This window comes from Juglans regia, chromosome 1 (assembly GCF_001411555.2).
Source record: "Juglans regia cultivar Chandler chromosome 1, Walnut 2.0, whole genome shotgun sequence".
Classification (NCBI taxonomy): domain Eukaryota; kingdom Viridiplantae; phylum Streptophyta; class Magnoliopsida; order Fagales; family Juglandaceae; genus Juglans; species Juglans regia.
The window spans coordinates 36,468,127-36,540,215 of NC_049901.1; the positions used below are offsets into that span (position 1 = coordinate 36,468,127).

Below are 72,089 nucleotides of genomic sequence, written 5' to 3' on the forward strand. Positions count from 1 at the left end.
TCCTTTTTGTTTTGAGTATCCATTTTGGTCCCAAAACATTAAAGGAAGTATATGGAGGTACAAGATCCCACGTATGGTTGTGTAATAAAGCATGAAATTCAGACTGCATAGCCTCGCGCCACTAAGGAAATTTTACAGCTTTAGTGTATGAGGTGGGTTCTTCAGGAACCAGTGTGGGTGCAATGTTGATAAGTGACGTGGAGTGATTTTGTGGTGGCCAGGGAATGGTACCATCCATACGTATAAGAGGTTTTTGGATGTTTACCTTACTCCGAGTAATCACAGGATGGATGGATGTGGTTGAGGGACCACCATTTGTGAGAGATCCAAATGACGCACGAGGAGACACAACTGCAGGGGAATTTTGTTGAAGTGAAATTGTGGAAGGATCAGGAGCCCTAAAAGGTGACGTGGAGTGTACTAGAAGGGACTGAGGTTCGGATAAGTGAACTTGTGAAGGAGCTGGACTATTTTCTGTGTTGAATAAGAATGGGCCAACGTTGTGTGAATGTTTATTTGAGTTGGTTGTGCAGTTCGTGTGAGAGGAGTGAGTTGGTGATGGGCTGAAGTTGTTAAGGTGCACTTCGGGAGAAGCAGAAAATAAAGAAATGGATGGGACGCTCATTGACTGACGAGGGGATACATGTTGGTCTGGGTTGAAAAAGGGAACTAATTTTCATTAAATAAAACGTCTCTAGAACTATACGTTCGGCCCGATGAAAGATAACGACAAACATAGCCCTTATGGTCAGGACTATAGCCCATAAAGACACAAAGTTTGGATCAAAAATCCATTTTATGTTTATTAAAAGGACGCAAATTGGGCCAACAGGCTGACCCAAAAACTCGAAGAAATTTATAATTTGGATTTTTTTTAAATAAGGCTTGAAAAGATTATATGTTTTGCAAAACAGGAGTGGGCATTCGATTTATTAAATAAACTGAAGTTTGAAAAGTCTATGACCAATATTTAAAAGGCATAGAAGAATGAGCAAGAAGTGAAAGACCCGTTTCAACTATGTGTCTATGACGTCGCTCAATTGTCTCATTCTGAGCATGAGAGTAGGGGCAAGTAAGGCGATGTGTAATTCCTTGGTCATGAAGAATTTTTTGAAGTGGTCTAAATTCACCCCTAAAATCTGATTGGATAGATTTAATGTTAGTGGAAAAATAATTTGAAACAAAGTGCATAAAGGCAAGAAAAATTGAAGACACATCAGATTTGGATTGCATGGAAAAAAGCCAAATATATTTGGTATTGTCATCTATTATAGAAAAATAAAATTTACAACCATTTGAAGATAACATAGGGGCCGGACCCCATACATCTAGGAACATTAAATCAAATGCTTGCTTGGACTTGGATGGTGAAGAAGGATGTGGAAGTGAATGAGCTTTGGATTGAAAACATGCGGAACACGGCTGGACATTTTTGTTGGAAAGCACAGGAAGTTGAAAACGCCTGAGTATGAAATTGGTGATGCGTGGTGAGGGGTGACCAAGTCGATAGTGCCAGTGATCAATGGAAGTGTGCTCACCAATGTTAGCTTGAAAGAGGGTGGATGATGGTGTGGACTCAGCAGCAAGAACATACAATCCATCTTTAACGATGCCCCGAAGAAGTGCTGCTTGGGTATGAGAATCCTTCACAAAGAAAGAAGTAGAATGAAACTCAAAATAAACACTGTTATCTTCACAAAACTGACGTACAGAAAGTAAATTTTTAGTAAGAGAATGAACATGTAAAAGTTGAGAGAGTAAGAAGTTGCCAGAAGAAGTGTGAAGATTAGCGGATCTAGTGTGCTGAATTGGCATGGTGGAGCCATCTCCAATACTAACTTGATTGGAACCCTGATAAGATATAGAATCCAAGTTGAGATTGTTGAGGTCAGGTGTAAAATGAGATGTTGCTACTATATCAGGAAACCATGAGTTAATACAAGTGGGAGATGGGCAGTGGTGGTCATATTTGCTAAGAATGAAGACGGTGGAGAGGATTGGTAGCTTTGATTGAATCTATGATGACAAACTAGAGCCGAGTGTCCAGGTTTATTGCAAACTTGACACACTTGTTGGAGAAAGAGTGAGAAGCTCCTCTTCCTGAACCACGTCGGCCCCTAAAATTCCTATTGCCTCGGCCCCTATTGTTTTGTTGGTAAGATGCTGAAAAATGAGCAGAATGCTTAGTGGTAGTGAGCTGGTCAATGAGCGGATTGGCACTTAGGAGAGTATGAGTTTGGTGTGCTAGACGGGACTCATGGTTGAGGAGAAAGCTGTATATTTGATGAGGGGAGAGAGGGTCAGCTCTAGTTGTAAGAGAAGTCACAAAGGAGTCATAATCTGTGCCAAGACCAGCAAGTAAAAACACAGAAAACTTAGAGTCTGAGAGGGGTTGTCCAGCAGCTCCCATAGAAGCAGCCAATGCTTTAGCTCTGTGAAAATAATCCGTAATGGATTCGGAGCCTTTTTTTAGAGTGGCCAGTTGATATTGTGTTTGCATTATATGAGCACTAGATTGTGCAGCAAACAAGCTCTCAAGGAGAGACCAAACGACATGTGATGTGAAGCAATCCAGCACTTGCGTAAGGACTTGCTCGGAAAGTGATGAATTTAAAGCAGAGAGAATCAGCTGGTCGACCAACACCCATTTTGCATATTCTGGGTTTTCGGCTCCATCAATCATGGGAGAAGGTATGAGACTTGAGCCGTCCACATGATGAAAGAGTTGATGTCCTTTGAGAAAAGGCACCATTTGAGCCTTCCACAATAGGTAATTGTCTATACTTAATCTTATAGTTATGAAATGGGTTGCTGAGTTGAGTAAATTTGGATTAACATTGGTGAGAGGAGGAGGAGGTGAGGAAATATCAGAGGAGAATGGGTTGATCATGACGGCAGTTGGAAAGAAAAAGAAATACAGACAATGGAAAAAGAAAAAAAAATGGACGTGAGTCTTATGTGGCTCTGATTACCATATTGAAACTATGAAAATCATGCACATCATATGCTCGACAGAAGACCTGAAAGAGAAACTCTTTTGTATTGTATATATATTTTTCCTCCACTCTTTACAACACATCTGTTATCAATATTTTATAGACATAATTTTACAAAGAATTAAAACATGAATTTTGGATTACATGACAAGTGTCCAATCCTTTCTTGCTTTTCAATTAATCTGGAGTGGTTTGATACTTGTAGTGGTGCTGTTGTACCATGTTTCGGTTTGTGCCTGACACTTGTAGTGGTGCTACTTCATTTTCCTTTTTGTGTGACAGACGGATGCAATGCAGGTCTTCATCCTTGCCGCTGCATCATGCTTTATTGATAGCATTTTCCTTTTGAATAGCATATAAGTGTAGTGCATAATCTTTGTCCTTAACACTCATCGAGCTATTCTATCATAGGTAACACCGTAACATAGCTTAAGTTCTACAATTATGGTTGGGTTAGGCTCTAATACCATCTATGATACTTAAAGGGAAGCCTATATATATATATATATATATATATATATATATATATATATATTAGTAGTAATGAAACGTCGAAGGGACATTTGCCCAGTGGAGACAAAAAAAAAAAAAAAAAAAGATAACTGCATTATAAAAAAAAATTATATTTTCTTAACTATATATAGATAGTTATATTTCTATATGTATATAACGGAAAATATTTGTGTAGAAAGATCATAACATATTCTACATGTTATTAAGGAATTGAAGTTACAATCGTCTTCAATTTTGAAACTCAACACTATTTTTAAAGTCCTTGACGGTTTGATGTTTAAAGGAAAATATATGTTTAGGAAAATATGAACATAATCTAAAAGTTGACAAGGACTTGAGCATTAACGACTTGTGTTGTATTAATTATGACGAAAATTAATTTTATTTTCAGAGTCATGTAAGTTCATTCATAAATATTTAGCTTTTGCCGCAAACAAAACAATAAATTGTGCAACAAACAACCAATAGTCGTGCACTTCAAAGCAGAGCAAAATATATATATAAAAAAAGTAGAGTACATATTAAACTTTCAATATGATATAAATTCCAAACAAAAAATTGCATATCAATACTAAACCCAAAAAAATAAATCCAATATTTACAGATCTGAAAGTTTCCAAAAATAAAAATATTGCATAACATAAAAAGGACTTCACAAAATGATCCTTAAAAACAAATGAGCGAATACAAGGAGGAAAAAAAGATGTTAATAAATATAAAGATCAAACAAAACAATAAAAAGCTAAACAAAAAACCTTAAAACTAAATAGCAAAAAATTTACATAACATCATCTGATAGTTAATAAATAAAAAATTAAGAAAAAACAATGATGGAGGTTTTTTTAATCAAACTGTTAATCCTAATATAAAGAACATAAATAAGAAGGATTTTCGTCAGATGATGGAATAAGACTAACAATTTATTCTTTCATTTGAATATTATTACTGCAGACAATTATACTAAAAAACTCATCATCTAAATTCTTTTTTTAGAACAAACAGAATAACAAATGTTATCTTTTATTCTATTGCAAGAATATATCGCACAACAATCATAACATGCAAATCAAAGAAGACACTACACACCATCTAACTCCTCAAACTGTTAATTCCAATAGAAAGAATATAAATAAGGAGAATTTTCATCACATGATGGAATAAGACCATAACAATTTATTCTTTCATTTGAAGATTATTACTGCAGACAATTATGATAAAAAATTCCATCATCTTTTGAAAACCTTCATCATCTAAATTCTTTTCTTTTAGAACAAACAGAATGATAAATGTTATCTTTTATTTCATTGTAAGAATATATCATACAACAATCATAACATGCAAATAAAAGAACACATTACACACTATCCAGCTTCAAATTCATATACTTTTTTTTAGTAAATTTGGAATTTGATTGCTTTCTTTAAATGTTGTGCCATAAGAGAACAAAGCAATATCATAAAATCTAAAATTCAACAAATCTATATACAATACAGGTCTAGATATAAAAACTTTAAATTGCTAAATATAACTCAAGAAATACTGCAGCAGAAGAAAGGAAAAAACAGAACAACTACAAATGACACAACAAAAAAAAACTTTTACAAGAAAAAAGACATCAAAAAATCATACAATAAAAAAAAAAAAACCAACATCGCAACAAAAAATATACAAATGAAAAAATATACAAACAGGAAAAAAAAACCACATCATGTAACCAATATAACAATAATGAGCAATGAAATGCAAAACAAGTTTCCATGTCTCAGACATGACGCTCTCATTAGAGCCGACTACAACAAGTGAGGTGTATCAAAATACTCACTTAAATCGGCCTTAAAAATAAACAGATCTGCAGGATCAAAACACCTACTTAAACTTATTAAAATATATAAAAATTAGATTTTTGATCATGCATCACCACATTATCACCTAAAAAAAAATCAGTTTTAAAAGTTGAAACAAAACCAAATGGAACTATCTATCGCGGTATAGCAAAGGAAAAGAATCCATACATTTTTTCCACAAACAAACAAATATTATCCATTAAATGGTAAAAGACCACAACCATTAAAAGCAAAAATAAAAAATCATATCTTTCATCAAAACGTTTCCAAAAAAATTAAGTCCACAAACATGGCACAGCCGGACAAAAATCTATATGCTTCTTTTTCACAAAAATGAAGTGCATCATCAACAATGGGATGAGACCAAAAAAAATAAAAAAATGCTTGCCTTAAAGCAACATAAAAAATGCCGTAAAAAAAAATCACCACAAAAACCAAATCTAATCAAGTCTTCAAACACGGCACAAAAGATTTTGTTAAGACATAAAATCTAAAATTCAACAAATCTGATATACAATACAGTTCAAGATATAAAAAAAATTTAAACTGCTAAATAAACCTAAAAAAACACTGCAATATAAGAAAGGAAAAAACAGAACAATAACTACAAATGATACAACAACAAAAATGTTTACAAGAAGAAAGACAGAATAAAATCACAGAATAAAAAAAAAAAAAACCAACACTGCAACAAAAAATATACAAACGAAAAAAAAAACACATCATGTAACCAAAAAGCTTTAAAGCTTGAAACAAAAAGCATCATCGACCACGGGATAAGAATAAAAAGCATCATCAATTAAGTGCATAAATTCAAAGAGAAAAAAAAAAAGTGTTAATAGCCGAATAAAAAAATAAATGAAGCAGAACCTAAAAATGAAGAAGTTAAAAAATGCATGAAATGACAAAAAGTTAGAACATAAGGACAAAAAAGACAAAATACACAACAAATAGACCACAACACAGAGGATGACAAAAATACTATTCACAGCTATCACAAATTTGAAACTCTTGATCACTCCTCAAACAATAAATAAATTAATAATCACATGTTATAATGAAATAGTTAAGAAAAAACAAACTTTAAAGTAAAACTCCAATGTGAATGTTATTGTTAGAAACCTTCTATAAAAAATAAACAAAAAGTTAATGTTACACAATGGATATATTCACAAGTAAAAATAATAAAATAATGCAAACAAATTACAAAATGCAAATATAAAACAACCCATGCAACTACATATTCATACATATTGAGCAAGTTCAGAAATACAAACATGAAATCAACAAACAAATAAAATGAAAACATATAAAAAAATCTTCGCAAATGCCCAAAGTAGTTGCAGCTAATTCGAATATTATGGCAAGCACAATTATAAAACACAACAATATAAGAAATGAGTACAAAATCATATATTGAACAAACAAATATAAAAAAAATCTTCGCAAATGCCCAAAGCAATTGTAGCTAAATCGAATATTATGGTAAGCACAATTATAAAACACAACAATATAAGAAATGAGTACAAAATCATATATTGAACAAACAAATATTAAATATTTATGCTCAATGAATATTGAACAAACACATATTGAACATTCAAAACCCAAATTGAGAAAGTTAAGAGATACCAACCTGAAATGAAAGGCCAAAATCAGTTAGTCATCATAACATCAAATGAAAAAAACAACAATTTACGAGTTCTATCTTCTATACTAAAACAAAAATAAACAAAATATATTATAAAATACTTTTATTTTACATTTGTTCAATATATATATCTATATATATATATATATTACATATCAAATCTTGAAACATACAAAAAAATATACAAACTAAAAAAAAAAACACATCATGTAACCAATATAATAATAATGAGCAATAAAATACAAAAAAAGTTCACGTGTCTCAAACATAACCCTCTCATCAGAGCTGACTGCAACAAGTGAGATGCATCAAAGCACTCACTTAAACCGGCCTTAAAAAACAAAACAGATCTGCAGCATCAACACACCCACTTAAACTTGGGAAAAAAAAAATTAGATCTCTGATCATGCATCACCACGTCACCACCTAAAAAAAGAAAATCAGTTTTAAAAATTGAAACAAAATCAAATATTTCACGACATGGCAAAAGAAAACATCCCATATATTTCTTCCACAAATAAACAAATACCATCTGTGTGCATCATCGACCACGGGATGAGAACCAAAAATAAAAAATAAAAAGTAGGCCTCAAAACCACAAAGAAACAAAAAAACAAAAAAACCCATACAAAATATTAAAACCAAATTTCACAAAAAATACAAAAAAGTCACAACATGCAAACCCACAATCAATAACGAAAGACCTATCAAGAATTTACACAGACTTAGTAAAATTATAACAAAAAATCACTAAAGATTTGTACAAAAAAGAAAAAAATCTACAAACACAATCCTCAAACTAAATAGTCTAAACCTAAAAAATCATGCGTTCTAACATAATGAATCAAAATTTAAAAAATCACCAACTCAAGAAATTCATATGTAGTACAGAAAAAGCCAGAAAGACCACAACATACAAGCAAATAACATACAAAATGAAAGAATCTATTTTTTGATAAATCAACAAATCACACAACATAAAAAAAACCTTCGACCCACTTAATCAAATACAAACAAATAACATAAAAAAGAAAAAAAAAATCTATTTTTTCACAAATCTACAATCCACAAAACGAAAAAAAGATAAAAATAAAAATAAAAATCAACTAAATCAGGGAAAAAACTTGTATTTTGTCACAAATCTATAAATCACATAACCAGAATTTGCTAAAAAAATAGGATAACAAAAAATCGAGAAGTTCAAAAAAAAAAAAAAAACTCGAACAGAGAAAACCAAAAAAAATACAAATTTGCTAATTAACAAAATCAAAAGACAGAGAACTCGCAACATACAAACCCACAAGATAAAAGTAAATAACATACAGAAGGAAAAATTATATTTTTTCACAAATTTACAAACCACAAAACTAAAAAAATTTATTTTCTAATGAATCTATAGACCAGATAATGAAAATAAGGTACAAGCTATTTGTTAAAAAAATATCAACAGAAAAATAACTATTGGAACAATGTAAAAATTTGTATTCTTTCAAAAATTTGTACATCACGAAAGTAAAGAACAAACAAACTAACAACATGCAAACCGAAAAAACATAAACCCATCGACTTTGTTCCAAAAAATAAAAATGAAAACCGTATATAAAACCCAAAGATAAAACTCACAACATGCAAACCCACAGGGAAAAAAACTCATCAAACATAAAAAGAAAAATTATATTTTTTCAAAAACGTTTAACTAATAAAAGTAAAGAATAAAAATCAGAGAACTCACAACATGCAAATCTACAAAAAAAATATCAACGAAGTCAAACCCAACGCTGCAAATAACAAACCTGAAGAGAGAAAACTCATACACAAAGAACTCACATGTTAACGAAATTAGGGAAAAAACCATGTATCTTGTCACAAATATATAAATCACATAACCAAAATTTGCCAAAAAAAAAAAATGATAACAAAAAATCAAGAAGTTCAAAACAAAAAGAAAAAATTCGAACAAGGAAAGCCAAAAAAAAAAATACAAATTTGCTTATTAACGAAAACAAAAGACATAGAACTCGCAACTAACTGTGTGGATGAGACACCACTTCCCCGAGGATGGCATGCAACTAAATGTGTGGATGTTAAAAGTATAGAAGATGATCTGAATATTTTTGTGAATAATAGTGAGTTAAGATGTTTAAATGGATTTTGTGTAAGAGTGCGAGTTCTGTTGAGATGTGTTTGGATGTACGGAATAAGTTGATATATGTTTAACTTTTTATGGGAAGTTGAAAAAGTAATGGATCTCATAAATAATTAGTTTGTTGTTATAGTAATGAAATAATTATTTTATTTATATGTTTTAGTAATAAAATAAAAATATATGTCATTTCAATGAAAAGTACTGAGTTAAGATGAAATAATCTAGATTATTTCAGATAAAATAAGTTGTGTGTGTTTGGATAGAGAGTATATATATCCATCCATACAAAGCTATTTCAGATGATCTAAAATAGTCTTACCATTCAAACACAACCTAAATTGCCCTTAAGAGTTGAAGAAGTCTGCACATATTCTATTTCTAGTGCAGGGGTTATTAAGCAGATGTCTTAGGAGATGCTTGGGGAATGAGATGAGATGAGAAACTAGTGAATAACAGTAAAATGGTTTGTGAATAGTAATAAAATAGTTTGAGTTATAATGTTTTATTGAGTTTTGGGAAATGAGAGAGAAAAAGTTGAATAAAAAATATTATAAAGTTAAAATCTTGTTAGAATATAATTTTTATTTTAAAATTTGAAAAAGTTGAATTATTTTTTGTATTTTGTTTGAAAGTTTGAAAAAATTGTAATGATTGGATGAAAAAAATTAAATATTTGTAATTGAAAAATATTTGTATTTGAGTTATGTTTGGAAAATAAATGAGATGAAACAACATATTCCCAAAAAGTCCCTTAATATCAGCCACTAATTGCAAGGGGGTGAGAATTTTCAGTGTCCCTGAAAATACTTTCCACAACAAGTTCTTGAGAAGCCTGAATCACTTTTCTAATTATATGCACAATTTTTGGCAACCTTACCCAAGGGAGAAGAAAGCAATTATAAGGCTCATCTCCAAATTATCAACAATCATGAAAATCTTTCTCAGATAAATGGTGTTAATATGTATGTAAATGAACCAGTCCTTACAATTACTTGTCCGATACTCATTCGGCTAAACTCAAAATGAGCTTGACTCAAAAAAAAGCTCAATCGTGAAAGCAGAAATCCACTCGATTAGTAAACGACACATATTTGATTAAATTCAACTCGATTAGGTTAAAACTCGTTAAACCTCACTCATTTATGCCCGACTCAACTCGATAACTCGACTCGATTAGAACTGTAAGTAATTGAATATATATATTATTTATTTCTATAAATTAGTATTTTTATACACATATATGCTTCTATACACATTAAGTTCAATAATATAGACATAGTTACCTTTATAATTAAATATGTATTACGCAACCCAGTTACTTATACTTAGTCATTTATGCTTATATATTGAATATAGTTCATAATTATATGTTAGTCAATTAAGTACTTAAGTGATTAATTATGGTAGATATTTTATAACATGTGTAATAGTTAGTATGTAAGATTTGGTAGTTTCATAAAAATGTTATAATTTTATAATTCTATAATTCGATATAAGGCTTATATATTAGTTGTAAAAATTTAATTAGATTTAATATTTTGTTTTGTAATTTGGTATTTTTAATTATTCAATTTATTCAAAAATAAATAAATATATATATAAAAGATTACAAACAAAACTTTGTTTTGAAAAAAAAAAACTCGAATAAAAGAGTACAAACAAAATTTGAATAATAAGTCAACTCGACCCGGACTTGTTAAAGAGTACAGGAAAAGATCGATAAATAACTTGACTCAACTCGAGCTCGAATTCGAATTATTTGAGTCCAACTCGACTCAATAACCTAAAAGCTTGACTTGGCTCGGATCAATTACAACACTAATGCTAAAAAGATACCCAAGTACCCTTCATCCTTTTTCAGACATGGATGACACAAAACATAAGCAATATAATTGATTGAAATCGTCATCATTCCAAAAACCACAAAATATAATTAACTAGCAATGCCAAGTCACAATCTCCATGTAAAACTAATCCTGCCTGACAAATTTTTTTCTTGTCCAACATTAAAAAATCAGACATAAACTCCAGAAGCAAGTAGCAAAAACAAGGACCCAAAACCCTGCCACAAGAAGACAGAAGCCACCGCTCCTGTGATAAGCTCCTTGGCAAGACTACGGTTTCGCCTGGAAGAGGTTGCTTCATAGCTGCAAGTGATACTGCTGTTAAACACCATCTTTCCAGAAAAGAAGAAATTGATAAATGAACAGTATAATCAACGTAAGACCAAAAAAAAAACTATCTAGCATGTCTTCCAAGCATCCTTAGATGACAGACTATAGCCATTGCAGTGCTTGATCATGCTATGGAATTCTAGCTCAGTAGCATCTGAATAGACCAAGTGCATGTTTGAGATTGCGGTAGGTAATGTAGCTCTTATCTTTACTCTTTGGTAATCTTTAAAAAATGTTACATTTGTTTGAAAATAATATATAAAAAAAAAGTATTTTTTGAGGTTGAAATGACATAAAAGGTCATTTGAGGTAGTATCATGCTTGTGATAAGATTAAAGGGCAAGTCTGTAATTATTTAAAAGCTGTATGGGTACTTTCGCCAATTGACAGTCTTCTTTAAAATTGAAACTACGATCTACATCATCCCAAAATGTAATTTTTAGCTTTTTTAAGATTAAAAAGTACTTTAATATGTAACAACCTAATTTTATCATTAAAGTGCTTTTGAGGCTATTTACACACTTTTTATGACCCCTAACGCAACCCAAACAGGCCTTAAAGAGATTGGAGTGTTCAGCTATTTTCAAGCAGAACATAATATAGAAACGGAAATGCGAGAAACCAAGTTCCCAACCTATTGGAGTGATTGCCTAGAGCTATCCAAACTAAACTAAACATCCCTAGTGGCCATATCAAAATGACTCCATACTTATCTTCACCACTATTAGAAATGTTCAACAGTCACAAGCTTAATTGGAAAAATAGGGCAGCAGTATAGGGTTAGAAGTGTAACGCCCAAACAGAAGCCCCAAACCACATAATTTATACTCCAAAAAGACTAATCAACAATACAATTAGAGCCACATTGGAACTTAATAAAGAGTAAAAACTTCTCATTTTCAAATAATGTGATATCTCATACATCACCTACATTTATCCTTATTATATGAGATATCACAATCTACCCTCTTTAAATTTCCAACATCCTCGTCGGACCCATTTATCGTAGGTGGCATGGCTCAAGTCTCATACTTCTAGTTGAGATAGACTCTTATGCCATTTGTAATGCCTCAACGGAAAGCTCAAACCACATGGCCTATACTCTAAAAAGACCAGTCAATGATACAATTGAAGCCTTATTAGAATCTTACAAAGAGCAAGAATTTTTCATTCCCAAGCAATGTGTGATCACATACACTACCTATCCTTATCCTTATCATATGGGGTATCACAATAAATATTTGTAATGTCCCAAGGGAAGGCCCAAATCACATGGCCTATACTCCAAAAGGATTAGTCAATGACACAATTGTAGTCCTATTAGAACCTTATAAAGAGCAATAACTTCTCATTTTCAAGCAATATGGCCCTTAACCTTATCATATGGGGCATCACAATAAGTCCAAGATCTAAAAAAATAAATAAGCTTTTTTTACTTTGATAAGTAAATTTTGTTATCAAATCATATAATTAGGCATAGCTCAAGTACACAGGGAGTATACAAGTGGAAACACCTAATTATAAGCTAAGAACTAGAAAGGGAAACAAAAAAGATGAGTTTTTTTTTTCTTTGAAAAAAAGAATTGCTTAACTCAACTAAGCAAAGCAGTCTTTGACTTGAAATGAAAATTTTTCTACATAATAGTTTCATTCTTTGGAAAGTAAGAAATCTTTATTAAAAAGCAAAAAAGGCACAACCTACGGAGAGGAAGTATGCAAGAGAGATACCTATTGAAGAGTAAAAAGAAACAAGAAAATCATATGGATTTAGCCCATTAAAATCTATAAAAGCAGTCCAAATAATAGTTTAATATATCAGAATATTAATAAAATTCTAATCCCAGATTTTACTCAGTAGCCAAGCAAAGCTTCAAGTCCCAATTTCTCCAAGACATTTTTACAAGATTCTAACTTCAGGCAAGTGAATAAATAAAGCATCACAAGCAAAACAATCCAATTTCGTTGAATTGGCAGAGTTTGCCTTGGCCATCTCGAACAGTTAGTTGTTACCTTGGTGGAGACATAATTGCAAAGATAAGGGAGAGAAAAGAAATAGATATATAGAGGATTTCTACCATATATCTAATGACATACTTTTAGTCGGATATCCCATTCAATTCCAAATCTTTTCACCACTTCACATTTACCGAATGCATAATTAGGCTAAACTTTCAGCTTTCATTTTCAAGATTTTTAAATCACTTTTTTCCATCATTAAAGGCATACCCATAAGACAAAGAAAACACAAAGCCCATTGCGTTATATACATATATGTCCTCCATTTTGATGCAACCTTAACTATATACTTTTTGGAATCAAAGGAAACACTTAATTTAAAATGCATATATAAATCCTCCAAGAGCAAAAACCCCATCGGAAGACAGAATTTAAAATGTTGTAGTGGAATACAATTCTAGAAAGCTCCCTTGGATTATAAAGGGTGTTTCCTGTATTTATTTTTTCAAGACTCAATCAACCAAAACATTTCTAGTTGCAAAAGCTTTCTGATAATAGAAAAAAGTTGTGGATTCCAATGCAATGGCATCAGATTGGAGATTGAGTGAGACCCTAAGAGTTGGCTCAAGTAGTATGGGCTTGATGTTGGAGGTATGCTCCATTGTTCTAAAATCCTTGGGTGCAAAAATTTCTAGGGGCCACCTCACATGGTGAAAAGTCAATGATTTACCAATCTATATTATGTAAGAGCGTAACATGGTCTCAGATTTATCTGGATAAAAGATCCGGGATTCCTCATCGTAAAAAAAAAAGAAAGATTGAAAATTGAGTGAACTGGAGAACACTTTAAAAACTGTTGATAATTCCTCAAGTCAAGACTTCAGAGAATAATAGAATAGACAAAAAAAACCCATTCTTCTGTGGTTTAGGGGAGGGAAAAGGACGATGATAAGAACTCAGTAAAATACTCAAAGACCCTAAATTTGCAAACGACATTGGACAAATGCTTCATAAGACAATTCCATACAACTTTCACACACAAATTGGACATGTTAACAAGATAATTTTCTAAATCAATTCAAAGACTATAATCCGAAAGGCCAATTTTCACAATGAGCAGAATCACATAAAACCCCAAATGCATCGAGCCAAAAATCCTTCCGAATTGTTCAAAACAAACCGCTTTCCAAATAAAAACAAAAAAGTGCTTAGGGAGATCGGATCGAGCTTACATAAAGAATGAGGTGGTGACGAAGAGGCCGATAGCGAGCATGAAGACGGATAGGGAAGGGAACCACGCGTCTGGAACGGGACTGGCAATCGGTTTCAGCGCCTCTGAAGACAAAATTAACAAAAAGTGAATATCAGAAATCAATAAGAAAGTGAAGATCAGTAATCGAAGAAAACAAAAACTAGAGCAAATGTTTGAGAATTAAGAGGTATACCATCACTAGGAGGCAGCAAAGTTGGGAAGACGACTTCGGTTTGTTTCTCGCAGGTGAGGTTGGATCGAACAAACACTGAGGATTTGGGCTCGAATTGTGGGTCAATATAAAAACACAGGATCGGTTTGCTCGGACAAATCTAACGGTGGATATGTTACCACGTAAGCACAAAAACAAGCTAATTTTTAAACTACTTGGGTTCGAGAAGTCATTCGGGAGAAGTAGAATCGTTGTAGGAAAGTGTATTTCGAAAAATTATTTATTTATTATTATTTTTTATAGGAAACATGAATATCATTAATAAAGCATTACAAAATGTTCTTACCATATAGCTTGGAAAATAAAGATGGTACGTAATCCCACCATATTTCAGCATCTAATACAATCCAAGCATGCTTAGCCAACCTATGAGTGGTTTCAATTTCCAATCCGTTAACATGTGACACTTAAGGTCTTGAAAATCATTCAACAGTTTCCGAATATCTTGCATTAGAAATTCTAGAGTAGAGAAATTTTCAAATGAAGAGAGTCGTTCATTAACCAACACTAAGCAGTCACTTTCCCAAATCAGTTTTGGCACACCCCATTGGGCACAAAAGTGCAACCCTTTTAACATTGCTAAAGTTTCAATAGATTATGGGGATGTCATCTCAGTTTCCACTTTAGTGCGAGCTATATTAACATCGCATTTATCATCTCTAAGGACCACCTCCACACCAGCTTTTTGTTGATAAAAAAAATAGTACCCCATCCACATTCAACTTCACAAAACCAAATGGAGGAGGGTTCCAGCAACATATATGTTTTTCCTCCTTACACTCAACATAAAAAACCTGCACATATTTATGAGCTTTCTGCAAAGACAAAACATACTCAATCGCATATCTAGGAACATGAGAAACATATTGTTGGTATTTTTTAATAAATATAGTTTTTGTAACGTTTCTTTTAGTGCTATTACGGTGGCATTTGATATTGAGAATGGTCTTTAAAGTGTTTTTATTCCGTTAATAGTTTTAATGGTTGAAGCATTACTGGACGTATATGGGGTTTATTGCTTGAACGTTATTCAGCCCACATTTATTCTCTTGATTGCCAGTAACATTTTATAATAGGCTTGTTGTAAAGTAGCCGTTTGGTATCTTTATTATAGTCGTTGGAGGGCTGTTTGTGTTTTAATTCTTTTTTATTGTTTTTGCCCGTTAAGTTTTTGAAAAACACTACTATGCCTACTCCTTTTGACACCTCCATTTGACCGTTGATCAATTTTTTTTTACTTAGTGATTAAAGAAGTGATTTTAAATGTATTGGTGTATTTTTTTTAAATGTATTTAAATATGTTAAAAAAATGTGAAAAGAAAAAAGAGAAAAAAAAAACTTTTTTATGCTTGGCTGTATGCCCAACAGTCAAGATGGGGCGACATAGTAGCCGCACCCTAAGTTTTTTTACCTCCTGTGATGTTTATTGTCCATATGGTTTATATATGTTCATTTGATCATTGGGTACAAGGATGTGAACATTAAGAGAAAGTGAGGTTAATAAGAAAAACAAGCTTAGGGAGTACATATTTTTTAGAGTATTTCCATATAAAAGAAATGTGTTCTTTTGGTGGAGTTTTGGGCTCAACCACTTGTGCAGAGTTGATTCGGGTTATACGACGATTAGTTGGGCTATTGTATCCTGAAGGAGTTAAAATCAAGAGGAATTCTGCTGCACCGGTTAATTTGAGACTTTGTATACCGCATATGGCTTGAATCTCCTTAAAGATAGCTATATTTCCGTGTCTTAGTCCAAAATGGTTTCGTTTTAATTTTAATTTAATTGTAGTTTTTATTATATTATTGTGTATTTCACTAACACATATTCATAAATAAATTTATTCCTTCGGAACCATAAGCCTCAAGCTATTGAAACAAAAGTGGAGAGAGCTTCCTTAGAGCCTGTTTCCTTCACAACATTTGCCAAATCCCCAAAACATAAACCTTTTTTAGCTTGTTGCAACTTAGGGAGATAAACATTCCAATGTTGTCTTATTTTAGTGCAATAAAACAAAGCATGTGTAGGGTCCTCTACTTTCTGTAGACAAAAAGAACATTTATCTTCGACATTTACATGTTTTTTTTGTAAAAAAAATTATGGAAAGTTGGTAGTCTATCTCTCCTGGCCCCCCAGGCAAAATTATTATGAAAATTTACCTGTGTGTAAGTATTATGAAAAATTATTTATTTGTTTGCTTATTTTATACAGCAAATTGTATTTAATTAATAACATAAGTATAAGAGTAGGGAGTGAGGTGCCCACAATAATGCCACATTACACACTGTTTGCCTTAGTTAAAAGAAAAAAAGGCAATGGATGAATGGTTCGAGTTCTTGTTCCATCATAAAGTTAAGGAGAGGTCGCGTTAAGCAGTCTGTTATTGTTCAATAAGTAGACTAAAAAGTTGTGGTCAAAGGCCATAACTGAGGCATTGCAAGCAATCATTTTGACGTGTTTTTGGAGATTCTCACATTCACGATGTTTAGAATTGAAATGACAAGGTCACTGGTGGTTCATTGGTGTTGCATGCATTGTACCAGTGTCAGGCTCACATGCCAGTAGTGCAAGGGCAGCAAAAGCTTTTTTCATGAATATTTGAGGCCAGGGAGTCGAGCTGTACGACACGTGTACTATTACGTGCGCCAATGTGCGATAATGCATGAATAACACAGATGGCTTTGGTTAGTGCGTGAGCTGCGTGTAGCTCACCACTACTTCATTTGGAACACTGTTATCTAAGGTTGTAGCCTGTAGGTTAGTGCGGGTACATTTGGGTAGTGAGAAGTGTTGAGAAGAGTTATGAATAGTAGTGAAAAAATAATAATAGAATATTAAATAATAGTAAAAAGTAATGTATAGCAATAAAATGTAGGTGCAAAGTAATAATAAATTAATGAATAGTAATTAAGTATTCTAAAAATACCTGGGTATTCTTGGTGGGGTGCATCTATTATCATTTGAGTGGTTAGAAAGCGATAGATATGATATTTTTGACATAAAAAGAAAAGCAGGAAAAAAATAAATTGAAAAACAAACTAGATTTACAATAGGAAGAGAAGTAGTGGAAGACTCCTCCAATAAGGGTTTTTTTTTTTTTTAGAAAGTAAGGAGAGTTTTCTTTAGAGAGAGAAGATGTAAGGGTGCTACCTGCACCCTTCAAGGTGAGGGGACCCTCTTCTCGCATGGGCAAGGGATGGGATTTACCCTCTTTGAATTCGCCCTCGTACATTAGGGGGAGGGGCGGATACCTTATCTATCCACCCCTTGCCTTGCCCAAACTGGGCTCAGGGCCCATTGGGTCAAAAACATGTTTTTGGGCCCAAAAGGCTAAGAAGACATTTTTTAACCTAAAAAGTGGAACTTGTTTCTGGGTCATTTTGGGCTCATAAATGCCATTGTACAAAGCTAAAAATTTAAATTCTAACCATCATGCTTAAATTTAAAAAAAAAAATCTAAGATATTATAATAATACAAATTAGAAACTTATATACTTTTAAGTTGCAACAAATAATCCTAAACTATTACAATAATACAAACTAATCTAAACTATTACAAATTAATCTAAAAATATTACAAGTTTTCACATAATTTAAATGAATAATAATAACACAATTAACTAACAAATTGTAGCAAGATTACAATTGATTTATGATATCATCTTGCATTGTTCCAAATATTAGAATTTGGGGTGGTCATGGTGGTGGGAAAGTGAGTGAGTAGTGCTATGAGATTGTGAGATAATAAAACTTGAAATATTAATAGGAAAACAAATTAGAATTACAAACAAGAAACAAAAAATTATAAATATAAACATTATATAGATATGTAAAAACTACAAAAATTAAAATTATTAATCAAGATGAGATCTTTGAGATTATGATTGGGCATATGACATTAAGACTATAAAAGATAAAAAAAAATACAAGAAAACAATTAGAATTACAAATATTACATAAATACAAAAAATAATCAAGGGACAAATTATACAAACCAATGACAATGGTGAGTTCAATACACACAAAGTTATATTGCAGCCGATGTAGAACTACCATCATGCATCATAGTGATCAAACAACAAATAAATTTGAAACTAGTACCGATTAATATAAATAAATTAAAATAATAACAAAAACAAATCAATGAACTAAGAACGATTATTGGGTCCAGGTTGATCACCACCCTCCTCCTTGTCGATCTCCTCAAAGTCTCCCACATTGGGAATATGAATTGGGGTCCCTTTAATAAAATTCTGAGTGCAAATCAATGCCTCCATAGTGGCCGGAGGCAATAACTCTGAAATGGATCCAATATGTGTCATCTGGTGCTAAACGCCAATTTTGAGACTACGATACTAATCGAGATGGCCAAAATATTGCGGGTAATCTCTCCAATGATGGGATACTTGACGACATTGGTTTTCCACCAAGATAAGATATCAAGTCCCGCGTAAATGAGTGCAAATCCGATGCCAAGTATCTATCCAACTCTAACTGGGCCTCTACAAGATGACGGACCAAGGGGTCATACTCCAACCTCTCACCCCACTCTAACCTATACCTTTTCCCTATCTCGACTTCGGGAGGAGGCGGTACGGTAGGTGTAGGTGCCAAAATATTACTACTCCTGAACACAACAAATTCATCAAACAATCTATCAAGGGTTTTCCTAACCCTTACTGCTATATGATACACCTAATAAGTTAAAGGCACCCTTACACTCTTAGGCCATCTCTAACATCAAGAATGTTGAGTTCCATTTTATAGGAACATCAAGATAAAGACCATTCTTGCATTCAATACCTGCAAATCTCACAGCAACCTTATTTTTCAAATTTAGTAGGTGAAGATCTCACAAACCTCATTGCACTCCTAACCCTTGCAACTGAATCATCAAGATCTTTCAAACCATTAGCCACAATAAGATTTAAAATATGTGTAGCACATCTTACATGCAAATACTCACCACCCATGATTGAGTTATTGACCTCTTTAGGATGGTTCTTAAGATATCTCAAAGTGACATCGTTAGTAAAGGCATTATCAACCGTTATTGTGACAACCCGCTCTAACCTCCACTCCTTTATTGTGGCCATTAAGGCACTCTTAATGGTCTCACTCTTGTGATCGAAAATTCTACAAAAGTTTATATTTTTTTTGTGTAATTTGCAATCACAATCTATACAATGTGCCATCAAAGACATAATTAAAATTTTGGACAGATGTCCATATATCGATAGTGAGATAAACTCTTTGACCTACCAATTGGTTTTTCAACAAATCTTTTTTAACACCGTAATGTTTCCTAAGCCACTGTGTGGCAAGACGAAAAGTTAAACCTATATTCCAAGTACTTAAAATATGCTTGGAAATCTTTGCCATCAACAAATTGAAATAGTAGCTTATCCATTATGACCATACGAACTAGGTGTGTCCTAAATTCCTCCGAATCATAATTAAATAATGAAAAACGCTAGATACAATAGACTCATACAGTCGGTGTGTAAACGGTGCTAACATGGAAAAAACAAAACGCACCATTTCATTCAAAAGTTAAAACTGCTTACTTCTCATTCCTTAGTTTTTCATCTCCTCAGTTTCCCTCCCCAATTCCCTCCGTCTCTGTGTTTTTTCCTCACAAAGTGCAGCCTCCCTTCCTCGACGGGGCATCCCCTCCCCTCTGGGCCCTCGACAGCACGTCCCTCCCCTCAGCACGTCTATCCTGAGCCGAAGAAGATTTCGCCACAGCCTCAATTTCGTCTCCCATAGAACCGATTCCACCATAGCCTCACTCTCGTCTCCCACAGAAACCATCTCTCCCTTCGCCTTCAGCTTCTTTCATGTTAGAATTCATAGTTTCTTGGAAAAAACTAAGAATTACCGGACCAAGAACGTTGTAGCTAGTACTGAAGAGGGTCTGCGAAAGGAGAAGGAAATACTTATGAAACATGTAAATAGTTTAGTTAGAAAGAGAATACTGAAGTAGGTGCAAAACCTGTTGAAGAAAGAAGAAATTAAACCCTAGAGTCGAGATACACAGGCTAAGGTTTGCTGCTCTTGGCTAACTTACCAAGTTTTACTATTTAGTTTTGATTATTTTGCAGATGAAAAATTCTAAACATAAGCCTCACACCCTGCACACCCATTTAAAAATATGTTATTTTACTTTTTTACCAACATAATAAAAATGATTCCAGACATGTTTGTAAGTAAAATAGGATAAAAAAGTAAAATGACATGTTTTTAAGTGGGTGTGCAGGGTGTGGGGCTTATGGGTAGCACTGCTCTTTTGCAGATTCTGAAACTAATATTAATCAAGTGCAATTTTGCAGCTGAGGTGTCTATTGATAGAATCATTAACTGAATTGGCTTATGTACAACCTCCTCTTAACTAGTCAGTAGATGGACCTCCTGACATTCGACCTGCTTTCAGGCACAAATATAAAGCTGTAATAAAAAACCCACGATGAGCATTTATTGGTGAATTACCTTGTAGGACTGGAGCAAATGCCTCTCAATTTGATCACCTTATACAATCAATCGTTTGGCCATTTCTCAACTATGTATTTGCTTGGATTGATGACTCTTTGTCAATATCCATGTATATTTATGTATGCATGTGTACACAATTGTAATTCTGAATCATTCCTTGGTCCTTGTAGGCAAAAATTTGTGAAGAATTATGGAGTTATAGAATGCGATCCTCTAGTTCTTATTGGGCTTGATAAAACTGGGTGTCACAATATTGCGTTGATACTACCTGTTTGGTGCACTCTAAATTAATGTTATTATAAAGTCAATTAAATGTATTGTGAGTTCTTTGGTTCTACATGGTAAACAAAAATGGTATGTCTAATCGTAATCTTACCCATTTGGGTTGCATATTATGAATTATTGGATTGATAAGTCTATATAGATTGCAACTATGCAATGTGAATTATAGATATCTCGATACTTTTAACTCGTGCTACTTAATTATTTTCTAGTGTAACTTTTTATGTAGGTTAAGCCTATGTTGATTCCTTTTGTGCCCATATTGGTGCCTCTGAAAAAATGGAAAGAGTATGATATAGATAGAATAAGTGCTATTAATGTTGGGATTTTCTCTAGAGAGGCTTACTTATAAACAAAAAAAAAAAAAAAAAAAAGATTTTCTCTAGAGAGGCTTGTTGTTGGGTATGGTTTGGGTGGCTGCAAGGCGAACATGATTTGCTTAGTTCTCATCTTTTCCAAGCATTTATAATTCAAAAAGTCGAGTTTTTGTTCTTAGAATATAATAACTGACTTGGAATGTAAAGGAAAAGTGGTCGTAGCCGACTGCATTAATATATTTTTTTCCAGATTCTTATTTTAAAAATCTTTTGAAACTCCCTCTAGGTATGACAAGGGTGGGCACTTGTTCCTACCTTCTTATATCATGTGTACTCATGGGTCTAGGAAGCAGCAGGATGCAATTAAAGATGTTCCTGCAAAACAGATGCAAAAAGTTTTTGAGGTACAGAAATGGTGGTTAGTTGTTTGGTTAATATTTTCTTTTTTCATTCTTATATCAGATCCATATTTTTGTTTCTTCCCTTTGATTGTTGAAGCTTCACATTAAGCTTTGCCTTGGAAATGCAAAGGTCATGTTTATAGATGCGAACATTGAACAAGTGTGGTACTTTACATGTGAGAAGTGCTGAATTATCTGCGTTCCCTTTTATCTTAACAAATTTGTTTCTAACCATTTTCTTCATTGTCTTACTCTGCATGATTTTTCTGAGTGTTGTGTCCAACACCTTGTGTTAGTTTCTAAATACAACACTTATGCTTTTCTTGTGCTTGGTCACAGTATGGATTCAATTGTTTGTATTTTTTCAACCATTTTGAAGAGTACATATTCAGTTCTTAATGTTTAGGCTCTAGATATGCTTGGTACCACCAAATGGAGAATAAATAGAAGAGTACTCAGAATAGTGGAGTGCATTTGGGATAGAGGATGCCTTAAAATGGGTGCAAAGTGTCTTCAAGAGCAAATTTCTGCCTGCAGTGAATTTCTGTTAGCAAGATGGTCGAGATGAGGAGTTTCTGAAGAAAGAGTCGATGCTTCTTAAGTAAGAAGCTGGAATAAGACGTTCACGCACGCTTCTCTGGGTGTCTTGGGCTTTTGTAGTTGTTGTTTGTTGTTGCTTAGTGACTTGGTAGTGGTTGTTTGTTGTTGGTTAGTTTCAATGTGTAATTTAAGTGTTAGAAGTCATTTTGGCTGTTTAGTGAGTGCAATGTAATAGTTGGGGACTTTTTTCTTGCATTTTGCCTGTTATGCTTTGGGCATGACAAACAAGTACTTGTTGTAAAATAACAATTTTGTATAAACAATGGAGGCTGTGGTTTTGGGCATTCAAACTGTATAGCAACTTATTGCTTAATTCCTGTCATGTATAATTGTCTTAAAAAAGATAGCATCTGAACATTCCAATGAATATGACTAAAAAAAGTAGCATATTATTCTCCATACGTAGTATGCAGATATTAAGACTGACCATACAAAACCATACCTAGCATAAATAAATGTTGTACATATATGCTTTGACCATACAAGACCATACTCAGTATAAATAAATGTTGTAACAACGCTTTTGACCATCCAAAACCACAGGACACTTGTAATAACATTCACTAATTTTACATTTACACATAAATGCTCATTCTCTTATATCAATTAATCCAGTTGTGATCTATCCAATCCATGCTTCTCGAGTTGTGATTCATCCAACCCATTCTGCATCGGTTGTAATCCATTCAACCCAAATTGTATCTGTAAAGATTTGTACACAGAATATTTTCGGTGAAAATTTCAGAAAGTAAAAAGTGCAAAACTTAAATTGAATATGTTTTCAGTGAAAATTTCAGAATGTTTTCTAGTGGCTGCAAAACTCATTTTTACATCAACAACATTGTTTTTAAATATATTTTATTTATAAACTTTGTTTTTTTCCTGTTACTTTTATAGGAAATATAACAGTTGGTCCTAGAAATACCATTTATTCTCTTCCATCTTTTGATTTCTAATTACAGCAACTCGATTGAATATGCTAGCAGGTCGCTTGAGGTTTATATGAAAGTGCAACTTTTGAGCTTTTGGCCTAATATCTCTACGTTTGCTAGTGTGATCGGGGCTTCCTCTGTGTTGACAGATTCTTGAAACTGGCCAACAAGTTCAAAGTTCTATATGATTTGCTTTCCTAGCCCTTGTTAATTAGGGATTCACATTTCCTTATATGTTTCTATATAAATTGTCAAAGTTCTTCAAAGTGTATTAACCAAGTTGTCAAGATCTACACATGTATTATGAAGAAGCTGACAAGCCTAAACACATTTTTTCCTCCTTAATAAACTCAACCAATGTGCCACATTGAAGTTCCTACCAACAGATTTTCTCCAAATTGTTCCTAAAACAACAACTCCCAAGAAATCATGAACAAGTAAAAAAAAAATAGCCTTTACCATAATAAAATTACTGAGAAGCAACCCACGAAAATGAAGAAATCACCCACACGAACTCAACCACTTGAAGCTCGAGCTCAGACCCACTTAAAAATAGACGACCTCGAGTTGCCGAAGACCACACCAATTCACAGATCCACACCGGTTCAAGTTGCCGAGCCAAAGACCACAAATCGCCAAAGAAAACCAAAGCACCAACGCAAGAGAAGCACCAACTTAAGATGAGAAGCACCAACGCAAGAGAAGTTCCAATATGCACTCAAATCGTCGAAGATGAGAAGCACCAGAGCAAGAATATGAGAAGCACAAATCACCAAATACTGTAGCTGGCTGAAGATGAGAAGCACAAATCTCGCCGAAGAAAACCAGACCAAGTACAGTCGCTAGCACTAATTGCCGAAGAGATTTTCTGGCTGAAGATGAGAAGCACAGATCGCATTCTAGCCCAGAGGAAGAGGATGAGAAGCGAGAATGGAATCCGATGTGCACTGCTCTGTTTTTCATTTCTTTTCTTTTTTAATTAATAGCAGCTGCCACGTCATTAGTCGACGTTAGCCGATTGCGCGACGATTGTAGCTGGCGACTGTGCGTAGCGGAATTGTTAAATAATAGCTAAAAAATATTAAAATGTGTAATTAAATAAGAATGTTGTCATAAATTTGGCTAGATTCATAATTATAATCACTACTAAAATGAGAGAGAATAGTTTGTAAAAGGTAAAAAAATATTAAATTATCGTTTTGAAGGGAGATAAAAGGCCAGTATAGGGTTGAAACAATGGTTACCTGGTGTAGTATGACGCTCGCATAAAAGAGTTTTGTGAATTGGGATGTTATGCGCAATTATGATATTTGTAGCAAAAATTATGGCCAAATAGTGTCATATGCGACGATGCTGCCATTCAACGAAGTTTTCTGTTGTTTCTTATTATATTTACCTTGATATTTTTTCTTAGATAATTTAATTAATAACTAAAATAGAGATACATTAGGAGCAGATGGAGTTCCCTAACAACCACTCTGACAGTTTCTAGTTTGAATGTTAAGGTATTCTAAGCTATTTTGAGAATATTTTACTATTATTTTTTATTTTTTATCTATCTTTTATTGTTATTCACTGATATTTAATATTTTTTTATTATTTTTTTATTATTTTTTCTGTTTTTGTTCTCTAGTGCAGTAGGTTGTCACAATGGGTGGGTCTATGCCCACCGCTGGGAGCTCCCGTTGGGGCTCCCGCTAATATATTTTATAATTTTTTATTATTTTATTTTTTTTACATGAATTTTTTAACATCTTTAAATATTTTTTAAAAAATAAAAAAATTCATAATATTATTAAAAAACAGTTACTTAATCATAAAGTAAAAAAAAAAAACTATAAAAAAAAATAAAAAATCACCGGCAGGAGCCCCCAACGGTAAGAATAGCATTTCTCTTTCACAATAACTATATCGTGACGATAGTCAAGGATTTCCAATCCCAAATTCTGTGCACTCCTGGAGATGGAGGAAAGGTGGATAAAATTACTTCTTGGCAAAAGAAAGTATGTACCTGCTCTCGTAAAGTGAAGGGGGAAGTTGAAATCTTGGTAAATTAAACTTTCAACTACCTACACAAAAACACAAATAGAACAAAGAATAAACAAAAAAGCAACTCGCATCTGATGCACTGGACGAGTTAGGAGGGGTCGATGATTGGTTCTGGATCTGGTTTAGTGGTAATGAGCTGCGGCAGCTGCCAGCGCGTGTAGGACATGCAACGTTGAGTAGGTGGTGGTGGTACGTTGGTTAGCAATGCAATGGCGAGATAAATTTGTAAGGGTGGTGCATGGCAAGTGTTTAACTCTTTAAGGGTGGAGGGTTGTGGTTTTTATTATTTTTTTGAGAGAAGGGAGGGATGGTGCATGAGATCAATGAGTGCCAGAGATGATGCGTATGGCTCACGTGCTCATCATTTGGGGATGGGACCGGTGGTGGTCGAGAGCAGACAACGAGGAGAGTTGCTATAGCTGGCGTATGGTGGTTAGTGGGGGTCCGAAGGGCAGCAGATCAGAACTACAAATTTCATTATACAAAAGTTAAAAAATATTCAAAATATGCAACAAAAGACCAAAGAGAAGAGGGTGGTTGGTTGGAAACTAAGGATAATGGGGGCGATCTTGGCCGGAGGGCAGGGATTCCAAAGGCAAAGTTGCAGAGAGAGAGAGAGAGAGAGAGAGCTTTCTGGTTCCAAGGAAAAGAGAGATCATCTCCGTTTTAAACAATGTCAAGATTTTTTTTGTCTCGATGAACAATGCCTTGGTAGTCGCAAATGATCAAAAGTGGTTAAACCACCATAGTGTAGTTTTGATTGTCTCGATGAACATAAACTACTAGTTTTGATTGTGAGGCAAGTTTTTGAAATATAAGCTGGTTATGGGATTTCTATGTGTGTTTATATGAGTATGTACGTATGTATTCATGTACGTATGTGCTTACATCACACATCACACACAATGATGTATCTATGTTTGTGTATGTACAGCCTACCAAAAGTAACATCGGAAGTACAATATTTCACAGCATTGGAAGTGGGGAACGGATGAATTTCTCGAGACAAATACACATCAGTGGATCAATTTAACAATGCCGTAGCAGACTCGATCCAGAATTATTGCTAATGCAACTGTGAGGATGGACTCACTGTCCAAGACCAACACCCATCACCATTTGAAAAAACTTATTACCTCTAATCTCAATTATAGATTTACACCCTCCCAGATAAGCAATTGCCTCTAGAAGTTCATTTTTATGGCCAAAAAGTAGTACAGAAAGTTCATTCATAACTTGCTTACATCCCAGTTCCAAGCCCTAGCAAGCCATTCTTGTGATATTCTGCATGAGGTATCAAACTCCTGGATGTGCATTAAAATAAAATCTGAGTTCCAAAATTTGCAGAGTGACAACCCTTTAAAAAGAGAATTATCAACATCAATGTGAACCTGGCCATAACCTGAATGTAGCCCCACCATGTTCGCTCACACTGCCCCCAGACAATCTCCTAATTTTCTCCCAGAAGTGCCCGCCCCTTCCCGTTCTCAAAGGACCTGAACTAGAGTACCTCCTAAATGAACCATATTCCTGCCTCCCAAATCTTGCCGATGAAAATAAATCTGATACTGACAGTCCCCTCTCAGTATCAATTCCGGAATTGAAGTTTGGAACTGAGTATTGGCTTAGCAAAGGATCTGGTATGTGTCCTGAGCCAGTACTGACACCAGTGTCCATGTCAATTGACAAATCCTCATGGCTTGAGCTTTTTGAACCTGCTCTTGCATCATCACACTCATTACATACTAGTTTTAACGCCTGAACCACCTCACCCATGAACGGACGGTGTGATACCTCTGGTTGTACACACATGGAAGCAATGGCTGCTACTTTGGCAATACTATCAAAGGACACATCGGATCCTAGAGATGTATCTATAATTGTCTCTAGCCCTTCTTTGCTAGTGAGAAGTGGGCGGGCCCATGCAACTAAATTCTCTTGGCCAGGTGGTTGTGACATATCTACTGGCTTTCTCCCAGTCAAAAGCTCAAGAAGGACAACTCCATAGCTGTAAACATCACTTTTCACAAGAAGATGCCCAGTCATTGCATACTCTGGAGCCACATACCTGGAAAGAAATGAGGATAACAGCTTCATCAAAATTAAAGGCGGCAATAAAGCAAACTAGTGGGGGCATCTAAAAACATTTTAGACAACTACTAACTACTGCTATGTATATGGAATTGCTTTAAACAAGAATAACCAACCTAGTGGAGTGGTGCTAGTGGCAAGTGGGATGGTTTAAGAAATTGATTTAGGCCCCCGTGATTTTAACTTAACAACAGATTAAGCTACCATTTTAAGATTAGGTTAACAAAATCTCACTAAATTGCTGGGAAGTAATGCCTATACTTCCTCTCAAAGACAACCGAGTACAGACAAAGAAACAGACTCATTAATCACTCACCATGAACCTGCAACATAAATAATATTCCAAATCATATGCTTGATAGCCAGCTCCCATGTGTGTATATCTGGAAGATACTAGTCTCTATGTACTCCACTCACAGTTGTATAGTTTCTATCTATATGCATAGATTGTATTGAGGAAATTGATACTACAAAGAAAATGATTATACCCAAAAGTTCCCATGACACGTGTTGATATATGCCTGTTTTCTTCATCCAAGGCAGCTCGAGCCAAACCAAAGTCAGACACTTTTGGCGTAAAATCATGTTCCAACAAGATATTGCTGGACTTGAAGTCCCTGTGTATGACACGAGGGCTAGAATCCTCATGCAGATAGGCTAGACCACGAGCGGCGCCAAGTGCTATCTTCACACGGGAAGCCCAATTAAGTGGAGCAGTTTCCTTGTCAATTCCTGCCACCAAGGAAAGTGACAAAAATATCAACATTTTTCACTAAGAGTTCAACTATTACAAATAGTGAACAACCAACTACAAAATCCATACAAAGCAAAATAAATACCATGCAAGTGAGATTCCACACTGCCATTTGGAATGAGTTCATATACCAAGCAGCGGGTCCGCTCCTCAGTACATATACCAATCAACTTGACCAAATTGCGATGATGAAGGCGGCTAAGCATCTCAACTTCAGCTAAGAACTCCCGACCACCCTGCTGATCTGCTCTCTTTAAAACTTTAACAGCCACTTTGGTCCCATCTTCAAGAACACCACTATAAACACGTCCAAAGCCACCTTCCCCAAGTACTCTTGAAACATCCAAATTGTCAGTGGCTTTCTCTATGTCACTTGTACTGAAAGTCTTAGCAGATCCAGTATAAGGTGCAATGCTAGATCCAAATGACAACGACACAGAACTGGGCCCACTTCCGGTCAAAGAGCCACCAAGCCCTGCGAAATATGTTCTTTTGTTATATTGAATGGGCATGCATGTTTGGTTAGTGAAAAATTTGAGAAAGTTTTGAGTGTTTTTGACGTGTTTTGTGAAAGTGGGTAGGAAAAAGGAAATTTTTGGATAAAAATTTGTTGGGACACGTGGTGTAATTAGGTTTGTAAAAGTGGGCAAGTATATTCAAATGTTGTTTGGACAAAATTTTTATCTCAGGTGTTTTTATTTTGGTTTTTGTGAAAGTTGTTTATACTTTTTTTCATTGAAACCTAGGCAAATTATTAGATTAACTTTTTTGAGCAATAGAAAAATTTTTTGGTGTTAAAAAAATGTTTGGATTGGAGTTGAATAAAAGTATAAACTTTTTGAAAAAAGATGTAACCAAACATAGCAAACTTTTGGGTGAAACCAATTTTGAGTATGAATCCTCTAATTAAGAGATTACAATTGAACCAAATGACCACTTCTGCGTTTTAGATATGAGAAGAACTTGTATGCCATATCTTAAGGCTTCATAAGTCTAGCTTCTGCATGTTATATTTGTCTAAAAGCTCAACAACCTAGAAGTACTGAAGTAAAAATCCAGCATTATAATATTAATAATTGGGATTACCTGATGGTTTGATGAGGGAAGGTGGCATAGCCTGTGGAGTCAACACTGGAACATGGTTTCTATGTTTGAAGAGCAATACCCAAGCAACAGCAACGCATAAGACTACTGCAACAGAAGCTGAGAGAGCAATAATAGCGATTATCCCACCATTAAGCCCATCTTTATGCCGATTTTTCCGCACATCAACCCCAAGGGGTTTATTTGCCCTTGCGTTATTGTCAAGACCAGGGTACGGACCACCATCTATTATGGTAATGCCCGTAGGTGAAGGTGGAGATAGGGGTAGACCTAAAAATGCAGAAGTTCTATATAAATTCCTAGATAAATATAATGAGAAATGTTTGATCCACAAAGATAATTACAAAAGATTGTTTTACAAATTGAGTTGGTATGCAGAATCTATCTTGCAATAGAAAAAAGTTTATAATCCACCATACCACATCAAGACACCTTAGTTTGTAAGCTCTCTTTTTGTAATTTTCTTTGTAGACTTGGCACTTCTAAAAAATTATTAGAGAGTGTGTTACTATATACCAGGATATCGTACATACAGTACTTCATAGTCACCAAAGTAGGAAGCTTTTATAACAACTTGTTTATGCCAAAATCTCTGAAAAGTCAACAACGCTGTGGGGTTATCAAATTTATCCCCCAGGGGCACCAAGTCAATAAGAACAATAGTCTTCTCTGGTTGCTGACTAGCAGCATTGGCTCCAATAATGCGAACTTGACTTTGTTTCATAAAAACCCCAGTAGCAATTTCTTTAGCCAGCTCTGAGACCAAAGGGAAGAAGGTATACAAAGCAACACTAAGGCGCAATCCAACTTGCATGGGCAAGACACAGGCACAGGGTGCATCAGGAGGAGTATTTGTATAGGGTTCGGTGCAAATAGTTGCTGAACAATCTACAAAAATGAAGAAGCTTTGTGTGATTTAGTCAAAAGAATTACATTATTGGAACAGCAAAGGTGGAGAGACACTAGTAATCCTCAAAGGTATAAGATAAAGTGATTGCTTACCAAGATTAGGAGGTGGAGGTGGGAATGCTTGAAGTGGAGGCAGGAGTGGTATCTTTGGACTCTTCGCCGAAGACCCAGGAGAAACATTAGGGGGAAGAAAGGGCACTTGAGGTTGCAAACATAATCAATTAGGTAAATCAAACAGGCAAGAAATTAATTTGACAAAAATTGGAATGAGAGCTTCAATTAATATACTCAAATAATTAACAAATAATGAAGAATCTTGATTTTTCCTTACCTTTCGTATGACCAGATGCGGCCTTTGGAGGCAGAGAAGGAGCAGGTGAAACATTGCTCATAGGTGAAGGAAGGGGATATTGGGATTGGGGAACTGAAGAGCCTGCCATGTGTCGGTTGAAAGTTAAAACAATTTCTGATTCTCTAGTTGGAATAATTCACAAAAGTATTCATCACGGCTATACCTGGCTTTAAGGGAGGAGGGGCATAGTGTGCTTGTTCAGCTACTGGAACTAATGCTGGAGAGATCCCTGGACCTGCATATATAAGGAGAAGTAATACGTGATGTCCTTGATGTAAAAGAAAAAACATAAAATATAGAATAAGTTTCCTGGTAAAATATTAGACCTTGCTGTTTTGAAGTAGGAGGAGAAACCGGATATAATGATGCAGGAGCAGGGCTGCTGTTTTTGTTCCTTGTATGATGATGCTTAAACATTGAAGTTGAAGGTGAAGGTGCGGGAGAATGATGCCCTTTATGTGATGGAACTTTAGGAGATAAAAGAGATGGTGCGGGAGCATTATTATGCCTCATATCTGTGTGTGTGGAAGGAGCTACAGTGGGGGAAGGACCTACAAATAATATTAACAGATGTTTTACCACCCGATGAACATATATTAGTTTACCACCTAATTGAAATATGTAGTTTTCTGCATACTTTGAGCAGAGGAATGGTCCACAATAGGTACTGGTGTAGGTAATTCATGTGGGGGTGCAGCCTCAGGAACTCTATCCCTCTGCCAACCAATGCTTTGAGGAGGAGTTGATGCAGGTGAGGCATCAGGGTCTGCACTTCATGGGTCCAAACAAACACAATACTGATCAGCATGTGGAAAGCTTTAGCAAACATGAGAACTAACCATTGGAAAACAATTGTATAAGCTACTTTTTTTTATCGGTAATTGTATAAGCTACTTAAATGCATATATTGGCCAAAACAAAATGAATTTCTATGAAATGACCAGATTTTTAGTAGCTAACATAAAAATATAAAATAAGTGGAGGATAGGTTGACAGAAAATGGGATTCCAAGATTCCAGAAAACAGTTTTTGAAAGTAACTGTTGAGAAGAGCAAAACAAAATTAAGTTGTGAAAAAATCAGGCGTATGGCTTTGTTTACATGTGTTTTTTACCTTATGAAACCTCTGACATTTCTTTAAGGTTATACACACTTGCATATTTTGTGATTTCCTTGTTTCTAATAACCATATATTGGACTACATATCAGCTTAAGATAACAAAGGGAAGGTAAATTGTCAGCTTTCTTGGATCTGTAACACCCCAGCCCCACACTGGGAATATGTTATGACCCCCAGAAAAACCGCTAACCACATCTGCTCAATAATCTCATAAAGACTTAGCACCCATACTATCTTTATAACCTATTCACTCTATGAGGGTCATTCATATTCCAAATGTGGAACTAGGATGTTTTATAAGTACTAATTCATTATTTACTCTATTAAAAAGCACAAAAGGTGAAACTCAAGTATTGGGTGTTACAAACGCCCTATGTTAGATTCTCGACATCCTTGTCATGGTCATGTTATCTGCCTACTCTATTTTGTTTTTCATATTCCTAATGTGAAACTGGTGTGTAGGAGGATCACTGTATCCTAAGGACAAAATTACATGCATCTCTTCTTATGATGAGTATATAACTTCCCAAAAAGTACAAAAAAAGAGGGGAAAAATATGAAACGAATCCTTTATTTGAAGGGTAAAAGATTTTGAAGCAATTTAGCAAAGGAACATTTTAGAATATGAATTGAATGACTAAATTCACCACTTCCCATCAGTTTGTCCATCAGCTCGACCTTTAGGAAAAATTAGTAACTTGACACGATATCAGACTAATGGTCCCTAGTTTAAACTGTGATTCCACATTATCAAATGCTTCAGTAATATATTTCAAGCATTGGGTCCCATTTATTGAAAAGAAGTTTGGGCTAATACGAGAAGGTACATGCTCGAATATTAATTAAAATAATCTGTTTTTGATAGGTAATATTAATTAAACTATCGCAGCAAGAATAACTAAATTTATTAAATGAAAAGTAATTCATGTAAATAAGTCAGCATGCCTTGAGCTATTATACACTAAATACAATTTTTAAATGTCATTGTTAGCACCTTGATCTCTAAAATTTGGTTGAGCACCTTGACTCCTCTCCCTTTACTTGTCTTTGTTTTTATTTCAATGATGGAAAACCTTATAAACTTTTCTTGAGTGGAGAGAGGGACTAGGAGCACTTTATATGTTGTGCCAGATTGACCTTGGCCATCAAGAGCAATATCTTATAAACTCTTTAACTTTGTCTAAAATTCAATAACCTTTTATGAATCTAAAAGAATGATTTGAGAAAGCAATAAATACACATGTTGGAAAAAAGTAAACTACTCTACTAACTTTGAATGAAAATTATTAAACTTAATTATATATATTATTTTTCTTGTGATAATTGTAACTTTAATTATATATTATTTATTTTCCATTTTAATATATGATTAATTTTACTATTTGGACAAGAAAGATAATAAAAATTCCCAAAACTAAAAATCTTGAAAAACTGATTACACTTTTTTTTTTTTTTTATCCTTAAAGTGCACCTGGTAATATGGATGGGGATTTGCCAGGCATAACTGGATGGATGGTTGGTGAATTTTCTGGCAATTCGCTACTTGGTGATATAGCTGGTGCTGCATGGTTATGACACAAATAAGAAACGATAAGTTCGATTTAAATGTTCACCTTGATAATTTGGTAGACAGTTTAAGTTCTAAAAAATGAACGTAATAAGCTGCACCAGGTAATGGAAATGGTGATATTTCTGGGACACTTGGGTGGTCTGCAGAAGAATATCGTCCCAATGGTGGTGATGCAGTGGATACTAAATTCAATATAAAAGGGCCAGTTGAAAACATTTTGGCCGGACACCTATTCATGGCATGAAAACACTGGTCACATACCCGGTGTAACTGGCTCTGGGATGGGAGCCATATTATCTACTGCATTTCTTTGATGAGAGCTTGGTGAAAGTGTTCCTGGCATACTTGGCGGGCTGATTGGTGAATTTCGTGGCAAATTCGTTGAAGGAGTTGCAACAGGAACTGTAGATTACAATGAAAAGCTAATTTAGAACCTATTCAGCTGGTAACCAGGTGCAACTAAACCCTAGTACCTACCTGGAGCTGTGACTGGCATTGAGACAGGACTCTTATCAACTGGAGCCTTCCATGGAGGAGCACTTGGCAAATTCTGTGAAGGAGATGCTACTGGAACTGTACGTTACAACAATAGCAGCCAATTTAGAACCTATTTAAACTGGTAACTCAGTGCATCAAAATCCTAGTACACTGTCTACCTGAAGCAGCAACTGGCTTTGAGATAGGAGCCTTATTAACTGGTGTCTTAATTTGAGGAGCACTTGGCGCATGCTGAGGCAAATTCTGTGAAGGAGCTGCTACTGGAACTGTATGTTACATCAAAAGAAGCCAATTTAGAACCTATTTAAACTGGTAACTCGGTGCAACAAAACCCTAGTACACTATCTACCTGGAGCAGTGACTGGCAATGAGGCAGGAATCTTATTAATTGGTGTGTTCCTTTGAGAAGCACTTGGTGAATTATGAGAGAGATTCTGTGTAGGTGTTGCTACTGAAGCAGTGTGTTAAAACAAAAGCAGCGAACTTAGAACTTATTTCAGCTGGGCACTGAACATAACAGAACCCTAACAGATTATCTACCTGGAGCAGCAACTGGCATTGTGACAGGAGTCTTATTAACTGGTATCTTCCCCTGAGGAGCACTAGGTGGCATGGACGGTACATTTCCTAGGACATTCAAAGGTGGGGGAGCTGTCCTATATGATGGCGATACAGTTGGAGTACTTGTTGACAAGGATGGTACAAGCCATTGGATCATTTGGGGCACTGGGGCTGATGTAGGAGGTGGTAATACAAGTGGAGGGTGATGAGAATCTGACCCTGTTTTTTCCAAACTAGCAGCTTATTCAGATGGCCTCATGATCAATTAACATTCTATAGTGCCAGGGTTAGAAGAATTACCATTCGGCTGCAACATTGAGCTTGGCGCACTGCTTCTCCACGACTTTCTATGATGATCAGGACCAGGTGTTCCTTCTATTGGAGGAGACGAATAAAAAGTTGCTGGAGATGGGGATATATTGGAGTCTGAAAGAAGATAATTAAAGGCTATTGTTATTGTTAGGTAACTCAACAAGCCATGAATAACTTGACATACTAGGGTTAGAAGAATTACCATTCGGCTGTGACAATGAGCTTGGCGCACTGCTTCTCCATGACTTTCTATGGTGATCAGGACCAGGTGTTCCTTCTATTGGAGGAGATGAATAAAAAGTTGCTGGCTGTGACAATGAGCTTGGCGCACTGCTTCTCCATGACTTTCTTTGATGATCAGGACCAGGTGTTCCTTCTATTGGAGGAGACGAATAAAAAGTTGCTGGAGATGGGGATATATTGGAGTCTGAAAGAAGATAATTAAAGGCTATTGTTATTGTTAGGTAACTTAACAAGCCATGAATAACTTGACATACTATTAAATCTTTTACATTATTCACTACTGATGAATGTAAATTTCCTAATTCAATCTCTGTGGCTAGTTTCAGAAGTGTCAACAAGAAGGATGACATGTGGACTCGGTTTATGAAGTCTTCGGTAACATTAAGGGAAAGGTTGCTCTTTCACTTTTATTTACAGGAGCAGGAATTTTAAATACAGGATTAAGTGGTGATCAACTATGTGGTATATAGAAAGAATAAATTACGAGAGAATTCTTATGCCTCCATTCAGTATGAGAATTAGGGTTCATCAGAAATTTGTCACTCATGAAAATAACCAAAGGAAGAGGACTGGGTAATTTAGCCAGTAGACAAGCAACTCTTATGAAGATGTTATCCCACTGGTCATCACCATGCCAGAGATATCAATGAGATCTGAGAGATAAGCTTGAGTTTTAATAAGCAGCTCCTAGATGGAAGGCATTTCCTCAGATAAAGCTTCAACAGAAAATTCCCCGGTGAAGCCTGGCTAAGACAAACTGTTGCTAATTTAACAGTACTTGATGACATTATGCGGGATTTCAAAAAACAGACTAGTACAATATTAGCTATTGGTATTCCCTGGGAAACTTCAGCTTGAACCTGCTAGGTGTAAACTCTAGCTATAAAGCTAAAGTGAGACAAATATGGTAAATAATTCTACAAGATTATAAACTGTACAGATCGATGAAGACACTGGTGGCCAGAACAGTTTATCTCAACCTATTATACTCTCCATCAATCAACTAAAACATTATTTGAGTACAGAATTGAGCTACACGTTCAGACTCTACGCATCATTGATCATATAAACTAAACTGGAAACAAGAAACTTCATCAACCGTAGTCACAAAATGCTACTTAAGCACAAGATTAATTAAATCCACATTTAATTTGATGACTTGATCAGATGGGTCGTATCATACTTGTAACGACTAAAAAACTTCGAAGCCCAAAAATAAAGTAAAAAGCTTTGAAAATGATAACTTTACCTGTAGATCCTTGCACAACCAAAGCACAGCCAATGACACAGAGTTTCAGCAGCTGGAGAATGGCCGGCATCCCCATCCCCATCCCCATCAGATAGAACACCAACTATCAAAACCTCTAATCCAACCTTCCCGATGATGAAGAAGAAGAAGAAAATAAAACCGCAATACAATAATAAAAAAATGAATAAATTACTAAAGAAGGAGTCGATAGCTTGAAGCAAGAACAAAAAGGATGTTAATTTAAAGAAGACCCACAAATAGTGAGAGCCAAGCAATAAGTATTCAGCCTATAGAAAAACACGGATATGGGTTTGGTGAAAGAAATCCAAGCAATCGTGTTCTCAAAACTCAAGCTCTGGAATTTGCAGAGCTTTGAGGTTTCCATGTATGAAAGAACCGTTCTCACTGTCACTGACATATGTTGGTGAATACGATTCCAGCCGACGCAGAACAGGCTACAAAAGAAAGGCCTATGAAACACAACTACTCACAGCGTCACAGAGCTATGTAACAGACACACTTCAAGAAAGAGAAAATGTAGTTGGGTGGGCTAGGGGGGGAGAGAGAGAGAGAGATTCTGGTCAATATTTTATTGGGAGAATTGGGGTTAAACACTTGAGTGGGCGTTAATGGGAATTGAATCAACATTTAACTTCGGGGGGTTGAAAAAGTTGAAACCTTTGATTTTTGTTTAGTGGGGAATTGCTTGTCCCATTTTACTTGCTGGTTTTCAGTTGTTTCGGTTGGCCATTTTGAAGATAGCGACTATGAAAATGTGGCATGGCAGATGTCAAAAAGCTGGACTCCGACACATCACCTTCTGTTCTTTCATGATTTAGGTATTTCAACTTCTTGAATTCTATTTTTTATTTTTTTTTTTAAAAAAACTTCGTAAGAAATGAAAGAATAACATCTCATGGTTCTAACATATATGGGTATTATGGTTTAGCGATCAGCATCAGCCATATCTACTCTCCCAAGAGACAGTTTTTTTTTTTTTTACTCAATTGCCCCAAAAAGAACAGAGCTTTTATTAGCCACTCATAAAAAAACGATAAAAGATGTTGGATTACAAAGCGAGGCGCACTAGCTAAACCATTCATGCATCTCACTCCTACAATGATTTATCCCTCGGCAAAATCAACTCTTTGGGGGCTCAACACTAAGTAAAGCAAAACTTAGTACAAGTAAAAGTAACACCATGATTTTTTTAAAAGGATATTACAGCAAAGACCATCCGTGAATATGTCTTTTGTCATCTAATCAAATCCGACAATGACGAAACATCACGTGGATATGGACAAACCCAAAAAAAAAAAAAAAAAGACACCTCCTATAGAGATTTTATGGTGTGGACCATTGGATTGAGAGAACCTTATACTTGTCTCACATGGGCTAGCCCCACAAATTGAAAAAAAAAAAAAAAAATTTGGTTATTAGCGAGCACGTGAGATATGAGACAAGAGAGTCCTCTAGAATAGATTGTGATGGATATTTCGTGCAACCCCATTTCTCTCCTTCCAATTTTATCCCGTTGATCATCAGGCAAAAAAATTCAAGTGAGGTATCATTTTGGGTAGTATTCTATCACGTATTATCTTGGTAATTAGCAGATGAAAATATTAAAGCTTTTCACATGTAGCTTTTACTGTAATAGAACCAACAACCGAGGGCAAAGGCCATTGATCTGATCTACCTGCCTGCCTGAGAAAAAGAAAAGAAACCTTAATTAACGAGGCAAGGGACCATCCAAAGAAAGTTTGCAACCCCTTCTGTCAAGCCACGTGCAAATATGCAATTGACACTTCGAATTCCTTTTTTTTTTTTTTTTTTTCTTATCTCTTTATTGCTTTGTTTGCCTTTGTTAAGGCTGAAAAGAGACGTGCTTTGAATGAATCTTCATTGGTTCCTACCGAATCAATTCCTTTTTGTTTTTGTTTCTGTTTTTTTCTAAATCTTGTTTCTTTTGGGTCTGGGCTACCACCAAACCTAACTCTCAAGGAACCTATCAAGAGATAGGTATCATTATGATTCCCATGACCGTGCAGGTTTGAACATTGGGACCTCCTATTTCTGGTGGAGCCCGGCCGGACGAAGCAGAAACGGTGGTGCAATAATTTCGGTCATCTAAGTCAAACCTGGATAATGTCAAAGATTGAAATCATTGCAACAAAGAAAACAGCATCTGATCACAATTTCACTATTTATTAAGAACCAAAAATAATAATATTTTTTGTGAAACTTCTCTACCCCTTATGAAAATTTCGAAGTCAATTTGCCTTCTCTGTAACTAATTTGGAAGGATGAGGTAATAGTTGATAGAGAGGTAAAAACATAGATGCAGAAATAATTGCTATTTCCGAGTTGTAAGTTACAGCAGTTATAGAAGAACATCAGCAGATGGGATAAGACTACATGTGGTATTTGTAAATATGCAGCAGACATCTGAACTCTAAAAGCCGATATAACAACATTCCCCACATTTTATTGACTTCTCTCATCTCCTCTTCAACTTAAAACAAAATCAATGTTGAGGATACCTCTTGACACCACTTGATTGCAAGGTGCAGTGTGCATTTAAGCAGGTGTGTTCTTCCATGTAGGACACCACAAAAATCCCCTTCGCACTGTTCAGATGAGAAATCAATGTTATCTATCGACCTAAGTGCTCTGTTGATGTAAAATAATGAAGTAAACAAGTACCTTTTTAAGGCAGGTAGATAACATCTGCCACAAACTTATAAAGAATCTTAAGAGGTAAATGGCAGTTACAATACAATGGATGCTGTCTCAGTTCTGGCTTCTGTTACTGGGAAATCACTTATTTGGATCAAATTCTTGAAATCCCCTCTTGAAATCTTCTGCCATCTTTGTTTCCTCTTCTTTGGTATGTGCACAATTCCTCCAATCGGCCCTATCTGCCATGTTCAGCAAGCCTGCCAAAACCTGCAACACATCATGCCCATTAACATTTCATGAGGCTTTCCAAGACAGTTCTATCACCTATGAGAATGGATGCATTCGTACATTCCACTCCTATTTGAAAATGATAACCATTGTTTGGCCAATTAGATACATTACTTAGAGGTTGAAATGGGAATGGGGAATGGAAGGGCCTTTTGCACTTAAACCAAAGAAATTCTGATAAAATGTGCGTTATATTGATCTGCATGAGCTCTCCACTATTAACATTTTATAATAAACAGATAAGTTGCAAAGTATTGTACTTCACTATCTTGAATGCAAACAGCATATTACTCATTAAGACCATTCAACCAACACAGGTAAGAAAGTCTCAAATTACTCAAATATTAAAAAATGCGGGGAATAACTCTGCAGCTTGTGAAGAGTAAGGAACCTGACACACAGGCATCCCCATCTGATTACATGATGTTGTCATATATCATTTTATAATTTTTTTTTCATGCATATAAGTAAATTTTAATGAGATGAAAGAGAGCGTCACCCCAGCCCATAGGAAGTATACAAGAGGTCAACCTAACTAACAAAAGGAAAAGTAATAATCTTGAAAAGTAGAAATATATATTTAAAAAGCACCATTTTGGGCCACAATCCAATGAAATAGGGTATCAAGGAAGAAAGACTTGAGCACCAGCATCAATTTCTGGCAATCCTAGAAACTATGGTGATTTCTGAAGATCATAGGTAAAAATATATCACAGGTAGCTGATTTTGTCAAATATCAGACGTAATTAAATATCATATTATAATTCTAACCCCTAGAGGTTGGCTCAAGTGGTAAGAGCTTTGGTCTCAGTGGTATGGTCACTCTAGGTCTAAAGATCGAACCCTTGGGTGTAAACAGTTTCTAGAGGCCATCGGACTAGGGAATTTCCCTTGAATTACTTGAGGTGCACTTGCAGAAAACTCCTAGCTGAGGGCATGTGCACCCCTGAGATTAGTCAAGATTTTGTTTCCGGACACCCAGTGCCAATCAAAAATAAACAATAAAAAACTCTGAAGATCATGTTCCATCTAAGTTTCAAGTAATATTTATGCTAGTAATTACTTCCTGAAAATAAAATCTTGCCAGGACCCACTTCCTTATTTGACCAAAAGAAAAAAGAATTTAAGTAACAGCCACACCACAAAAAAACTTAATGATTACAAGATAAATCAACTATATTCCTCCCCTCCCCCTCTCTCTCCTCCCAATTTTTGTGACCACTAGCAAAGATCAACCACAGCATAAAAAGTGAGATGAATCATTTGATACATATATTATTTCCTCGATGCATCTAGAAATCAAAATAAATCTGACTTGCTTATTAAAAGTTTGTCTTCGGCTGTAGTATCACTAGAGAACGAAGAAAGCAACACAAAACTCGACAGTTGTTCTAGAGAATGAAGAAAGCAACACAAAACTCGACTGTTGTTATAAAAATAGAGACATCTGATTCACCTCTTAGTTACCGTATGTCTCAAGCACCATTATGATGTGCATAGAATATTCACCAAAATTACATAAAATGTAAATAAAGAAATTTATTAGCCAAAATGTCAAACAATGGTGGCTGAAGTTCATCTAGCTTCCCCTGGCTGCTAGCACCACACACATCTAGGTGATATTGCGAACACACTAGGGCATGCCTACTTATTGTACATACCGCATGAGTTCATTAATCCTACATTTTGAGGAATATAGAAGAAAACTTATGTATATTTCAGACCAATAAACAAAACTGATACTAGGTAGCTTACCTCACGTCCAAATTGAGCAGGAAATCTCTCGTTTTCGTCAACCAAATGTGACAATATTTTGCCATCAGGGAGTTCAACATAGAAGAAGCTAAAATCCTTATCAAACTGCGTCCTCAACAATTTTCTTCCACTGGAATCCTCATCCCCTGAATCAAGGGAATAACAGAATTAAGATACAGTGGAAGACAAGAAGTTGATGTGGCTCAAAACTGCATGTACAAGACCCCCCCCTCCGCGACATTAGGGCCAAGGTGCAGTCAACAGAAGTTTTGAGGAAAAAGTAATATACATAGGTACTAGAGGCTGGTGGCACCAGGACAAGAAAGAAATTCAGATTCCTTTTTTTTTTTGTGGGGTGGGGGAGGGAATGAGAACTCAAAATTTGACAGTTGTCATGTATTTTTGTTATATACACACAAAATGTGGGTACATAAACAGCTGCATCATCAGTAAACAATGCATTGGGGCACAGGGATGGCAAACAAGGTTGTGGCAGAAAACTCGGGCATATGGGTGATTTAAATGACCCAGGGCAGTCTACCGATCAAAAAAAAAAATGACCCAGGGCAGTCTTCATAAGCAATTTGATGTAACAAACTTCAACTACACACTTGAATATGAAACTTACTTTTCAAGGCCACAAATTTAAAGCCCAACTTTTCAGCAGCTAAGTTAAATATATCTTGAACAGCAGCCGCCCTGGATGATGGAATAGGGATAGCCTACACAAAGTTTCATATGGAATAAGTAATATTCCCATGATGAGATACGAAGAAAAAAAATACAATACAAAGTTCATATTCTTCAGGCTGAGGAATGGAAAGAACAAGAGCACCTTTTCTTAAATGCAAAAATGGGGGGAATCTGTGGGTGATTGTCAGCAATTCCCAAGTCTTAACACAATATGCATCTAATGAAAAGACTTGTACAAGATATTTCTGTACCTGAAGATTAGCATGAGTACTACGTTTCGAAACCCACTCAAAGAAAACAACTGATTTCCCTCGATGCTTATAATACTTCTTGAGACTATTCTGGAATCTATGAACCTCACTTTCGCATTCTGGGGGTAGCAAAATGGTATTAGGCAAATGCTCGATAGGTATTATTAGAACATGGTCTTGAACAAGTGGACCTTTAGCCAGTGCACAATAGGAATGCTCTCCTATGCTGACGATTAAATGTGACTCTATATTGGGACTTGACAAACAAAACCAGCACTCCTTCGACCTGTAACTCCATTGAAATCAAAGTGAGTATACAAGACTAGATCATGTTATAAGAATGAAATATAAACTAAATATTGGGGGTCATCAAAAGTGCATATGTACATGCATATGACATAATATAAGATTTATCTATCTTAAAAACAAGAAGCCAGTCAGTTTTCACTATGTACAAATAATGATCCAAACATCTTCACAAAACAAAAGACTAAGATAAGTAATTATTATATCAATAGGGAGTTACAGCGTCTTTTTTTGGAAATCAACTACGACGCTAAGGGTGGTAGCTCATCTAGAGGGAAGTCTAAAGGGAGGGCATTGTAAAGACGGGAAAACAAGGGGCTGGGGTGGGGTTTTTGGGTAGAGTTTTAGTTCTACAGAAAGCAAGGGGTTGGGATCGGGCTTGGTGTATTTTGGGTTTTTTTTTTACGGGCTTTTTGGGTTATTACGTTTTTCTATTAGGGGCAAGGTGTTCTCTTGTATACATTCAGTGTACTTGGTTACTCCATTTGATATATATATATATATATATATAATATTTTTACTTATCAGAAAAAAAATTATTACATCAATAAGACACCAACCTATTAGCGCTAGCATTTTCAGATCCTTGTTTCCTATGAGAATCACCTTCATCCTGCAAACTGTGCTTGAAGTTGCAATTTGGACCTCTTTCACATTTCCCTTTGTTAATAAAATCAAAACAAACACCTCTCAGATATTGTTCCCTTGCAGCACTATCATGTTGAAAGTTGCATTTTTCCCCTCGTGGACAAGACCCAGAAGATACATATTTAAAACATAGCTTCTCGCTGTCTCCAGCTCCAGATTTCTGCCGTTTTTGAGAGACATCATATCTCCAGTATTGCGAGTCATAAACACTATCACTTGGCCTTTTTGTGGCTTCGTTGGCTTGAATTGAATGCTCTGAATATGCATATGGACACAACGTAGTGTTTGAGGACTTCATGCTAAGCTCAACGGCTGACATGGTAGAGGCTGGAGTAGGAGAAATCGCATGAATAAATTTCTGTGGAGAAAGTTCCAGACAAATAGTTATGCAATGCCTAAAACCTATATCTTTTTTTTTTTTTGATAAGCCAAAAAACCTATATCTAAATGCAGAAAGTCAGGAAAAGGCCAATAAAGGATATTTCTTGCAAGAGAGAACATCACATGCATAAAACAGTCCCAAGATATTATGAGTTGAAGCAATTTTTAAGGTGCAGTAAGTATAACTCAAAAATTAGGTATAAATGCAAGTGATCTTAAAAATTAGCTTATGCAGTAGTCAAGTGGTTAGCTGCATCTGAGCCATCACTGAAGCAAATCGTGCTTCCTGTGATATCATAGACAATCCAATAGCAATCTCTTATAACAAAAAGAAAAGAAAAGAAAAAACCTTACCTGAAATTTCCAGCATTAATAAAACAGTAACTAGTATTTAATTAAGTTTTAAGGTTGAAAAGGGTCAAATTAACAACTCGGAACATTTTAAAACCATTAAATTACAGCAAAAAAGTTAATGAATGCTTCCAAAAATTACAATGAGAAAAACAGACCTGTTTATCTTTATTCCCAACAGAAGCAAGACCCAAGAAGCGGGTCACATGCACAGCATCCACATTAGAGTAAGGTTCACGAGCATAGAATATGCCTTTAGTACCAGCAATGTGATAGCTATCACAGAAGAGAGACTTCAATTGTAAAACCAACATTTAAACTTTCTTCAATACAAAGTAAAAGGTTATCATATGTTCTATAAGGGTCAGAAAACTGTTGAGGGAACATACAACATGCTAGGATATACATTCCAAAGAGATTTTTTCAATACAATTGGGAACAACCAAGTTTTGTTCTACATTTATGGAAAATGATCCATGCAGGAATCCCCAAGTATTGCATACCGTGGTTTTATCTCTGCTACTAGTTCTGCGACGATTGACTCACCACCAAATGAATCTGAGAATCCATGGGGAAGATCAGATGTGGCTGCTCTATTTGTAACTCCGCTTGGCCATTCATTAGTGGTAACTAATTAAAGAAGTCAACCAAACAGACCACACAGTAGAAACCCAGCAAGTAGCATTCAGCATTACATATAAAACAATGAACTACAGAAAAGTTCTCATTCGTAGCAGACCAAGGATATGTTAGGAACAAGTCAACTATTCCAGGTTCCTCAGCTATAGCTCGCAACACGTCCACATCATCCTGAGTAAACGTTCCAAACTGTTGACCATCTGACAAACGCTTACCAGATAAATATGCCACAGATAAACCTAAAAATGAGCCATGGAAATCAGCTGACTATAGTGATTAAATTCATAAATAATTAAAAAAAAAAACCGCATCAACATTTGTCCTCGAAAAGGACCATGTGATTTGGAAGTCAGCCAGATGTTCAAATGAGAATCTCAACATGATGAGATTGTAAAAAATAAACAGGTTATTAGCTTTTCATTCCTATCCTCACTGGCGAAATGTAGCACGTTATCAACGGAACTAGTTCAACTGACCAAAGCAGGACCAACTCATTTCCAACGGGACCGAATTAGTTTTTTATATCATAACGTTTTTCCATCGAACTTAAGTCGATCTAATATTCTTTTGGCCCCTAACAATACTAAAAAAAAAAAACTCAAGAAAAAAAAACACTTTTTGGTTGCTAAATGAGCAAGCAGTATAAAATTGAATTTGTGACCTCAATAAAGCTAAAATATGGATTAGTTCACAATTAGAGTACAACTACAACTACGTAGCTTAATGAAATTAGCAACAAAATTCTTCAAATAAAAAAAAAAAAAGAAAAAAAAAACAATCATACAATAGCAAAAGAGGAAGCATACCATGGAGAGTGAACTTGCCACTGCCTTTCAACCAGAACAGATTCTCGCAAAGCTTAAGGCCGTCCATCTTGAACCCTCGGTTAGCCAAGTCCTTGGAAGCCGCTAATAGGGGCTTAGCCGCGCCGACACCGAAGTCACCGATGAAGTAGGTGGGGAGAGGGACTTGGGACCGGCCTTCGATGTAGTCCATGAGCTCGTCCAGCCGGTCCGGCGAGTCTGGAAAGAACTGTCCCACGCAAAGCAGCGCATCGAAAGGGCCCGCCGATTTGTTGACCTAAGATGAGTGAACTCAGTGCAATGAATCAAAATAAAAAGAAAAAGAAAAAATCTAGGAATACACATGCATTCCTATATGCCCAGTGAGCTAGAAAGAAACCGATGAGACGCGCTTGAAGAGCTGGTCGAGGCGGCCAAGAACGTCGCCACAGAGCAGAATTCTTGGAGGAGACATGCGTGTATCTTGTCAAGTGTGCGGTGTGCCTTTTTTTTTTTTCCGTCCAGAGGCGTTTACGACTTTACGCCCGAAGATGAATGAGAATCTGTGGGCTGAATATCAGATCATGGGCCGGGTCATCAGCCCACCATCACTCCTGACTAATTCAAACAATAATATTATATACAAATCTTAAATATATAAATTTTGTACAAATCTTTTATAAAAACGTGAGTCTCACATTTAAAATTTGTATATATAATTTCTTTTATCCAAAAGTATCCAACTTACTTCCAATTAAATCATTTATCCAGACAACTTGGGACATATTTCATGAATCTTTTCCAACATTTTGTTAATATATTTCTTCTTGATTCTCTAGAAAGAGTTTAGCAAAACAGACGGGGGAATGGGTTTTAGAAATCTGGTTAGTTTCAACTTAGCTCTTTTAGTAAAACAAGTTTGGAGAATTCTTAAGTCTCCATCATCTCTGGCAACTACGATTTTGAAAGTAACTTATTTCTCCGACTCCTTTATTTTATAGGCCAAGATAGGTTCAAGACCCTCTTTTGCTTAGAGGAGCATACATTCAGCTATTGAGCTAGTAAATGAAGGAAGTATGTGGAGAGTGTGAAATGGGAAAAATATTAGTGTGTGGAAAGACAAGTGGATCCCAAGATCTAGACTGAGCAACATTCAATCATCAATACAAGCTTTACCAGAAAATGCAAAAGTGGCAGTTTTGATTGATCAGTCCAATGGATGGTGGAACACACAATTGGTTAGAAATACTTTTTGTCAGGAAGAGGTTAAAGAAATATTGAATATACCTGTCTCACAGTGTTCTACTGAGGATAAGATAGTGTGAAAAGGTACATCAAATGGGAACTTTTTCAATCAGAAGTGCATACCACCTGCATAATCAACAACAAAGATGTAGTATGGGGGAGTGCTCATCAATAGAGGATCAAAGCAAAATTTGGAAATTGGTATGGAATTTGCAAACAAAAAATTATGTTGAAGTGTTTATTTGGAGAACATGTAAAGATGCATTACCTATAAAGCAGAACCTGTTCAAGAGGAAGGTCACTGCAGATCCACTTTGTCCCATTTGTCAAAGATCGAGTGAAACCCCAACTCATATTCTATGGTCTCGTCCATCTGCACAGGATGTATGGAATTTTGAAAATAGAAAAATTCAAAAAGCAGCAATAACTAAGGAAGATTTTGGCTCTATGTTTCTCTCTATGTATAACAGAATTGGCAAGGAGAAAATATGTTTTTTTGCATAAACAACAAGGGCATTGTGGTTTAGGAGAAATCATTGGATTTTTTTAAAGGGGTTTTTTATCACCAGAATGTGTATTCACCAGATCCCAACAGACACAACAAGAGTTCAAACAAAAACAACAGTTGGATCGAGTCCCACAAAGAGCACAACAACAGGTTAGAATATCATGGGAAGCTCCTCCTTCAAATTGGTTAAAAATAAACTGGGATGTAGCAGTCAGAGAAGCTGATCATAGAATTGGTATTGGAGTGGTGATCCGAGATAATGAAGGGGATGTTCTATTCACTCTAAGGCAACCACTTTATTTTTGTTCTCAACCATCTACTGCAGAAGCAAGAGGTTTAGTAACTGCTGCATTGCTGTGTATGGAGCTGGAGCTTAAACAAGTCATATTTGAGGGGGACTCAAGTCAGGTTGTTAATGTTATGAGACAATATAAGGTACACAATGGGATGCTGAGTTGCTTAGTGGAGGATGCTAAGGCTGCCTTGAAGGAAACAAAATAGGAAATTCAACATGTCAAAAGAAAAGCAAATAAGGTGGCACATTACTTGGCTCAAGAAGCAGTCTCATTGGATTGGGAAATGCTTGATATTGATTATGTAATTCCAAACATTTTGTCTCTTGTAATGGCTTATGGCCAACATACAGTTTGATGAAATGGAAATCAAAAGTTGAGTTAAAAAAAAAAAAAAAACTTAAGTTGTTTTAATCCTTTGGTCACATATCCATCAATCCCACCAACAGAACTTTTGAGAAATGTTATACACCACATTTTCATCCTACTTTCATTCTACTATGTAAGATGTGACATATTTATCACCACTAGATGATAAAAAATCATTTAATAAATGATCATCTAATAGTGATAAATGTGACACAAATTACATAATGTGATGAAAGTGAGATGGTATGGTAGTGTGTTTTATAGAATTTTCCTAAAAGATATATGTGCAAATGCTTTGTAAACCAGAGAATAAAAAAAATGACAAGAAGAAATTAGAAAGAGAGAACCATGGTGTTAAGGCATGTTGTGATGAACAATTTCCTTGGAGTAGATTATGTCGCCTTCAAATCTTAACATGCAATAAAATTCTTAACAGTCTACTCTCAAGATATAATAATGTTAGTTTTCGTTAACCTCATTTTCTGTCAAGGTCTTTTGGACCAGATGGCACAAGACTTAGGGCAGGTTTGGGGGGTGAGATGAGAATTTTGTATTTTGTTTTGAAGTTTAAAATATTATGTTTTAATATTATTATTATTTTAGAATTTGAAAAATGTGTATTGGGATTTGAAAAAGTTAAATTGTTTATTATATTTTGTATGAAGATTTAAAAAATGTGTGATGATGAGATGAAATGAGATAAGAATTTTGTGTTTTGTTTTGGTTACCAAACCTACCCGTAGTCTCCAAATGCGAGAACCATGTTCAAACCCCCAACCCCTGTGTGTGTGTGTGTGTGTGTGTGTGTGTGTGTGTGTGTGTGTGTGTATAAACCAACGATCCCCCACATAATATGAACGTTTACATAGTGTTAGCGTGTTTCCATCTAAAAGATCCATGATAAACCAAATCTTGAACCCGAATCTTTTAACTTAGGCTTCTATACACCATACACATAGTATGACATATATCAGGTTCCTATCAAGGTGGTGCATAAAGGTCGTATACCATATCTTGGATTTATGAGCGCTCTAGGGAATAACCCAATTATCATAAACCACGGCCCCACAACCACACTCACATAGGTGAGTCCTCTGAGGGTACATGCAATTCAATACCTCGCCTTAGTTTTGGACTCATTCAAAACATTTCGTTTTTCCTTTGGCATTGCATTTGTAGTATTCACACCCTAGGGACGAACCAATAGTAATATTTTAATAGTATTCTCTAGTCACTTAGGTAGCTTATTCTTTCCATTGAATTTTCTTCTTGGGATTTCCAATTATGAAGATTGGGTTGCCACTACCAGTGACCTAATTAATGGGTTTAGTCCCATCTCCATTGATGTATGTATAACCTTAGACTTTGACATTCATTTTGTCAAAAGATATGTAAGATTATCTTATGACTTTATATATTCCAAAATCAGATATCCATTATTTATCAGGAACCTTATAGTAGAATGTATGATACTCAAATGTCTCATTTTATGATTAAAGTGTTTATTATTACAAATATTTATTATAGCCTGATTGTCACCAAGAATATAAATAGTTTGCATTGGGTTTTAACTAATGAAATTTCTAATAAGTTCTTAAGCCACTATATCTCATGTCCGGTAGTATCTAAGACTATTATTTTTAAATTCAATATCTATAGTAGATCATGAAATCACAGTTTGCTTGAAGATCTCCAAGCCATAGTTGCTATACCAAGAGTGAAAATATATCCACTCATTTCCTGACGATCTACTATGTAAGTTATTCAACTAGCATAATTGTATGATTCTAATATAGTAGGATACTCAGAATAATGGATACCATATATCCTGGTTCCTTTCAAATATCTAAGAATGATATCCAATGTCTTCTAATGAGAATCATTAGGCCTGCTAGTGAATCTATTAAGTCTAATCACAATATATGAAATACCAGGTCTAGTAAAGTTAGAAATGTACAACAACATACTAATAATGTGAGAATATCTCAGTTGTGACACAGGATTTTCAAGATTCTTACTTAAATGCAAACGAGGAACAAGAGAAGTATTAACAGATTTGCATTTGAATATGTCAAACTTCTTAAGAATCTTTTCAATATAATAAGATTGATTTATGTTAATACCATTATGAGATCTCATTAATTTAATACCACGAATTACTTGTGCCTCTTCCATATCTTTCATGTCAAATTTCTTAGATATAATTTTTTTAACATCAAGAACAATATCTATATGGGTACGAAAGACAAGAATGTCATCAACATAAAGACATAGCATTACACATGCACCATGAACTATTTTAATGTATAAACACTTATCACATTCATTTATCTTATAATCATAAGATAAAATTATTTTATCAAACTTTTGGTGCCATTGTTTAGGGGCTTACTTTAAACCATAGAGAGATTTAAGAAGTCTACTAACTTTTCTTTATTGTCCTGGAATCACAAAACCCACTGGCTGATCTATCTTTTATTCTAGATCGCCATTAAGAAAGACGGTCTTTACGCCTTTACATCTATTTGGTGAATATGAATTGTGATTATTCTATTAAGCGGAGAATTACATATCAAAATAATCGATACACCCTCTTTGTGTAAAGCCTTTACAACCAGCTGAGTTTTAAATTTATCAGCAATATCATCAGGTCTCAATTTTTATTTAAAGATCTATTTACATCCAAGAGAAAGATCACATAAGTACCATGTGCCATTAGTCTTAAGATATTCTATCTCATTATTTACCTCTTCTTTCCAAAATGCTGAATTAATGGAAAGCATGACATTCTTGAAAGTCAAAAGTTATTCCTCCACAAAATAAGTATAAACATCATGTCCAAAGTCTTTTTCCTTTCTCACTCGTTTATCTCTTCCAAGTTCATTTTCTAATCCAGATAAATTCTTAGGATTAGATAAAATGATAGATTGATTACTGGGGTAAGGAAAACTTAATGTAGGCAAAGATATTTCTACTTTGGTTTTGAAAGGAAATATATCTTCAAAGAGTGTTGCATCCCTAGACTCCATAATGGTGTTGGGATCAATATCTTGGACTTTTGATTTGATAATTAAAAACTTAAATGTAGAATTATGTCTAGCATAGGGGCATACCCAATGAATAATATATTGCATCTATTGTGTTGGGATCTAGTTTCTTTTTCTTGACTTTTGGAACATTAACCTTCGCAAGGCAATCCAAAATACTAAAGAAATTCATGTCGAGCATTATACCCTTCCAGAGTTCATATGGTGTCTTATTAGATCCCTTAAATAGTACTCTATCCAAAATAAAACAAGATTATTGCTTCCCCTACTATTGCTCGGATGGGCCAAAACTAGAGAGCATGCATTTTACCATATCTACCAATGTTTTATTTTTCTTTTCAGCAACACTATTGGAATGAAGAGAACATCGAGGAGTTTTCTTATATATAATATTATTTTCCTCACAATATTAAAGTAATTGATTGGAAGAGTATTCACCTCCTCTATTAGGCCTAATAATCTTAATATTTATCTTTGTGAGGACCGCGTCAGCAAAAGAGGGTAGACCATCATGTAGGAGCAGAAAGTAAGGTGAAAAAGAAAGTTTTTCCTTGTCGAGTGGAAGGTAAAAATAATCATTCCTCGATTTAGGTGGAAAACAAGGTAGCAGTGGTTTGTAGAAACTGTAGCTAGTCCAACAGAAAGGCAAGCAAACAAGCACCTAGGCGAGAACGAGAAGTTGAAGAGACTCCTAGTTCTAAAAAGCCGCCTAGAGTACAAAGGCGAAGAACGGACTGAAGGCAAGAAATGATCAAGGACAAGACCATTGTTGACATATACGAGCTTTCCAGGACTTACACGGAAACGCTCAGAAGGTGCCAATGTTGTATGCAGAAGCTCACACTAAATCTGAAAAGTCATATTCGGAGTGGGTTTACTGAAGGATTGTGACCTGACAGATCATATTGTCTAAACTTAGAGTTATGGTCTAATACTACTTGGGAGACCCTATGTTGGAAAGAGACTGAGGATTGGACATAAGGCAGGCTGTTAGGACGTGTGGACCATGCCCTGCCAATCTGTCTTTGTCATCTTATAGTGGGACAATCGAGACTAAAAGACTCATATTCAATCACATCTGGAGTCAGAATGACGTCAGGACATATTGATGCACTCGTGCTGTAAAAAGGTCTAAGGTAAAAGCCAAAATCTTACTTTTGAGATCATAAATACCTAAGAGCCATTGGACTCAGATTCTTTGAAGAAAGTTAGTGACTTCAAAGGAGATAAAGAAAGGAGTAGCGCAACGCCGCTACTCCTTTCTAAGGCAGTGCCGAGTAATGAGGGTAAATGTTGTGTGAGGATGTTATGGAATTTAGGCATATGCATACTTTGTGATCTCTCCATTTCTGATCATGAAATAATAAATGTTTCTCCCATTATGTTAATGAAAATTTTACTTAGTGTTTTCTAATATTTAAATGCATTTGTTTCGGTGCTATCTCTATGTGAGTATCTATATCTCTGTGTGAGTAACCCTATCATGTGTTGATCATCATGGCACAGGACCATTCCTATGAGATGTCGCCATGAGCTTCATGTGGATAGAGAGAGTCCCCGTGAATGATTGGGGTTGGGCAGTATCGCTTTGGCCTCACCTAATAGACAGAATGAAGAATCCCTTGGGCGTATCACGTGTTGGTGTTTTTAAGTTGGTTGGTCATGTAGACGTTCCTCAATGCAACGTGTATATCTCTGTGTGAGAGTCAACCTGTGTTGGGGACAGGTGAGTTGACTTGCACCATGTTATTGGGTGGGAGAGATTTTTCGATTTCAAATGGTGGAACAGCTCACACCATGTTAGCTCATCAGCCAACGAATGCCTGTGTGATGATTGTGAACTGCTATGTGATTGGTGTTACGAGTCTTAAGTGCTAGAGAAGAGGGTGATTGATCGCCTCGGCAACATGTACAACTATATATATGTAATGAGTTTTGCACATATAGTGATTCCTCGCCATGTTTAACACAAAGGGTGATTCCTCAACATGTTTATGAATACATGTGTTTTTGCTTGAAAGAGTGATTCCTCGCCATGCACTAATTGTATACATGAAACTGCTCATTACATATTCACAAGCATTGTTTCTCATTAGCAGTCTTGTCATAATTGCTTAATGCAATGGTTTCGGTATCGAAACCATAGATTTTGATTCAGAAATAAACCGAGGAGTGATACCCAAGGGCCAACCTTGCCCTAACATTAAGCAAGTAGCTCTATTTTCTATTGTAGGATCTGTTTGTTTATGGAAGTTGTACTTGTGAATAGTAGTCAGGCGACCAAATGTGTTCGATTGATCTTATTTGGGGTGTGCTGGGCCTCTTGTGGCGAGATGTACCTTAGGAACGGTTAGGAGAAACCCTTTTTGTACATAATTCCTCATAGCAGCATGAACCACGCAGCTCCGTTCCTGACCTTCTGTGCCTCCTCCTGTTCGTTTGGAACCTTGCCTTTATCAAGGAACTTCATGATGTCTGTGGCCCAATCTGGTGGCGCTGATGAGAGGACTGAAACCACCATCCCGATGGCTGGGATCGTGACTATCTGGTTCACTATATGCTCAGGAAAAGGGAGCCCTTTATGTCTCGAGGTGGTCCTTGCTAGCAGGTCGGCATTCTGGTTTTCTCCCCTCAGGATTTGCTGGATGTGGAAGTAGCGAAAGAGGTCGCACTCCTCATGCACCTGTTGGAGGTATTTCTTCAACTTTTTGCCTTTTGTGGCAAATTCTCCCAACACCTAGTTGACAACTACTTGGGAATCGACCCTTACTTCAATTTCGGTGGCTCCCAGCAGCCTCTGTACGTCGTGAAGGTTGTGCAGGGGTGGGGCATTCTTACTATTCCCTCAACCTTTTCCAGGCTGACCTCGATTCCTCGCTCGGAGACTGTGAAGCCTAAAAACTTTCCCGACTCCACCCCAAAGACGCACTTCACCGGGATGAGTTTCATTTGATAGCGTCGTAGTATCGCAAAAGCTTCTTGGAGATCGGATAAATGTTGCTCAGGTTTCTTGCTCTTGACCAACAGGTCATTTATGTACACCTCCATATTCCGGCCAATCCTTTTTTTGAACATTCGTTTGACTAGTCGCTGATACGTTATGCCCGCATTTCTTAAATTGAACGACATGACCTTATAGCAATAAAGTTCCTATTTGGTGATGAAAGTCGTATTCTCATCATCATCAGGGCTCATCCGGATCTGGTTGTATTCCGAGTACGCATCCATGAGCCGTTGGTGGCCTGCCATTGAATCAACTATTAAGTCGATGGGGGGTAAAGGGAAGTTTTCCTTTGGGCAGGCCTTGTTCAAGTCGGTGAAGTCGACTCACAACCTCCACTTCCCGCTCGCCTTCTTGACCAGCACCACATTGGACAGTCATTCGGGGTAATGGACCTCCCTGATGAAATTGGCCTCAAGGAGGTGATCTACTTCTTTGGCTATGGTTGCGTACTTCTCCACGCTGAAGCTCCGACATTTCTGCTTGACCTTCCTTACCATGGGGTCCACACTAAGGTGATGCTCGATGATCGAGTTATCGACCCCGGGCATTTCCTCGTGACCCCAAGCAAAGATAGCTTGGTGCTCGATGAGGAGTCGCTTCATGGCTTGTCTCAACTCAGAAGCCATTTTGGTTCCCACATGTACGGAGTGCTCTGGCCTTTACCAATCGACAAAGACCAGCTCTAGGGGCTCACTTGGCTTCACCTATTGCAGCGCTTGTCTCGGATCTCGTTGTCCCATTCTGCCAAGGCGGGCGGTGTGGGCGATCTAGTAGTTTCATGTGCTTCTTCGAGAGTTCTAACCTCCCTTACCCTCATGCCTCAGCTCCAGCACGTAACATTCCCAGGCCAACACTTGTTCACCTCGGATATCCCCCACCACCACGTTGGTAGGGAACATCATCTTAGGGTGGTATGTGGACGTTATTGCCTTCAAACTATTCAAGGTCAGGCGGCCCTGTATTGCGTTGTATAAGAATGAAGCCTTTACCACTAGAAAATTGGCTATCGTGACTGACGTTCTGGGGGCCTTCCTGGCTAGGATGGATAGGGTTATGGCTCCCATTGGCTGGACGATATCTCCCATAAAACCCTTGAGCGGCATCAAGGCCAGGCGCAATCGATCTAGATTGATCCGCATTCTGACAAAAGCCTCCCTTAATAGGATGTCTTTCGAGTTGCATTGTCAACTAAGACCCTCCGTGTCGTGAAGTTGACGACTTGTATGGTGACTACCAGGGCATTGTCATGGGGGTGGAGGATGCCTTCTTCATTCGTCTCTTGATGCCGACAGCGACCTTTCCCGTCGTGAATACCTCCTTATAATGGGCCCTGCGGGCGTGGCCCCGTCATGTCGATGAGGTGGGCCCACCTTTAGCATACCCCTTGGCAATTGTAAGCATCTCTCCTATCAAGGTAATAGCCCTTATTGGGCTTCGCATCGCGGACTCCTTTGGTCCCCTCCTCCTAGCCCTCTGTCTTCTCAGGCTTTCGCTCTTCCTTAGACTCTGGCGGTTATTTGCTCGCTACCTTGGTGTACCATCATCTTGAAGCCGCTATTCCAACATGTTCCCTAATTCCTCCATTCTTTGTTTCAGGGTATAGCAGTCCTCGGTCCGGTGCCAGTCCGACTGGTGGTAGGTGTAGTACTTGCTGCTCCCCTGACTCCGTTAAGACCCCTCTCGCGAGTACAGAGTGTGTTTGCCCTCTACGGCCATACTTGCATGCACGCGTGGTCCGCCACGTGTCCGGGCAGGTGCCTCATTCCTTTGTTTGACCTCCTATGCTACTTTCTTGTTTCCTTCACGATTTGTTCTACTTTCTTGCCCCCGAGGATTACTTGTCTGCCTGTTCTAGCTCGATTCTTCGGGGAGCTGTCAATGCCCAGAGGGTATCTTCGACGTTGATAAAGCCGTCAGCTCGGTCCATGAACTCTCTCAGAGTTGCGGGAGTCTTTCATGTGATCTTTGTCATGAACAAGTTCTGTGGCCAAATCCCCCCTAGCAGGGCTGCTAGGGTGGTCTTCTCATCTTGATCATCCATGTTCATACCCTCTCGATTGAATCGGAAGAGATACGACTTTAGTTTCTTGTAGTCACGCTGCTTTACAGTCAGGAGATAGGTGGCCGGGTGTCTCTTCTTCTGGTTGGCCATAAACTATGTTAGAAAAAGGTGGGCCAACTCATCGAAGCTGCTGTCAATAGACCCCGATGGTAGGGATCTGAACCAAGTTCTCGCTGCCCCTCGTAGCGTCGATGGGAAGGCACAGTAGGTGACCTCTCCCGGGAACCCATATAGGGTCATTTGGGCCTTGAACACCTCCAAGTGTTCTATCGGGTCCCTGGACCCGTCGTATCGTACGCTTCCATCTGGGGACCTTGAACTTTGTTAGGAGAGGGATAACCATGACTTCTTCACTGTACGATAGGTTTGTGCTAATGAGCAGTTGGTTTATAGATGACGACGTGCCCATTCTCTTAGCCATCTCTGCATACTTGTCCCCGAGCTCCCGAAACTTTGTACGCTCCTCCTGCCAGTTCTTCGTAACAGGACATTTTCTTGCTGGAGGCTTCCCACCTCCTCCATCAGTCTCTTTATCGTGTCTCCCATTTCGACAAGTCTCACTTTCATCATGCGACTCTCTTCTCTTCACGAAGTCTGGGAACGTGTCGTTGCTGGCATGCGAAGGACACACTTTTATAGGATAGATCCCACAGACGATGCCATTGTTATGTCGAGTTTCACAGCCTGAGCAACTCCACCATTTTAGATTGATCCAATCCTATAATGAATGAGATAAATGTAGGCTCGGGGTGGTGGGCTTCTCTTCCAATGCCTAAGTCAGTTTGGATTTTGTGTGGGCTTCTAATCAATGTATATGAGCGAGTTTTCCCCCCGAAGGGGGGAAGAGTGTGATATTTATATGTGGTGGAGGTGGTCTCTTGTCAGGTTGTTTGTGGTGTCGCTCTGTACTGAGGTTGTGTCCTTCTTCCAACTCCCCTGCTAGGTGGTAGGCCAGTCATGCCTAATCGTGGTGACTGTTGACAACCCTAGGCCTTTATCATGACGTGCCCACCTCCCTCATTCATTAATGCGGCGTGACCTTGGTCAGGTGCTCCTACCTCCCAAGTCTTGTCCGACTGTTGGCTCTCGAGGACCTGTGTCCCTGACTCTGCGCGTATGACTCATCGGTCAGTTGAGGTGTTAGGCCCCCTATCCTAATCCCATGCTTCATTCATGTTGCTCCTCCTTGTGGGCTCTGTGGGCCATTGTCCCTCTGGGCTCGGCCCGGGTCATCCCATTTGTATACAGATTTTGTTAGTGTGCCTCGAGGGTGAGGTATGAAACCCCCCCACCCGCATGGTACGGGGTGGGGGGCGAGGAGGGGGTGCTCTCGCCCCGCATCTCACCATGCAGATAACACCCCTAAATTTTATTTTGCCGGGCTATTCTTAGGCCCACCTGTACCCCGTGGGCTAGGCTTGCTCGGTCGGGCCCATTATTAGGGACAACCCCCTTCTCAGTTCAAGTTGTAAATTATAATTAATTCATTTCTTTAATTGCATGCGGCATAAATGCTAATTTTGTTAAGCTTTTAACCCGATCATAATACCACATACAATTACATGCTAAAGAAGTAGTCATCCAGACGCCCGAGCATACATACGTAAGTTGTTGATCGTTTGCTTCCATTTGATTAAAGTAAAGCAATTAATAAGAAGATATCATATTAACGTATATCATAGGGCATCATCATTTCGCGAACCTTCTCTCCTTTATCCATCCACTAATCATACAACAATCTCAATTGGAAATTATCTGTTAAGATAAATATAAATATTAAAATTTAAAATTTTTTAGATAAATAATAATTTTACATAATACTGTAATAGAATTTTAAATTCGAGCCTCAATAAGAACCGCATATTAATACAACTTTAGATCGAATTTCCACCTACCTACTTTTCTACTGTTGTATTATTGACTGATCACTTTGAGGGCTACTGTTTTTGTCCAAGTCGAAAACATCATTAAAATTAACGAAGACGACGACGGCTACATTCCTAAAATTATATGTATTTTTTTAAAAAGTTTTTTATATATAAATATAAAAAGAGGTTCGGCAAAAAGAAAAGTAATATTTATAATTATAGTTTGTATAAATATCGAGCATTCCTTTTAAAAAAATGAATAAATATAAAATTTATATAAAAAAATTAATTTTTTAGTAATAGATTATACTCTTCTTTAAAATAAGTACGCGACATATACACATGTCATTACTATGGATAATACTTATGGCTCATTTAGATAATGAGATGAGATGAGTTAGTTTTAGATGAGTTGAATAAAATGTTATTATAATATTATTTTTTAATATTATTATTGTTTTGAGATTTTAAAAAATTGAATTGTTTATTATATTTTTTTTATAAAAAATTAAAAAAATTATTAAGATGAGATGAGATGAAATAAAATCATCTCTAAATTCAAAGAAGACTGTCTACCGAGAGTTTTTCTTGAGAAACTCTATCGATTTACTTTTCTATTTAATTTTTATTTAATAATTAAATAAATATTTTTTACTGATTTTATAATTTTTTTTAAATATTTAAAGATATAAAAAAAAATGAAAAAAACTATTTGCCCTTCTCGGTAGATTTATCATTTCTCGTGGTACACCCTGTGGTGCAGCACGGCTCCATTACTATATTAGTCTACAAAAAATCTACTCAACCTCCTACTATTCATATGACCTCCACACTCTACATTATTTTTAATTTTTAATTTTTTTTTATTTTATTAAATATTTATTATATAAATAATGAATAAAAAATTTAAAATAATTTAAAAAAAATAAATTTAAAAAAAATTTTAAAAAAATATTAAAAATTTAAAAAATTTTAAAAAGTATAGAGTGTGATGGAAGTTGTGTAGCAAAGCTCATTAGTCTATATCACTGTCAACAAACCGGAAGGGCTTTCACATACCCTATAAAACGAATCCTAGACACCGCCCTCAAGTTTCAGCCTCCTCTCCTCTCTGACAAATAACTCTTCTTCATCTCTTCTCTGTCTCTCTAGTCTCATTGTCTTTGGTAATTCCAAGGAAAGAGGCTTCGCAGAAGTGGTTCAAGGCGAGCTATGAATTACACGTGGGCTTTCATAACCAGTTGGTTCACACCCACCTATCTCTTCCTCCCCCTCAACCTCATCATAGCCACCATCTTTATCAGATACCGATTCGGCTCTCAGAGAAGACCAGAACAGCAGCAACTCGGTCCAGTCCCGTACGTTCTCGACCGAGTCAGGTCCATCAACTTCTCCCTCTACAAGTTCAAGCAACCCAACGCCGACCCAATCGCCGATCAGTTTCTCCTGCCCACGGGTCCCAAGCACGTCAACACCCCGTATCCCGTTCCGGATCATCCTCCGACCCAAATCGCCCGGTCTACTTCCGACCTGTTGGAACGCCTCAAGTCCATCAACCTCTCCTCTCTCTACCGATCCGACTCGTCCTCCAGGGAAAGCGAATTTCATCACCCTACGGATCTGACCACGGACGCAGACCATTTGGTGAGGCGGAGCAAGTCGGACAAGGGCGTCGTCGGAGCTCCGGAAAGGACGGTGGAGAAGATAAAGAAGTCTGCGAGTGAGAAATTGGTGGTGGGGAGCTCCGAAGAGAAGGAGACGGCGTCGTTGGAGGATGACGAAGAGGTGGACGTGAAGGCCGATAATTTTATTTTAATGTTTAAGCAACAGCTGCGGTTGCAGCGGCTCGACTCTCTTCTTCGTTACAGGGACTTGCTTAAGAGGAATTAATTAAATTAAATCAATAGTATTATAATTTTTCTTTTTGCGCTTTCAGCCGATTGTACCCAATACTTGTTGGTCTTCCATGTCAAGATCGTGACGGTATTCGTCATTTCATCCCGTAATGGATAACAGAGCATGGAGCTGTTAGGAGCTTAGGGTCCGGTGTCTGGGTGGAGCTGAGGGGCTCATGTTATGTAGTCTTGGTGTCTTAGCTTGTGTTCGTATAGATGAGTCAGGATTATGTCCTTGAGCCGTTAGCGTTATAGTTTACTTTTGTTAGTAATTGGCCCATGGCCTTTACGCTTTGGCTAGTCTCTGTTTTCATGGAGTATATAGATGGAAGGTGGTAGTCTGTGGGGAGATTATTCTGGAATGTATGTTGTCTAAAATTATTGGAGGAATTGGGAGCCTCGAACATCCCAAGCCATAGTTATATTTCTGAATTCCATTCCCTACATTTCATCTCCATTACTGTCTCTCTCGTGTTCTTAATTTCCATTTCTGTCTTCTCATCATTACTCCTCAAGTAGGATCATATATATCAGGAGCATGGCAGTGAGAATTCAACCAAGTACTGGACCTTCTGCTCTCATGGGCGGCTTTTCTTCTTCGACGAACGTGGAATAATTGATTGAATTCCGAGCTAGGGTCATATTGGTCATTTTGAACCTATATATCTGGTTTATTGGGGGGTGATGAAACGAAGAGTGATGGCAGTTTTAATTAATTAGTGCGTTATCGTATATTGTAATCGTTTAGTGCTTGCTTAAATTAATTAGTAATTACTTTGCATGCATGGTACTCATGGATGTTAATGTAAATTGCGGTGATATTAGGAGTTATTTGCGATGATTATTGGCGTCTTGCATGGAAAATGTCTAAAATGGCCAAAATTGAAGTGGATATGCTTGCTTGAACTTCGTCGATCATTTCTGTCATATTGTTTGTGTATGTCAATGAGGAGGTTTAACGTATGAACGTTACATGCATGAATGATGCTGAGTAAGGCACACTATAATTCAATTCAATGCAGATAGTAATGAGTTGAGTTCCTCCAATAAAAATATTGCACGTTTCCTCACAAATAGTTATCCATTCACGGATAGTAAGACTGCGTTCGAATGTTAAGTTGAGTTGAGATGATAAAATATTATTTTTTAATATTATTATTATTTTAAGATTTAAAAAAATTAAATTATTTATTATATCTTATATTAAAATTTAAAAAAATTATAATGATGAGTTAAAATGAATTGAATGGATTTAATAACCAAATGAAACTTAAAAGTAATAAAATTCATTATTGATTGAACGCAATATAAAGTAGTACGAAACACATATTATCAAGTTGGCGTTGGAACACACATAGTAAAGAATTTATGTATTATAGTTTAATTTAAAAGATAAATTTTAAGTCGCATCATCACACAGATTATCCGCTCTTAGAGAATTGGTAATAGTCTAGCTATTGTCAACTCTAAAATTTAGCTAGAATCTTAATTTTTGGCTATAATATTAATTTTTGACTAAATGAGTTTACATTGGACTAACTATCTTAAAGTTAAAATAATAATATAATATTATATTTTTTTTAATTTTTTTTTTACAAATACAATTTATATATTTATTAAATCTTCATGCTTTGTAAATATAATGTATCTACTCTATCAATATTCGAAATCAGTAGAATAAATAATGTGCATACCATGCATGTTTTACCATTCAAAAAGAGAGGGAAATAATGAAATAATAAAATATTATTTTCTATTATAAATAGTAGTTAGTCATGTTTGGAGATAACTTAAGATTTACTGTAACTCAAATCTTAAATTTTAGATTTTTAACTAATCTAATATAAAAAATTTTTCTTATATCTAATTAAAATTTAGACTTATATTAACATTTGACTAATTCATTACAAATACTTTTATACCAGTTTGATAATAAAATTACTCGAGTGCGTTGAAAATGAAAAGTGGAAAAGCTCTTTGAACGGATATTTATTTGTGAAAAAACGTGCAATATTTTTATTGGGGGAACTCGACTCATTACTACGTTTGTTCTGGACCTTCTGTCATGGCCAGCGTTTCTTCTTCGACGAACGTGGATTTGAAAGAATTTCGAGTTAGGGTCATATTGGTCATTTTGAACCTGTATATCTGGTTTATTGGAGGTGATGAAACGAAGAGTATATATAGAAGGTTTAATCAATTATTAGGATTCATTACGCAATTAAGATGGTATTAAATGAGATATTTTATTAAAAATTAAATAAAATATTATTAGAATATAATTATTTATTATAATTATTATTTTAAAATTTAAAAAAATTAAATTATTTATTATATTTTATGTAAAAATTTAATTTCTACGTAAAATATCCAAATCAAACGTTAGTGTCTTTAATTTCTCATGTAATCGTTTGGTACTTGTTTAAAGTTACTCCGCATGCATGCATGCATGCATGGTCATGGATGTTGATGTAAAATGTCCCACGCAAATGGCCAACATTGCAGTGGATACGCTTAAATTCAGTGGGTCATTTCTGTCATTTTGTTTCTGTGTCATGTCAATGAGAAGGGGGGAACGTATGAACGTTACATGCATTAATGTTGAATAAGGCGGAGGAGCGCTATCATTCATTTCAATGGTCGCAATTATGAGTTCATGAGTTTCTCCAATAAGAAGATTGCACCCATCCTTACGACCTTAAAATGCCGATGTGTCTCATCAAAATACAGCTATTTTAATTATTTATATTCTCTTAAATAATTTTATTTTATTTTTCTTAAATGTTATAGTTCATTACAAAAAAAATTATTTATTTATAATCATTTAATTTCAATAAAATAATTATTTACAGTTAAAATAAATCTATTTTAATCATAAATAATCTTTTTATCATAATTAAATGACCATAAAAATTTATTTTACATGAATATTATAAAAAAATAATTTTACTTTTATTTGTAATTAATTCCTCATTAGTCGTTATCCTTTCACGAATAGATAAAAACTCAATATTATAATGTAAAGATCGTGAAGAATGAAACATCTAACACTTTTTATTTTTTTCTCCATGAAAGGACGTCACATTAATGTTACATAAAGCTGTCATAGTGAATATTATATATATATATATAAAATTAGAGAATAATATTATATATAGTTATAGTCTGGATAAGTTGCGTATCACGTAATTCTTTTTTTAAAAAAATATTAAATTTATTATTAAAAAATTAATTTTTTTATATAAATTTATATTTATATGATACTTAAATATTATATAATTGTAAATATCATTTCTTTGTAATTAGGTTACGTAACTGATCAAAGAAAATATCGGCCTTTGTCGCTAGCTAGCTACTTGCATTAGACTACTATTAATTCCGGTAACATGTTCAATCGAGTGACATGCCAAGTTTCAAACCAGACGACCAGACGACCATTGAAAGGCTGATGAGAAATATAGGTGAAAGAGATTGGCGTTCAACCCTTTCCGCTATTGTGCATTTGCCCAGTGCAAAGTCTATCCCTCAATGTCGATGGGATAGTACTGTAAGTGATAGAGAGAGCCACGAGCTATCTAAAACTTCGTGATTGTGTTGCTAGTAAACATGAAATCAGTATCAGTAGGATTTGCAATTTTTGTGTCTTTTCAAAGAAATTGGTGCTCTGCTGTTCAGCTCTCATGACAAGTACTCCTGACTGGGTAAAATAATCCACTGACAGACCTCAATTTGTTCATTTCTTGAAAGAAATCTGATTTTCATTATTTGCAGATACTACGGGAGACTGTTTCTGATTTTGAGAGATTATCTAGAGTTACAGTTTTGTAAAAGTGGGATTCAAGTGTCACCCATATTATTGGATCTACAGATGAAAATAGGGCATGCAGGAGAACCCTTAAAATATTGATGGGTATCTTGGAGGGGAAGTGGATGCTAATTAGCCTTAAAATGGCCATCGAGTGTAAGCATCATTTGGCCTGATTAGAAGAAGGAACCTCAGAAACTAGATGGGGTAACCGGACCGGAGTGGCGTATGTACTGGACCGGACTGTTGCCAATCGGTCCAATCGGTCCGACCCTTATCTCAATGGGCCACTTTTTTAATTTCGGCCCAACTGACTTTACTAGTCAAGTTTTGGCCCAGGTCCTGATTTTGAGACTATTTTCAATCTAAATTATTATTAACATATAAAAAAATACAAAAAGATACAAAATGTCTATAACATCCAAAATATAAATAAAAGAAAAATATAGAAAAAATGAAAAAATACTAATAAAACTAAATATCTCTAATCATCCAAACTCCAAATGAAATAAAAAAAAAGTTACAATAAAGAAAATACACAATAAAATTTACAAATTACAATCCATGCATCTAAGTCAAAAATACAAATTACAAATTATAAATGACTGAATGGTAATAATAACCCCAACTCCATCTCTTTAGTCTCAAAATCCAAAACTTCAAGTCTTCACAACTTTATTGCAAAAACATTGCAAACAAATATTAAATATTTTAGTTTAATAACAAAAATAACTGGTATAGTAGTATAAAAGTATATTCTTCTCAAGATATCTTATCTTGTACCGAGTATCAAGAACAAGCCCAACATACAACAACAAATTCATATTTATAATGTTACCCCAATATTTAGCAAATTTTTTCCTCATATTCACTGCCATTAATCCCACCATGGGGCTTCCTTTTTCACATTTCATGTCAATCGCGTTTCGAATTATAACTAACTTCGTAAAAAAAGAGTTGCAAGTTACATATTTACTCCCCGAGAAACATAAAGTTACATCATGAAAATCTTAAAAAAACCTCATAAACAACTTTACCTTCTCCCAATCATCTTTCTTGGGAGGCCCTAACTTCTTTGATGTTCTTCTCATCCAAGAATCATCATTGTTATCATCGTCGTCATCATCATTTCCAATACTAGTAAAGAAGTTTGAATCTTCTTCCACTAACCGTTCAAAAGTTTTTCTAAATTTTTCCGCTCTCTCCAACATAAGATATGTGGAGTTTCACCTAGTTTGCACATCCATGTAAACATGACATTTGCATGTAATGTCTTTTAATTATACACACGACTTAAATGTACTCCACCTTTGAGGGGAGAATTTCATGTATTTCACAACACTTCTCACCCTTGCAATAGAGTCATCATACTCTTCAACCCCTCACGAATATGGCACAACACCGAACATGCAAGAATTGATGTCCCAAGACAGTGTCCCTTCTATGCTTAGTTTTCTTTTTCAAATAAGATATTGCTCCACTATTAGAACTTGCATTGTCAACAATGATTGCAAATATTTTCAGTCACCCGCAATTATGCAAGCGCACCTCTATGGACTTACTAACTGTATCACCCTTATGATTTTCAAAAAAGAAAAAGAAAAAGAAAAAGTAATAATCCTCTTATGTAGATTTCAATCATCATTAATAAAGTGTGCAATGACACACCTATAATTGAGGTTTCGGTCCATGTTTCCGAGGTAAAGGAAATTTGTTGCCCTTGAAGAGCAGTTTTCAACTTATTTTTTTCCGTCAAATACACATTAAAACAATCTTTCGCAATGGTGATACGGGATGGAATCCCTACCCACTAAGGGCAAACAACAAGCATAAATCTTTTGAAACCCTCCCCTTCAACGAACCTAAATGACAACTCATCAAGAATCAACATCTCCGCTAAGGCTTGTCTGCAAGCCTCAACCCTAAATGCTATGGGAACAAGTCCCCCACTACCACTTCCTCCATCCTTTGCCTTCCAACTTAAAGTAGTTTGGGACTGTCCATTTTGTTAAACGGGCATTTCTTACACTATTTCTTAATGCGGTACTTCATGGATTTTGTACCATTAGTTTTCTTATCACATGCATACGAACCACCACAGTAATTATATGCAGTCCTAGGTTTAGTGGAATCAACTTTTGGTATTTTTATAAAGTGATCCCAAACCATTGATTCAGCTCTACCACCACTAGGTCCACAACCATTTGTTTAAGTACTTACATTGGGTGGGAGTAGAGGAATGCCACTAAACCCTTTTGTTGACTTATTAGCATCATTGGTGGTAGAGTCTCCCGGAATCGTTTCTTTTGTAGGGTCCATCTAGAAAAATAATCATAGAAAATTTAACTTAACAAGTCCAAATCTGAAATTTTTCTAGACTTAAGCATTTATGCCATTCAAATGATAAATCTAAAATTACGAAGCCAAAACATAACCCATTAGATTAACAAGTCCAAAACAAATTAGATTACAACTAACAATTAACATATTAGTAACAAACAAGTATCCATAGAATTCGCCATAACCAATAATCAACACATGTAAACCAAAAAAAATTACAAAGATCAAATCACAAAATCGCAAAATTGAAAAACCCCCAACTGCCGATAAAAAATTACATCACCAGAAGCAAAATAGGCAAAAATGTGGCAAAACATACATGATTAAATCAATTCATATGGTCTTCTGGATCTTTTTGGTTTCCTAAACAATTTTGTTTTTTCCAAATTTTTTCCAATGAAAATAGGAAAACACAAGATAAAAATTATCAATAGTGATTTCGTACACAAGATAAAAAAAATTTCCAATGTAAATAGGAGTGACTGGACGCTGCGGCAGAGATGCTGGGAGTTCTAGGGTTTCTTATTGCCGTTTGACATAGGGAGACTTGGGACTCGAGAGGGCTAATGAGATTATGAGAGAGTGAAAGAGAACTAAGGGGGAAGGGGCCAATAGATGAGAGAACCTAGGTTGAAACAACGTCGTTTGGCTTAAAAATAAAGCTAAACGATGCCGTTTCAACAAGGGTAATTTTAAAAAAAAATTAGAGTTGCAACTCAGCAAGCGTCCATAATTACCCGTGAGTTGGCTCAACTTTGACTCGATTTGGTGCTCGAGCTAAGATCAACCCGTGAGTTCGCTTGTCTTCTGCTCGATTTGGTGCTTGAGTGAAAATCAACCCATGAGTTCGCTAGATAGGCACTTGACACACCGCTCGAGCGAGTCACTAATCTTAGTGCTCATAAGTATGAGTGTGTACTATGAGTCTATGAGAAGAAAATAAAAATTAGAAGTAAATAATATTGATCTCCTAAAGAGCCAATTTTATCTTGTATATTTTGTTATCTCTCTTTACTCTTTAGTTTCACAACAATATATCATATATGATTAATTGATAGCATATATTACTAAGGCTTGCTTGCAACTTAGGTATCTTAAAAAAATTATCTAATTATTTTAATTAAGTGTAAATAGTAGAATATTTATGATGTATTTACTATTTTAGTAATATATAGTATCATTCATTTTTAAATGCTTGCTTGTTTCTCTATTCATCAGCCAAGTGTGAAGATTCCTAAAGACTTATTGATCGAGAGACCAAAAAACATGCAAGAGTTCTTTCGGTGGTATATATATAACTATTTGTTGTGCTGGTGATATTCTTTGTATTATTGTATATATACAAGTCTTTGATTATTTATTATATAATTTCTATTTTTTTTCCAAAAAAATTGCATGAATTGGTAATTAAAAGAAATAAATAGTTTTGAGAGATCAATGATGCTTGGCTAGCCTGATTAGTAGTACTGTATTTTTTACATAATGTATTTTTTTTTTATATGAGTAGAATAAAAAATAATTATGGAACTAATATTTCTTCATTACTAGTGTCTATGTATATATAATGACGTAAATTATTATATGATTTATGATACATTATTTAATATTTTATACTATCAATGATAATAAATTAAATGAAAATTACATCATTAATTTATATAATTACTATATAAAAATAATATAGTAAATTATTAAAAATATTTTAAATATTTATATATAATTTGGTCTGGTCCAATCTAAAATTTATAGACTCCGGGATCGGACCAAATCTTTTCGGTCCATAATGTGGGGGAGTGAACCATCCGGTACTATTTTCGGTCTGGTCTAGTTTGGACCGAAAATTTCGGTCAGGTCAGTTTTTTTGGTTCAAACCGAAATCTATACACACCTATTCTTCGATCTCACAAGAGCTAGATTCTCCTTCTTCTGTTCGTATTTTTCTGTTCTATTTTATTTTAATAAGTGATGATGTAGTAGGCCTGCTACCCGCATGGTGCGGGGCGGAGGGTGCCCTTCCCCGCACCCCGCCCCGCACCATGCGGGGTTGGGGATTTTCTCCCCGCTTCCCTCGCCTCAGAGGAAAACCCCTCATCCTACCGCCATTAAAAAAAAAAAAATTTTGGTCTAGAAATATTTTTTTAGACCAAAAAAATATTTTTTTAGACCAAAATTATAATATAATTTAAATAATAAATTAAAATTTATAAATATAAAAAAAATTTAAACTCATTAGAGTTAGATTTTTGATTGATTTGGCCTCCTAGGCCAATCTTTATATAGGAGGCCAAGGCAATACAATAGTCATCTTTAAGCAATGTGGGACTTAAGTAGCCTAGGAGGCCAAAGCAATCCAATGACTTGAATATAATTTTAAGTCTTTTATAAATTGTGTATATCTATATACAATATATTTATTTAATATATATAAATAAAAAAAAAAATTAATGTGGGGCGGAGGCGGGGCGAGGCCCCGCTGGGGTCATCCCGCCCCCCGCCCCCGCTATGCCCTCTCTATGCGGGGCGGGGCGGAATCCGGGCGGGGCAACGGGGGCGGGGCCCCGTTGCCCACCCCTATGATGTAGTAGAAAGCCACGTCAAATTCGTGCGGCTGGTCCACAGAATCGCCTGTGTGTAGATGAACTATTATAAAAAATAGTAATCTTAAATAAAATGTTAGGTTGTGTAAGTTTCGTATATTCTTTTTTTTTTAAATATTATTAAATTTTAATTTTTTTTATTTAAATTTTATATTTATCAACTTTTTTTTAAAAGAAAAATATGCAAGATTTAAACACTTTAAAACACTTTAAAATAGTAAATATTATTTATTTTTATACAAATATCAAGGACTTGCATGCGTGTATGCCTTTTCTATCATGTACAAATATTTCTTCTCTCCTCTCCTCTCCTCTCTCCCTCCTTTCCTTATTTATTTATTTTGTAGTTTGCAAGTACATCAGCTTAGCACAATAATCAATATTTCAGAACTGAAACGTTTAATGAAAAGACATAAAGCCAACTAGTTTAAACCGTCTGCGACGCTGCAATGGAGTAGAAAAAATGGGCAACTTCGTGTTTTAAGAGAAATGGCATTGGAATAACCATTTGCTTTAGCATGTTTTATTTAAATTATCATATTTTTATCTACATTGAAATAGACATGAATAGGCAAATTTGGCTTTAGTTTAACATATTTGTTGAGAATTGTCTATGAGGCAAATAATACAATATTCTTATTTTCTCTCTTTAGTGATTTTTGAGACATAATTTTTTCTAGCAAATTTTATTTTATGGCAAATAATTCATTTTTGTTACCAAATTCATGTACGTGGTCATAAAAAGTTGATATCAAATAGTTATATACGACTATTTTATTTGTCACGAATTACAACACGTGAGATCTAAAAAGTTTTTCTCGCACTTTCACGTCATTAGAAAAAATTTGTAGATAATATGGAACGAATTCTTATCAATTTCTTGTGTTGAGAGAGACACTTAGAATTGGGCTAAAATTAATTATTGCCCAAGATTAAAACTTGATAGGTGTTACTCAACTTGTTAAAGAAATTGCTTTTTAACAGGAATTCCAATCACACTAATTTCATGTTGTTTGAAGATGAGAATCATGGCTATCTTGGTTTATACACGTCGATCAATTTTATTTTCTTCTAGTTTCTTTCTTTTTGATCGATACATGCTGAACTTCGATTGTTGTTTATAGGAATCATGTACACTGATTTGAGGCTTGAATAAAGATAAGTAATTTGAACATGCCTTGGACGAGAGAGAGTGTGGAAGGTTCAAACCTTTTTAATTGTTTTCCTGTGTGTTTCATGAGGGCTGTGCTGGGCTGGTTGTGTTATGTATGAGTAAACACTACAAAAAAACTGTTTATTTGTGATCATTTAATTCCAGCGAAATGATTATTTACAGTCAAAATGAGTCTGTTTTGATTACAAATAATCTTTTCACCGTAATTAAATGGCCACAAAAGTCTATTTTTCTTGTAGTGAAACGATTCAATTCTTCATTTGTAAAATTAGTATTTATTTGTACTGAGTTGTCAATTATGAATTTTCTTAATTACAAGATCATGAAATGGCGAAGCCCATATACAGTTGGAGCGGTAGTATAGTTGTGGGCATCCTTCCAATTACTTGAAGGGATCATTTATATATATATTGAACTGGCCGTTTATGGGTTTTTAGGGCATCATTTTATATATAAATATATATATATATATATATATATATATATATATATATATATACACGTTATTACGTTGGACGTAGTGGGTTATAGTCATTTGAGTTAAGGAGATCATGTGTTTTGATCAAATTTCTTATGGTGTCTAAGAGTGGAATACTATTGTGAATGTGAAAGAGGATATACTTATTGTAATGTAGTTTTTTTTTTCTTTTTTCTTTTTACTATTGTTATTAGCTAGGTTACTAGTAGTCTTATTGTGCTTTGCTATTGACTCTTATGGTGTATTACCAATATCTTCTGCTTACTCTTGCTTGCTTTAATGCATTTCTATTTTTTTTTCTTTTTGATAGGAAAGAAGTTTTCATTAAGAGTTTTGCTACGTACAATCAGCATGCTTAAACGGGATGCAACCGGCTGTACGTGGCAAAGCTTATGTGGAAGAAAAAAATATAAAAAGAAAGCAAAAAGGCTACAAGATGACTTGTTGAATACAGTTAGGTACATATTCCCACCATACATTGATGTCATCAACATTCCATGCATATCTAGCAAGTTTATGAACAGCTTCATTGCTCAGTCAGTTTACATGTTGAATGGTACATCTTGAAATACTTTGCATGAGTTGCTAAATATCTTTAACAATATTCCCTAGTAGTGATATTGAATTATCAGATTCTTGAGTTTCTTTGACCATTAAGAGGGAGTTACTTTCAATAAGGAGGTGATGTATAAGAAGGTGATGTAAGCCCAGAGGAAGGCTTAGTTGTAATCCTCTAAGTATAGCAATTAGCTTAATCTCAGAAGATTCATTAACTGCATTCTCTTTTTTACTGGCTACCATCCACATTTAGTTTGACAACATCCTGTGGTGGAGGGTGCCAATGTGTACATTTCTTAAGAAAACTCTTAGGTACTCCCTTTATTGCCTTGAAATTTTGTTGCATAGAAAGTGCTTGATTAATCATATCCTTAGTAGCCAAATGTTTGCCTTAAAAAATCCGTTGATTCCTTCTGAACCAGCATCCCCATGCAATCAGAAAAAAATAACTTTAAATCTTCCTTCTTATTACTCTCATGCACTTGTCGAGCAATATCAACAAACTATGGATTGGGATCATAAATTATTAAATCAGATAAGTGCTTGGTCCAACTATCTCTCAAAAGTGAGCACTGATATAGAGCATGAGTTGTGTCCTCTGTAGCTTTGGAACAAAGCTAACAGAGCTCCTATGCCACTACATTCCTCTTTTACAGGCCCTCCATGTAAAGACCTTAAATTTATTAGGAATCTTCAGTTTCCAAATATCTTTCCAAATACATTTTTTCCCACTAGCATTTGAAGTTTCACCCTCTTCACTTGAAGTGTACATTTCATTGAATAACCGATAGGCACTTTTCACACTGAAATTGCCATTTTTCTCCATAGCCCAAGCTGTTAGTGTATCTTCCTGAATTTCTGGACTTATAATCATCTTTGGCACTCCATCTGCTACTGCAGGTGGGAGAATTCTTCTAACTTTTGAGACATCCCACCATCTGCTGTGAGTATCAATTAGTTCTTCCACTTCGGCCCCATACTCTCTGCTCTACCCTTCTGTCATATACATTTTAGGGTTCTTAAAACAAGGAATCCAACAGTCATTCCAGATTTCAATGTCTCTTCCTAGGGGTGTAATAGGTCCGGTCCGATCCGGTTTTAGATAAAATTTAGGACCGAATTGGTATGTACTAGTTTTGCATTTTCAAAAATCGATTACGCATCGGTTACTCTCCTAAACCGGTACCTTCGATTTTACAGGTTTCAATCTGGTTTAGTTCGATTTTTCAGTTTTCATAAAATGCAAATTAATATACTAATATACATTAGTATACTAATGTATACTAATTAATTAAAGTGAAATGTAATTAATATACTAATGTATTATGTATTTTTCAAAAGTAATATGTTGAGATTCAAGAATTTATTAGGCCATAAAATGTTATTAATATATATATATATTATGTTTAAAGCATATGATCAAATAAATTATCACGTTTAAGATTAAAATTTTATATTATAAATTATAATAACATT

General features: G+C 35.6%; 4 protein-coding genes across 5 annotated transcripts; 1 reads left to right on the forward strand and 3 right to left on the reverse strand.

Moving 5' to 3' along the window:
• Nucleotides 1-2,029: 2,029 nt before the first annotated feature.
• On the reverse strand, nt 2,030-2,752 carry LOC109009166. The gene has a single exon (XM_018989553.1). It carries the CDS (start codon nt 2,750-2,752, stop codon nt 2,030-2,032), a length of 723 nt encoding a protein of 240 aa, XP_018845098.1.
• Nucleotides 2,753-26,787: 24,035 nt separating this feature from the next.
• LOC109009563 (receptor-like serine/threonine-protein kinase ALE2) lies at nt 26,788-37,253 on the reverse strand. The gene is made up of 19 exons (XM_035688438.1): nt 36,598-37,253; nt 35,308-35,532; nt 35,094-35,219; nt 34,773-35,012; nt 34,582-34,683; nt 34,391-34,498; nt 34,212-34,307; nt 33,996-34,136; nt 33,636-33,725; nt 31,683-31,811; nt 31,372-31,596; nt 31,209-31,280; nt 31,025-31,126; nt 30,787-30,891; nt 30,301-30,672; nt 29,767-30,054; nt 28,766-29,155; nt 28,415-28,658; nt 26,788-27,903 (listed from the first exon to the last, which is right to left on the reverse strand). The coding sequence occupies exons 1-19, from the start codon at nt 36,683-36,685 to the stop codon at nt 27,216-27,218; spliced, it is 3,831 nt and encodes a 1,276-aa protein (XP_035544331.1). The 5' UTR covers nt 36,686-37,253; the 3' UTR covers nt 26,788-27,215.
• A 1,184-nt stretch (nt 37,254-38,437) lies between these two features.
• Nucleotides 38,438-45,887, reverse strand: LOC109009572 (zinc finger CCCH domain-containing protein 64). Of its 2 annotated transcripts, XM_018990106.2 has the most exons (12): nt 45,771-45,887; nt 45,395-45,668; nt 44,698-44,827; nt 44,453-44,572; nt 44,108-44,225; nt 43,130-43,575; nt 42,264-42,549; nt 41,948-42,041; nt 41,320-41,465; nt 39,301-39,543; nt 39,138-39,224; nt 38,438-38,735 (listed from the first exon to the last, which is right to left on the reverse strand). In XM_018990106.2, the coding sequence occupies exons 1-10, from the start codon at nt 45,843-45,845 to the stop codon at nt 39,415-39,417; spliced, it is 1,818 nt and encodes a 605-aa protein (XP_018845651.1). In that variant the 5' UTR covers nt 45,846-45,887; the 3' UTR covers nt 38,438-38,735; nt 39,138-39,224; nt 39,301-39,414. The 2 variants fall into 2 exon arrangements, with proteins under 2 accessions (XP_018845651.1, XP_018845642.1); XM_018990097.2 differs by lacking the exon at nt 38,438-38,735 and having other exon boundaries at nt 38,919-39,224.
• Nucleotides 45,888-58,978: 13,091 nt separating this feature from the next.
• On the forward strand, nt 58,979-59,656 carry LOC109009175 (pathogen-associated molecular patterns-induced protein A70-like). The gene has a single exon (XM_018989564.1). The coding sequence runs from the start codon at nt 58,979-58,981 to the stop codon at nt 59,654-59,656; it is 678 nt and encodes a 225-aa protein (XP_018845109.1).
• Nucleotides 59,657-72,089: the final 12,433 nt, after the last annotated feature.

Coding starts and splice junctions, on each gene's coding strand:
- LOC109009572 (XM_018990106.2), bottom strand. CDS start 45,845: ATGTCTCCTCCAAGAATTCTGCTCTGTGGCGACGTTCTTGGCCGCCTC. Junction 44,573..44,697: donor ATAGTTGACTTGTTCCTAAC/ATATCCTTGGTC, acceptor ATTAGTTACCAC/TAATGAATGGCCAAGCGGAG. Junction 43,576..44,107: donor TTGGGAATAAAGATAAACAG/GTCTGTTTTTCT, acceptor CTTTCTCCACAG/AAATTTATTCATGCGATTTC.
- LOC109009563 (XM_035688438.1), bottom strand. CDS start 36,685: ATGGGGATGGGGATGGGGATGCCGGCCATTCTCCAGCTGCTGAAACTC. Junction 34,308..34,390: donor AAAGCCAGTTGCTGCTTCAG/GTAGACAGTGTA, acceptor TGTAACGTACAG/TTCCAGTAGCATCTCCTTCA. Junction 31,127..31,208: donor CCCTCCTCCCTTAAAGCCAG/GTATAGCCGTGA, acceptor GACACATGGCAG/GCTCTTCAGTTCCCCAATCC.
- LOC109009166 (XM_018989553.1), bottom strand. CDS start 2,752: ATGGTGCCTTTTCTCAAAGGACATCAACTCTTTCATCATGTGGACGGC.
- LOC109009175 (XM_018989564.1), top strand. CDS start 58,979: ATGAATTACACGTGGGCTTTCATAACCAGTTGGTTCACACCCACCTAT.